Source organism: Jaculus jaculus, chromosome 7, assembly GCF_020740685.1.
Source record: "Jaculus jaculus isolate mJacJac1 chromosome 7, mJacJac1.mat.Y.cur, whole genome shotgun sequence".
In the NCBI taxonomy this organism is placed as follows: Eukaryota; Metazoa; Chordata; class Mammalia; order Rodentia; family Dipodidae; genus Jaculus; species Jaculus jaculus.
In genome coordinates this window covers 97,406,432-97,478,520 of record NC_059108.1, presented here as the reverse complement: position 1 = coordinate 97,478,520, position 72,089 = coordinate 97,406,432, and positions in this window count along the sequence as shown.

Here is a 72,089-nt window from a genome sequence, read left to right as displayed (position 1 = left end):
GTCCAAACACAGTGCCGTTCTATAGCCCTGTCCATAATCACTGGCATGGAAGCAGTTGTCTTGAGTGAGGTTGGGATGGGGAATAGAGACAGTAATTGGGATCAATGTATCATTTTTCATTTTGTTATATTGAGAGCAGGTGTTATGGAATGGCATCTGGTTTCTTAGCTCTTGTGAAGGTACTTTATCACAGGAATACCTGTTGGTCTTGGTGTGTGTAGGGAGATGGTCACCAGAGGTTATAACTTAGCAGCTATTTCCCTCATGGGATAAACTTTGTTAATGTGAACTTTTTCTGAAGTTCAATCTTAGCCCCAGAGTAAGAAATTCTGCTTTGCATTTTACATCTCTTTCTTTGCAAAGCAGTTTCACTTGGGAAGCAATTCAATAAATGACACACATGCCCAAAACTTTTAGCTCCCTTTTCATTTATTGGAAACTATTAAAGACACATTCCTGGGCTATGTCTGACTTGTCCATTCATTTCCAGTTGAATTGCCTGAAGTGCTGAGAAATTTAGAAGTGATGAGTCTCAGCGAAAAATTTATAATACATCACTTTCTTCTAACCACATTCCCTTGGTCCCCAGCAAGTTTTATTTGTAATATTGCATTTTCCCTTAAATTATTTTCTTATTTCCTGTCTGTTCTCCTTCCCAAGTTCATTCATTGTATCAGTTTTTCAAAAGTACAAATTTCATTTTTTCACTCTCTAGTTGTAATTATCAATAATTTTCTATTTCCTATAATGGACACCTCTCCTTTTTTTTCTTTACCTACTTAATAATTAAGTCATGTAGATTCAACTTCCATATCATTTATCATGTGGAGGCTTTTCTTTCTGTCCCAAGAGGTACCTGACAATTAAAACACCTATAATCATATGTCTGAATTGGTACAAAAGCTTCAAAATTAGTTCTTCTTCAGGTTTTCTCTTTTTCTAATCCATTCTCTATTCTGAAACAAGATCTTTTTTTTTTTTTTTGCAAAGATCAGACTATATTAAACATGAGCTCAACTCCATGATATTGACATAATTTTGATCCTTTTTTTCCCCTCCTTTTTTGTGCTAACAACTTTGTTACTTTGATCTGTGCAATCATTCAATAGCATCCCCCTGGAAGTCACTCTGATTAGATTTTTTTTTCTGAAAAGTGTGCCCTTTGTTACCTTCTAGCAAAGAGCCTCATTCCATTTCACTCTTCATGCCCTAATCTTTTAATATTCCTTTAAATGCCATTATAATGTTTAAGTAATTTAGTACATCATTAAGCTAAGTAGGTTATACATTTTCTTATTTAATTTTCACTCTGTCAGAATGAAGATGTATTTTGTATTACTTAATGTTTTTAGTTTATTTTGTGGCACTAAGGATTTTTTTTTTACTTCCATTATTTTTATTAAAATTTTTTTTTAATTTAATTAGTTTTCTTTGCAGCAAATACAGGCAGTTTGGTACCATTGTTTAGGCTCATCCATGATCTACACCCTCCCATTGGACCCTCCTTCTTGATGTATATGGGTCGTGCATTGTGGAGTTAGTCCACAGTTATTGGTACGATAAATGTCTCTGCATATCATGACCCAACATGTGACTCTGACATTCTTTCTGCCCCTCTTCTGCAAAATTTCCCTGAGCCATGTTGTGTTCATTTTTGGTCTGCTTCAGTGCTGAGGTGTTGGGGGCCTCTGAGGATCTGGCTCTCTGATTTGGTAGGAGTTGATTTTTCTCTGTGTAGGTCTCCTTCCCCTTTGTGCTGGTATGCGGTTCATCAGGAAAACATCACCCTTGCTTGTTTCGCCAATTTTCTTTAGTTTCAGTCGGGCCCCTTTTGAGGTATGTTGGGGCATCTCCCTACTTAGGATCTGCATCGATCTGAAAAAGATAAGCAGATTCTCCAATAGAGAGCAAGTTAGCACCCGTAAAATTGAGATAACACTTACTTTTTTGATAGAGAGTTTAATAGGTATAGGCCCTCTTGTACCCCATGATTGATGATAGCTTGATATTGGAGAGTGGGCTTATGTTTGGATATGGTTCTGACTTGTTTCCCAGCTCCACCTATGGGTCTCCTACCACTAAGGGATCAGTTAGGCAAATCAAGAGCAGTTGGTTCCCCATCATGTCTGTGTGCCACTATTGCACTTGTGTGGGCATCACACCAGGTTATTTGTTGCTAATTAGGTTAGACCATGAGTTGCTTGGACAGATATTGGTCATTTCTCCTAGTCGCCCATGTAGCACCTTCTGGCACTAGACACACTGACTGTCTGGGGACTGACTCTCTCCTGGCTTCCAGCCATGCCATTCCATTTTACATGTCAGCTATGTATTGAGTCTTCAGCAATAGGGTCTTACCACTGACCTTTGGTGGGTCATCAAGTACTCTGACAGAAGTCTGTCATTGTTTTAGGAAACATTGTAGGTTTCTCTGATCAAAAGCTCATTGTGGATGATAGCCCCATGCTGGTGGTGGGGGTTACAGGTCAGTGCCCACTAAGAAAATGAGGAAAAACATAACTAATATACAAGAGTTGGGGGGGGGGGCGAGAGAGAGGGAGGGAAGATGTAGAAGATTTAGGTTACTCTTGATCCTACCCTCTCCAGTGTCTTGTGGTTTAGGTATTTCCTATAAGGGTCTAGTGAAGGTTCAGCCATTTGGTCTGCCTTTTAGGAAGTAGAATTTTATGGTACCATTGCCATTTTGGTCCAGATTAGTGTTTCCCACCTCTTTGATGCCCTCCCCAACCTCCCCATTAATCCTAGTGTCTAGTCCATGAGGTACTTGCTGGGTATGTAAGTTATCTTGGGTAGATTCAGGTTAGGTGTTGTAGATGAGTGAGACTATGTGTCAATTTTTTTTTTTTTCTGTGATTGGGTAAGTTCACTGAGAATGATCTGTTCCATATTTAACCATTTTTCCTCAAATTTCTTTGTGTCGTTTTTTTTTACTTCTGTATAGAATTCCATTGTGTAGATATGCCACATCTTTGTTATCCATTCTTCTAGTGATGGACATCTGGGTTGATTCCAGCTTTTAGCTATTACGAATTGAGCCACTACAAACATGGTTGAGCAAATCTCTCTGGTCTGTGGGTTGAAGGTTTTAGGGTAGATGCCCAGTAAGGGAATAACTGGGTCTTTTGGTATCTCTATAGTCAGCTTTTTCAGGATTTTCCTTATTGCTTTCCAAAGTGTTTGTGCCATCCTACATTCCCACCAACATTGAATGAGTGTTCCTGTTTCTCCACATCCTCGCCAGCATTTATTTTCATTTGATTTTTTGATGTTGGCTATCCTTATTGGGGTAAGGTAGAATCTAATAGTTGTTTTAATTTACATTTCTCTGATGATTAGGGGTGATGAAAATTTTCTTAAGTGTGTGTTTGCCATTAGTATATCTTCCTCTGTGAACTGCCTGTTCAACTCTGTGCCCCATTTTGTGAGTGGGGTGTTTGTCTTCTTATTGTTTAGAATTTTGAGTTCTTTGCAGATTCTAGAGATTAGGCCTCTATCAGTTGGATAACCCATAAATATTTTCTCCCATTCTGTGGGTATTCTGTTGGCTTTGATTATTATATGCTTGTCTGTAAAGAAACTCTTCAGCTTCATATGATCCCATTGGTTGAGTGACTGTTTAAGAACGTGAGCCACAGGGGTTTTGTTCAGGAAGTCTTTTTCCATTGCTATACATGGAAAGTACTTCCTAAATTTTCTTCCAGTAGTATTCGAGTTTCTGGTCTTATGTTGAGGTTTTTGATCCATTTGGATTTGAGTGTAGTGCATGGTGAAATGTGTGGATCAAGTTTTAGTTTCCTGCATGTGGTTATCCAGTTTGTCCAGCACCCTTTGTTGAAAATGCTATCTTTTTCCAGCCTATATTGTTCAGGCTTTTGTCGAATATCACGTAGCTATAGTTGCTTGACCCAAAATCTGGTCCACAAGTCTATTCCATTGGTCTATACTCCTGCTTTATGCCAGTACCATGCTGTTTTTATTACTATGGCTTTGTAATATAGCTTTAGATCAGGTATGGTGATGCCACCAGAGGTATTTCTTTTGATGAGGATATGTTTGAATATGCAAGGCCTTCTGCCTTTCCATATGAAATTTGAGATCATTTTATCTATCTCTGTGAAGAACACTGTAGGGATTTTAATTGGAATTGCATTAAATCTATATAATGCCTTTGGTAGGATTGTCATCTTCACAATGTTAATTCTGCCTATCCAGGATCATGAGAAGTCTTTCCATCTTCTCAAGTCCTCCTCAATTTCTTTTTTGAGATTTTTTATATTTTCATTGTATAGATCTTTTACTTCCTTAGTTAACATTATTCCAAGGTATTTTATTTTTTTTGCTGCTATTTAAAATGGGACTATGTCCCTTATTTCTTTTTCTGTGTCTTTGTCATGTGAATATAGTAATGCTACCGATTTTTGTGCATTGATTTTGTATCCTGCTACTTTGCTATAGGAGTTAATCACCTTCACGAGTTTTGGGATGGAGTCTTTTGGGTCTCTTACATATACAATCATATCATCAGCGAATAGAGCTAACTTAACTTCTTCCTTTCCAAATTGTATCCCTTTTATTTCCTTCTCCTGTCTTATTACTTGAGTTAGGACTTCCAGTACTATACTGAAAAGCAGAGGTGAGAGAGGACAATCCTGTCTTGTTCCTGACCTTAATGGGAATTCCTTTAGTCTCTCTCCATTAAGTATTATATGGGCCTTTGGAACTTTGTATATTGCCTTTATTATATTAAGATGTGAACTGGCCATGCCAATTCTCTCCAATGTTTTGATCATGAAATGATGTTGTATCTTGTCAAAGCCCTTTTCTGCATCTATCGAAATGATCCTGTGGTTTTTATGTTTAAGCTTGTTTATGTGGTGTATTTCATTGACAGATTTTCGTATGTTCAACCACACTTGTGTTCCTGGGATAAATCCCACTTGGTCAAGGTGGATAATGCTTTTGATGTGTTGTTGGATTCGGTTTGCGAGTATTTTGTTCAGGATCTTTGCATCTATATTCATTAGGGAAATAGGCCAGTAGTTTCCTTTTCTTGTGGCATCTCTCCCTGGTTTTGGGATTAGGGTGATACTAGCTTCATAGAAGGAGTTGGGTAGCTTTCCCTGTTCATCAATGGTGTGGCACAGTTTTAGAAAGATTGGTTTGAGTTCTTCCATGGAGGTTTGATAAAATTGAGCTGGGAATCCATCTGGTCCTGGACTCTTCTTTTTTGGGAGGTTTTTTTTTTTATTACTTTTTCAATTTCCATGAGTGTGATGGGTTCATTGAGGTGATTAATCTGCTCGGAGTTTAGCTTTGGTAGATGATATGTGTCCAGGAATTTATCCATCTCTTCCACATTTTCCAGCTTTGTGGAGTAGAGGTTTTTGAAATAAGTCCTGATGATTCTCCCAATTTCACTTACATCTGTGGTGATTTCTCCTTTTTCATTTTGAATTTTATTAATTTGGAGCCTATCCTTTTTTTGTTTGATCAAATTTGCCAGAGGTTTGTCAATTTTGTTTATTTTTTCAAAGAACCAGCTCTTTGTTTTGTCAATTACCTTAATTGTTTCCTTGGTTTCCAATTCATTAATTTATTCTCTGATTTTAATTATTTGTTTCCTTCTGCAGCTCTTTGGGTTGGATTTTTCTTGTTTTTCCAGTGCCTTTAGGTGGATGGTTACGGTATTGATTTGATCTTTCTGTCTCTTTTATGAAGGAATTGAGTGCTATGAATTCTCCCCTGAGGATTGTGTCCCATAAGTTTTGGTATGATGTGTTCTCATTGTCATTCAATTCCAGGAATTTTGCAATTTCATTTTTTATTTCATCCACTATCCATTTATTGTTTAAGAGTGTGCTGTTCAGTTTCCAGTTGCTGTTGGGATTCTTGGTGGGTTTTTTGTTGTTGATTTCTAGGAATATAGCATTATTATCTGATATCATGCAGGGAATTGTGTAGATTTTCCTAAATATGTGGAGGCAGTCTTTGTGACCCAGTATATGGTCCATTTTAGAGAATGTTCATGAGCTGTTGAGAAGAATGTGTAATCTGTGGATTTGGGATGGAAAGTTCTGTAGATATCGGTAAGGTCTAAGTGTTCTATGGTTTTGTTGAGTTCTCTTACTTCCCTGTTGAGTTTCTGTTTGGATGATCTGTCTATTATTGATAATGGTGTGTTGAAGTCCCCATCTATGATGGTGTTTGTGGTTATATCTGTTTTATTGTCAAATAGGTTTTCTTTTATGAACTGCGGTTCCCCTGTATTTGGTGCATACAGATTTATGACTGTATCCTCTTGATGGATTGTTCCCTTGATAAGTAGGAAGTTGCCTTCTTTGTTTTTTTGGTTTGAAGTCAGTTTTATCTGATATTAATATACCTACACCTGCTTGTTTCTTATTCCCATTTGTTTGGAATATTGTTTTCCACCCTTTCACCCTAAGGAGGTTTCTGTCTTTAGTGGTAAGGCGGGTTTCTTGAAGGCAGCAGATTAAGGGGTCTAATTTTTTGATCCACCCTGTTAGCTTGTGTCTCCTGATGGGTTAATTAAGGCCATTAATATTTAGGGTAATGACAGTGAGATTTGATTTGATTCCTGCCATATTGTGGTGGTATAGATGTGTTGGTGTTCTCATGGAATATGAAATTTTTGTGTCTACTCTGGGTTTGGTTGTTGTGATCTGCTTCTTATAGCCATTTGTGTTTGGTTATTTGTTTCTTCTCTGTGGAGAATTTCCCAGAATACTTTCTATAGGTTTGGTTTTGTGTTCATATAATTGTAAAGCTGAGTTTTGTCATGAAAAGTTTTTCTTTCACCATCTATTATGAGGGAGACTTTTGCCAGGTAGAGTAGTTTGGGATGGAAGCCATAGTTTCTTAGAGTTTGGAGAGTTTCATGCCAGGCCCTTCTAGCTTTCAGGGTTTCCATTGAGAAGTCTGAAGTAATTCTGATGGGGTTTCCTTTGAAAGTGGTGTGCTGTTTTTCCCTAGCTGATTTTAGGATTTTCTCTTTGGTGTCAATGTTTAGAGTCTCAATGTTAATATGTTTTGGGGAGTTTCTCCTTTGGTCCAGTCTGTTTGGAGTTCTGTTTGCTTCTTGTATCTTGAAGCACCTTTCTTTTAAGAGACTGGGGAAGTTTTCTTCAATTATTTTGTTAAATATGTTCTCCATGCCTTTGATCTGAAATTCTTCTCCTTCTGGTATTCTAATGATTCTGATATTAGGACGTTTAAGTGTATCCCACAATTCCCTCATGTTCTGTTTGCAGGAACTTTTGAACTTACTGAAGTTTTTGAACTCTCGAACTGTTTCTTCTATCCTGTCTTCCAGATCAGAGTTTCTATCCTCCACTTCGCTGACTCTTGAGAGCCTCTAGAGAGTTTTGGACTTGTTCAATTAAGTTTGCATTTTCTACTACTTTCCTATGTATCACTTCCATTGCTCTGTCAAGCTCCCTTTTCACCTCATTTTCTTATTTTCTTGATGATTCTTGGGATTCATCCTTGCATTTCTTTATGTTTTCATTTAGTGTGACCAGCTGATTTTTAAGGTCCTCTTTTTTTTTTTTTTTCACTCTCCCTCAACTCTCTTAGCTCTCTTTGAATTCCTTCCAATGTCTTATCATATTGCTCTAGCTTAGTGATGGTAGCATCCACACAATCATCGGTCCTTTGTTGCTTTCCTGCAAGTTCTAGCAGTAGGTTAGTCAGGGTTGCATTGCTCAGAGCTTCCACTTGATGTTCTGATCCTAAAAACTCTTCTATGTTTCGGTTATATGTAATCCTTGTTGGACTGGTTGATCTATCTGAACTTTCTTGTATTTTATTTTTCATGTTATTTCTTTTGCGCTGTGGTCTACCCATGACAGTGTATGGGCAGGTAGGTGGGTGGACCAACCTGGACTCTAGCTCAATGAGACTCCAGGGCAGCCTGGGACAGTTGCCAAGCAGCCAGGGTTTTTGCTCTCTCTTGCCAAAGCCACCTATCTACTTCCTGACAGGAGCACCAAAGTTGCCTGAATTCTCACCCAATAATGCACCAAAGCTGCCTGCCTTCAAGCTTAGACGGGGACTGAGGTAGCAAGCCCTGAAACTGCCCAAACTCTGGCTGGGAATTCTGGGACCTGCAAACAGTCTGCACTCTCCTGCCACAGGGGAGTGGGGGATGGGCAGTGATGGACAGGTAGGGGATGGCACCTGAGCTGGTGCTAGTGACTCAGTGTGGGCTTGTGTGGCCTTTGCTCTGGGACTGGGCCTGCTGCACATGCAATTGTAGTGCAGAGGCAGCTGCTGCGTGCATGGGATCAGGGCACAGGGGAGGCTGGCTGGAGGGCACGCGATGGCAGCACAGCAGCTGGGGGTCTGGTGGCTGCCTGATCACAGTGGAAGTAGTCCCCGTGGGTGTGCAACTGAGCTCAGCGTGGTGGGTCAACGCACGCGATCAGAGCACAATGGCAGATGTCCCTGTGGGTGTGGAGATCCCCATGGGTGTGCGAACGAAGCACAGTGGTTGAGGGCCCGGTGGGTGTGTAAATGGAGCACAGCAGTGGAGGTGCGATCAGAGCACAGTGCAGCGGGCTGGCAGGCGCATGATCAGGGCACAGCCGCTTGGGGCATGGGGTGCGGTGGCTGTATGGGGGGGTAGACTACCCACCTGAGAGGGGATCCGCAATTCCCTGTTTTTCCCAACTCTGTGCCCTCCCACCAGCAAGAATACCCCATAACACTTAGTTTCTTGCATTTCTTTCCCCAGTATTTGCATCGCAGCTAGGCGATCGCCATGTTGGTGGGAAGTCTAAGGATTGAGTTTTGAACATCATACATTCTAGAAAAGAGTCCTAGTATTGTGCTTTATTCCTGGCTATATTTTTGATTTAAAAATATTTATTTTATTGCTCTTTTTAAATTTTGTGACAAAATTGTTCTGGGTTGACCTGGCTGGCAATGTTACAATTTCTTTCTGTTTTGCCAAAATATGCTTCATTTTAAATTAACTTTTTGGACAATGAATAGTAGATTAGTAACAACATATAAAATATAAAAAGACATGTTTACTTCTAGGGAAGATGGCATTGTAGTAGAAGGCAAACAGCATGTAGGGTCACTTCTTCCATTATTATAGAAGTATAAGAGTCATATCTGGCATCTTAAAGTCCTACCTTGAATATATATAAAGTTATATTTACATGGCTAAGAATATGGAAGACACTTAGGAAACTCAAGCATCAAATTAACTCAACATGGAATAATCTCTACATTATAATACAATAAACACAAACAACCAAGACAATACAATACTACCAGAACATTTAAATCTATCAGGAATGAACTGCTGTGAGACTGATTTAGATGAAATGTCTGGCAATTATTTAAAAAATATATATATCTATGTTCAAAGAAATCAAAGAAGATATCAAAGTAATAAAAAAAGTAAACAAAGCTGAGTATGATGGTATGTACCTTTAATCCCAGCACTTGGGAAGAAAGGTAGGAGGATCACAATGAGTTGAGACTATGGAGTGAATTCCATGTCAGTCTGGGCCAGAGTGAGAACCTACCTTGAAAAACCATTAAAAAAAGAAAAAAAAGAAAGAAAAAGAAAAAGAAAGAAAACAATCTCCTGAAGGAATCCAAAAGACAACACAAGCAACCAGCTTAATGAAATAAGGACATCAATAAAAATCATGAAAAAGGAAATATAAATAATAAAACAAAATACCAATAAGAAATACTAAAAGTGAAAAACAGAGTAAGCCAAATAGAAAGAACTGTTGATAGTCTCAGCAGTAGAATGAATCAAGAAGAGAGAAGAATACATAAACTGAAGGACCAGGTGGCAGATCTAACACTGTCCAACAAAGAAAAAGACCAACTAAGATGAAGGCATGAATGAGAATTTCAAGACATTCAGGACATTATGAAGAGATGAAACATAAGAATTCAGGGCACAGTAAAAGGAGGAGAATTTCACTCCAAAGGCATAGTATATATTTCCAACAAAATCATAGGAGAAAGTATCCTCCAAATAGGGAAAATGATACAAGTACAGATACAGGAAGACTTTAGAATGTCAAACAAAGAAAATCAGGAAAGAACCTCTCACTTCCATATTATAATTAAACTACAAAATACATAAACCAAAGATAATATACTAATAGTAGTTAGAAAAATCAAGTCTCATGTAAAGCAAACTCATCAGGATCACAGCAGATTACTCAACAGGCCAGAAAGCCTTGTAATGATGTTTTCCAGTTTCTGAAATATAACAACTGTCAACCAAGATTACTTTATCCAACAAAGCTATCCATCCAAATTGATGGAGAAATAATGACATTCCACAACAAAAACAGGCTAAAGGTATATATGAACAATAAACCAGCTCTGCAGAAAATAGTTGCAAGGGTCCTTCAGGCTGAAGAGAAAGAAAAGCACACACATCAGAAAAAGCGGGAAGATAAACTGTAATCAAATAATACTTAATACAAGGAAGTAAAGGGATAACAGGAAGAATTACAAACAAGAATGTGAAGAATGAATGTACACTAACTCTTAATTTCAATGACCTCAATGTTCCAATCAAAAGACACAGGCTTACAGGCTGGGTCAAAAAGCAGGGTCCTTCTACTCATTGTCTCCAAAAAACTTTAATTTTTAATTTTAATTTTAATTTTAGAGAGAGAGAGAGAGAGAGAGAGAGAGAGAGAGAGAGAGAGAGAAACTATGAATCTGCTAGAGTAAAGCATAGAGGAAACCAACATATTGGCATAGCCAATGACTTTCTTATTATAACTCCAGTTGCTCAGGAAATAAAACCACTAATCAACTACTGGGACCTCATGAAATTGCAAAGCTTCTGTACAGCAAAGGACACTGGGAATAGAGCAAAGAGTCAACTTACAGAATGGGAGAAAATCTTTGCCAGCGATACTTATGACAGATGATAAATATCCAGGATGTACAAAGAACTAAAAAAACCCTAAATAATACATCAATCAACCCAATTAAAAGGGGTTATGGAAGTATATAAAGAGTTCTCAAAATAAGAAATACAAATAGCCTATAAATACTCCAAAAAATGTTCTCTATTCTTAGCTATCAGGGAAATGCAAATTAAAACTACTTTGTGATTCCAATTTACTCTTGTCCGAATGGCTGTCATCAAGGAAACAAATGACAGTACGATGTGGAAAAATAGGATCCCTTCTTCACTGTTGGTGGGAATGTAAACTGGTACATCAATTGTAGAAATCAGTGCAGAGGTTAATGAGACAGCTAAGAATAGATTTAACATATGACCCAGGTATAACACTGCTAGACATATATCCTATGGATTTGTCTCATGTCTCACTACTTTATAGGCACCTGAATATCTATGTTTATTGCTCTTCTATTCATAATAGCTAGGAAATGGAATCAGCCTAGATGTCCCTCAACTGATGAGTGGCTAATGAAGATATGGTGTATTTAAACAATGCAGTTATATTCTGTTGAAAAGATCAGTGAAATTATGAAATTTGCAGAGAAATAAATGGATCTGGAAAAGATTATACTAACAGAGGTGACCCAGGTCCAGCAAACCAGGTGCAGCATAGTCTCTCTTATATGTGGATCCCAGCTACAAATGCTTAGACTTGTATGTGAGTTGGGATAAAACTTGGTAGCAGAGAGAAGTAAACTAGAAAGGGAATATACGAGAGGGAGGAGAGGAGGGGATTAAGGAGATGGTATTGTATATATGTAAATAGAAGAACATATTATTAGGGGTAGAAAGGCCTAGGCCTAAGTCTGGTTAGGGGAAGAAATTGAGTAATGGAAGGGTATGGTAGGGTTAATCTAAGAGGGTATGAATAAGCCATATGTAAACCCACTATTTTGGACAATGGTACATCCAAGAAGCCATAGATTGTTACTAGAAAAATTTTAGTGCTAGGGATGGGATACATTCCAGTGAATTCATGGCCAGGGAGGTCCCTGGTGGCCCCCCAAAATAACAGGCCATTGCCAAGGCTCTTGGTTTCCCATGAGAAATAGACTGTAAGACACTATTACTGAAGACTTCATATGCTTGGGCTGCAGTGGTCACTGAGAAATCAAGCTGTTGCTGAGCTGAAAACCTCTTTCCTGTAGAACAGGTAATAGCTGAAAAAAGCTGTGTGCATCACTATTGGAGAGTAGACATCAGTGGAGATAAACAACAGTGGACATTGCAAGTCACAAATTTTTTCAGACATGACCCAACAGGTGCAATAGTGGCATTTCTGTTATGGAGAAACCAACCACTCTCTCATTGGACTGGAGGCCCACTTCACAGGACAGAATACATTCCTGGTACTGAAAGCCTATTATGGGGGAGGTCATGAGTTCTAGGTATATGAAGTCTGCAGGTGTCTGGCTAAATGTATATATTATGCTAACAAAACTCTCTAGGAAGCACTTCACTTACAGTTCATAAGAATATATTTATGCTAATCTCCTTTTTCAAATTTAAATTTATTTTTTCTCAATTTTTGAAACATTTCCCATGATTACAAAAACTATCCCATGGTAACACCCTCCCTCCCCCGCCCCCCTTTTCCCCTTTGAAATTCCATTCTCCATCAAATCCCCTCCCAACCTAAATAAATATCTTTATTTTGATGTCATGATCTTTCCCACCTCTTATGATGGTATTGTGTAGGTAGTATCACGCACTATGAGGTCATGGATATTGAGGCCATTTTATGTCTGGAGGGAGCACATTGTAAGGAGTCCTACCCTTCCTTTGGCTCTTACATTCTTTCCACCACTTCTTTCACATTAGACCCTGATCCGTGGAAGGCGTGATCAAGATGTTACTGGGTACTCTAGTCACTTCTTTCCAGCACCATGATACCTTCTGAGTCATTCCAAGGTCACTGCCATCTGGAAAGAGAAGATTTTCTACCCAAAGTGAGAGTAGCATTAATATAAGGGTATGAATATAAAGAGACTTGCTTACTGGGCAGCTTGATAAGCATAGAAAAATACATTCATCCAGAAATCAGCAGATGTTTCAACCCTAGGGCTCATGACTACCCCTGTTTTAATTTTTCTGTATCAGGGATGCATTCCCTCTCTAGGAGTAGGCCTTCAGTCCAATTGGAGGGCAGTTGGTTTCCACATGACAGACGTGCCACTATTGCACCTGTTGGCTTATTTGACCTGGCTGGCCAATTATAAGGTTTTCAGTGTCTGCTATTAAATAACTTCACTGTTGGTATCTCTTTTTCCCATTGAACAGCATGTGCAATAGCTTCTTCCAGCTTTCTGTCAGCTGGTCTACATGGGGGAGGTTATCAGCTCAGTTCCAGCATGATTTCTCAGTGGTCTTGCAGCCCAAGTATGTGGAGTCTTCAGCAATAGGGTCTTACCATCAATTCCTGATGGGAAACCAAGGGCCTCAACAATGGCCTATAATATTTCGGGGGCATCAGGGACCTCCCTGGTCAAGAACTCACTGGAAGGTATCCCGTTCCTGGCACTGAAAATTTTCTAGCAATTATCTATGGCTCCTGAGTGTTTCAATGTCCAAAACCAGAGGATTCCATGTGATTTATTTATATCATCTTAGATTTTGAATAGCCCTCCCTCCACCTTTCCTTTACTCAATATCCTCCCCAGACCTCAATTTGGGCCTTTTCACTCCTGTTAATCTATTCTTTTACTTACATATATACAATACAAACCTATTAAGTACCCCCCACCCTTCCTTTCTCTTCCCTTGTATCAATTTTTTAGCTTACTGGCCTCTGCTACTGAGTTTTTTCCTTCTCACACAGAAGCCAAATCATTTGTCGCTAGGATACACATATGAGAGAGAACATGTGGCACTTGGCTTTCTGTGCCTGGGTTACCTCATTTGTATAATCCTTTCTAGACCCATCCATTTTTCTGTAAATTTCATAACTTCATTTTTCTTTACCGCTGAGTAGAACTCCATCGTATAAATGTGCCATTATCTTTATTATCCACTCATCAGTTGAGGGACATATAGGCTGATTCCATTTCCCAGCTATTAAATTTTGAGAGGCAATAAACATGGTTGAGCAGGGACTTCTAAGGGAATGAGATGAATGCTTAGGATATATGCCTAGGAGTGCTATAGCTGTATCATATTGTAGACCAATCTTTAGTTGTTTTAGGAACTTCCACACTGATTTCCACAATGGCTTGACCAGATTTCATTCCCACCAACAGTGTAGAAGGGTTCCTATTTTTCCATATCCCCACCAGCATTTATGATCATTTGTTTTCATGTTGGTAGCCAATCTGACAGGAGTGAAATGGAATCTCAATGTAGTTCTAATCTGCATTTCCCTATTACTAGGGATGTAGAACATTTTTTTAGGTGCTTAAACATCATCTGTATTTCTACCTTTGAGAACTCTCTATTTAGCTCCATAGCCCATTTTTAAATTGCCTTGTTTGATTTTTTATTATTTACCTTTTTGAGTTCTTTGTATATCATAGATATTATTAACCAATCAGATATATATACGGTGAACTTTTTTTCCCATTCTATAGGTTGTCTCTTTGCTTTTTTAACAGTGTCCTTTGAAGTGCAAAATCTTTGTAATTTCATGAGGTCCCAGTGGTTAATCTGTGGTTTTATTGCCTGAGCAATTGGGGCTGTATTCAGAAAGTCTTTGCCAAGACCAATATGTCTTACAGGGTTTTCCCTACTTTTTCCTCTAGCAGTTTTAGAGTTTCTGATCTGAAGTTAAGGTCTTTAATCCACTTAGACTTAATTGCTGTGCATGGAGAGAGAGAAGAATCCATTTTCATCATTCTACAAATACATAACCAGTTTTCCCAATACCATTAGCTGAAGAGGCGGTCTTTTCTCCAATGAGTATTTTACGCATTTTTATAGAATATCAGGTGGCTATAGCTACCTGGACTTACATCTGGGTCCTCTATTCTGTTCCATTGATCTACATGTCTGCTTTTGGGCCAGTACCATATTTTTGTTACTATGGCTCTGTAGTATAGGTTAAAATCAGGTATGGTGATACCACCAGCCTTATTTTTGTTGCTCAGTATTAATTTGCATATTCAAGGTTTTTTGTGATTCCAAATGAATTTTTGGATTGTGTTTTCTATCTCCATGAAGAATGCCTTTGGAATTTTGATGGGGATTGCATTAAATGTGTAGATTGCTTTAGGTAAGATTGCCATTTTCACAATATTGATTCTTCCAACCTAGGAACAAGGGATGATTTTCCACTTCCTAGTGTCTTCTGCAATTTCTCAGTTGAGTGTTTTAAAGTTTTCATTGTAGCGATCCTTTACTTCCTTGGTTAGATTTATTCCAAGGTACTTTATTATTATTATTGTTTTTTGATGCAATTATGAGGGGGAGTAATTCTCTGATTTCATCCTCTGTGTGTTTGTTGTTAGCATATAGGAAGGCTACTGATTTCTGTGTATTTATTTTGTATCCTGCTCCATGGCTGTAGGTGTTTATCAGCTCTAAAAGTTTTCTGGTAGAATCTTTAGGATCCTTTATATATGGAATCATGTCATCTGCAAATAATGATAACTTGGTCTCTTCCTTTCCAATTTGTATCCCTTGTATGTGTGTCTCTTGCCTTATTGCTATGGCTAAGACTTCCAGTACAATATTAAATAAAAGTAGGGACAGTGGACACCCTTGTCTTGTTCCTGATTCTAGTGGAAAAGATTCCAGTCTTTCCCCATTTAGTAATATGTTGGCTGTAGGCTTGTCATAAATAGCCTTTATTATATTGAGATATGCTCCTTCTATTCCCATGCTCGGTGGTACTTTTATCATGAAGGAATATTGGATTTTGTCTAATGCTTTCTCTGCGTCTAATGAGCTGATTATGTGATTTTTGTCCTTCCATCCATTTTCATAATGTATTACATTTATAGATTTAAATATATTGAGCTGTCCCTACATCTGTGGGATACAGCCTACTTCGTCAGGGTGAATGATCTTTCTGATACATTCTTGTATTCTGTTTGCCAATATTTTGTTGAGAATTTTCCATCTATGTTCATGAGGGAGATTGGTCTGTAATTTTCTTTTTTTTTTTTCAGATTTAAATATTACTGTGTTTTTTTTTTAGTTCTTTTTTTTAATTTTTATTAACATTTTCCATGATTATGAAATATATGCCATGGTAATTCCCTCCCTCCCCACCTCCACACTTTCCCATTTGAAATTCCATTCTCCATCATATTACCTCCCCATTACAATCATTGTAATTACATATATACAATATCAACCTATTAAGTATCCTCCTCCCTTCTTTTCTCTACCCTTTATGTCTCCTTTTTAACTTACTGGCCCCTGCTACTAAGTATTTTCATTCTCATGCAGAAGCCCAGTCATCTCTAGCTAGGATCCACATATGAGAGAGAACATGTGGCGCTTGGCTTTCTGGGCCTGGGTTACCTCACTTAGTATAATACTTTCCAGGTCTATCCATTTTTCTGCAAATTTCATAACTTCATTTTTCTTTACCACTGAGTAGAACTCCATTGTACTCGTTGGAGAAGAGACAGCCTCTTCAGCAAATGGTGTTGGGTAAACTGGATATATATCTGCAGAAGGATGAAAATAGATTCTTCTCTCTCGCCATGCACAAGAATTAAGTCCAAATGGATTAAAGACCTTAACATCAGACCTGAAACGCTGAAACTGCTAGAGGAAAAAGTAGGGGAAACCCTTCAACACATTGGTCTTGGCAAAGACTTTCTGAATACAACCCCAAATGCTCAGGCAATAAAACCACAGATTAATCACTGGGACCTCATGAAATTACAAAGATTTTGCACTGCAAAGGACACAGTGAAAAGAGCAAAGAGGCAACCTACAGAATGGGAAAAAATCTTTGCCAGCTATATATCTGATAAAGGATTACTATCTAGGATATACAAAGAACTCAAAAAGTTAAATAATAAGGAATCAAACAAGCCAATCAAAAATGGGCTATGGAGCTAAATAGAGCATTCTCAAAGGAAGAAATACGAATGGCATATAAGCATCTAAAAAAATGTTCTACATCACTACTCATCAGGGAAATGCAGATTAAAACTACATTGAGATTCCATCTCACACCTGTCAGATTGGCCACCATCATGAAAACAAATGATCATAAATGTTGGCGGGGATGTGGAAAAACAGGAACCCTTCTACACTGCTGGTGGGAATGCAATCTGGTCCAGCCATTGTGGAAAACAGTGTGGAGGTTCCTAAAACAGCTAAAGATTGATCTACCATATGACCCAGCTATAGCACTCCTAGGCATATATCCAAAGGACTCATCTCATTTCCTTAGAAGTACGTGCTCAACCATGTTTATTGCTGCTCAATTTATAATAGCTAGGAAATGGAACCAGCCTAGATGTCCCTCAACAGATGAGTGGATAATGAAGATGTAATTTTCTTTATTTGTTCTATCTTTGCCTGTTTTAGGAATCAGGGTGATGTTGGCTTCATAGGATTTTGGTAGAATTCCTTCTTTTTCTATTTCCTGGAAAAGCTTAAGAAGCAATGTTGTTAGCTCTTTCCTGTAAGTCTGGTAAAATTCAGCAGTGAATCCATCAGGGCCTGGGCATTTTTTAGTTGGGAGGTTTTTGATAACTGTTTGGATCTCCATACTTGGTATATGTCTATTTAAGTGATTAATCTCATATTGATTTAATTTAGGTCGGTCATATAAATCAGGGAAATCATCCATTTCTTTCAGATTTTCATAGTTTGTGGAGTATATGCTTTTATAGTATGTCACTATGAATTTTTGAATTTCTCTGGCATCTGTTGTGATGTTACCTTTTTCATCTCTAATTTTATTAATTTGTGTCTCTTCTCTTTTTCTTTTTGTCAGATTTGCTAAAGGTTTATCAATCTTGTTTATCCTTTCAAAGAACCAACTCTTTCATTAATTCTTTGGAATTTTTTGTTGTTGTTGTTGTTTCTATTTTATTAATTTCTGCCCTAATCTTTTTTTTTTTTTTTTTTTTTAGTTCTTCAAGGTAGGGTGTCTCTCTGGTCCAGGCTGACCTGGAATTAACTCTGTCGTCTCAGGGTGGCCTTGAACTCATGATGATACTCCTACCTCTGCCTCCCCAGTGGTGGGATTATAGGCATGTTCCACCACACCCGGCATTGCCCTTATCTTTTTTATTTCTTCTCATCTGCTGATTTTGGGTTTGCCTTGTTCTTCTTTTTCCAAGGCTTTAATGTGAAGCATTAGGTCATTTACTTGCAACTTTTCTAATTTTTTTGTAATTTTAAATTTTTATTAACATTTTCCATGATTATAAAAGAACATCCCATGGTAATTCCCTCCTCCCACCCAAACTTTCCCCTTTGAAATTCCATTCTCCATCATATTACCTCCACAACTCAATCATTGTACTTACATATTTACAATATAAACCTATTAAGTACCCTCCTCCCTTCCTTTCTCTTCCCTTTATATCTCCTTTGTAACTTACTGGCCTCTGCTACTAAGTATTTTCTGTCTCATGCAGAAGCCCAATCATCTGTAGCTAGGATCCACATATGAGAGAGAACTTGTGGCACTTGGCTTTCTGGGCCTGGGTTACCTCACTTAGTATAATCCTTTCCAGGTCCATCCATTTTTCTGCAAATTTCATAACTTCATTTTTTTTTTTTTTTTTTTTTTTTACCACTGAGTAGAACTCCATTGTATAAATCTTCATTATCCACTCATCAGTTGAGGGACATCTAGGCTGGTTCCATTTCCCAGCTATTAAGGTCTTTAATCCACTTGGACTTAATTCTTGTGCATGGTGAGAGAGAGGAATCTATTTTCATCCTTCTGCAGATATGTATCTAGTTTTCCCAATACCATTAGCTGAAGAGGCTGTCTTTTCTCCAATGAGTACTTTTGGCATTTTTATCGAATATCAGGTGGCTATATCTACCTGGACTTACGTCTGGGTCCTCTATTCTGTTCCACTGCTCTACATGTCTGTTTTTGTGCCAGTACCACACTGTTTTTGTTACTATGGCTCAGTAGTATAGCTTAAAAATCAAGTATGGTGATACCACCAGCCTTATTTTTGTTGCTCAGTATTATTTTAGATAGTTGAGGTTTTTTGTGATTCCAAATGAATTTTTGGATTTTTCTTTCTATTTCCATGAAGAATGCCTTTGGAATTTTGATAGGGATTGCATTAAATGTGTAGATTGTTTTAGTTAAGATTGCCATTTTCACAATATTGATTCTTCCAATCCAGGAACAAGGGATGTTTTTCCACTTTCTAGTGTCTTCTGCAATTTCTCGCCTGAGTGTTTTAGAGTTCTCATTGTAGAGATTCTTTACTTCCTTCGTTAGTTATTCCAAGGTCAGATTTGCTAAGGGTTTATCAATCTTGTTTATCCTTTCAAAGAACCAACTCTTTGTTTCATTAATTCTTTGGATTTTTTTGTTGTTGTTGTTGTTTGTTTGTTTCTATTTCATTATTTTCTGCCCTCTTCTTTATTTTTTCTTCCCGTCTATTGATTTTTGGTTTGCCTTGCTCTTCTTTTTCCAAGGTTTTAAGGTGAAGCATTAAGTGGTTTACTTGCAACCTTTCTTATTTCTTAATATAGACACTTAAGGCTATAAATTTACCTCTTAGTACTGCCTTCATTGTGTCCCAGAGATTTTGATATGTTGTGTTCTCATTGTCATTTGACTGTATAAATTTTTTGATTTCCTTCTTGATTTCTTCATTGACCCATTCATCATTTAGTAGTGTATTGTTTAGTTTCCATGATTTTGTGTATGTTCTATAGCCTTTCTTGCTACTGATTTGTAGTTTAATTCCATTGTGGTCAGATAGAATGAAAGGAATTATTTCAATTTTCCTAAATTTGTTAAGATTTGCTTTGTGTCCTAACACATGGTCTATTTTAGAGAATGTTCCATGAGCTGCTGAAAAGAATGTATATTCTGCAGCCTTTGGATGAAATGTCCTGAATATGTCTGTTAGGTTCATTCCTTCTATGAACTTATTTAGTCCAGATGCCTCTCTGTTTATTTTTTCCTGGGATGACCTGTCAATTGATGAGAGTGGGGTGTTAAAGTCACCCACCACCATTGTCTTTGGTGGTATCTGTGACCTTAGTTCTAATAGTGTTTTTTGATGAATTTGGGAGGCCCCATGTTAGACACATATATGTTTAGGATTGTAATGTCCTCCTGTTGGAGTGTGCCCTTAATCAATATAAAGTGACCTTCCTTATCTTTCTTGACTAACGTCGGACTAAAGTCTACCCTGTCTGATATTAGGATAGCAACCCCTGCTTGTTTTCTAGATCCATTTGCTTGAAACACTGTCACCAACCTTTTACCCTAATATAATGTCTATCCTTTATAGAAAGGTGAGTTTCTTGGAGACAACAAACTGTAGGATCTGCTTTTTAACCCAGTCTACAAACCTAAGTCTTTTCATTGGGGCATTGAGGCCATTGATATTAAGAGATATTATTGAAAGGTGTGTATGTATGTTTGCCATTTTTATTTTTGTGGTTTCTGTTCTACCTGTTCTCTCTTGTGTTCACTAGTATTTGAGTATTGCTTGTTTTTTCTAGGTTCATTATATGTGTGCTTTTCCTTTTCTTCAGCATGGAGGATTCTATGAAATATTTTCTGTAGAGGTGGTTTTGTCTTCAAATACTCAATTTAACCTGCTTTTGTAATGGCATGTCCTTATTTTTCAGTCTATTTGAATGGATAGCTTTGCAGGGTATAGTAACCTTGGTTGACAGTTGTTATCTTTCAGAACTTGGAATACATCACTCCAAGCCCTTCTGGCTTTAAAAGTTTGTGTTGAATAATCTGCTGTAATCCTGATGGGCTTGCTTTTGTAGGTAACTTGATTTTTCTTTCTAACTGCTTTCAATATTTTTTCTTTGGTTTGTGTGTTTGGAAGTTTGATTATAATATGGCAAGGAAAGGTTCTTCCCAGGTTTTGTCTGGCTGGTGTTCTAAAGGTTTCCTGTATCTGTATTGGCACCTCTTTCCCAATTTGGGGGAAATTTTCTTCTATGATTTTGTTGAAGATGCCTACTATGCCTTTGGAGTGGAATTCTTCTCCTTCTACTATGCCCTGAATTCTTATATTTGATCTTTTCATAGTGTCCCGAATATCTTGAAATTCCCATTCATACTTTTCTATAAGTGTGTCTTTTTCTTTTTTGGACTGTATTAGATCTGTCAGCTGGTCTTCTAGCTTAGATATTCTGTCCTCTCCTTCATCCATTCTACTGGTGAGATTTTCTACAGAGTTTTTGTATTTCATTAACTGTGTTCTTCATTGCTAGTAATTCTGACTGGTTTTTCTTTATTATTTCTATTTACTTATTTATGTCTTTTATTGCCTTCTTTATTTCACTAAATTGGTGTTCTGTGTCTTCTTTGATTCCCTTGATTTCCTCTTTGATTTCTTTGATTTGTTCTTTGACCTCTTTGAACATATTTACAATCATTCTTTAGAAATCTTTCTCATGCATTTCCTCTAACTCCTTCTCACTGGAGGTCATTTCTGATGCATTAATACTTTTAGATGGATTATATCGTCTTGCTTTTTAGTGTTTCTTGTGTTATAATGTATATATTTTTGCATCTTGGATTAAGTTAATACTTGCATTTTCAAGCTAGCTGGTTATTCTTAGCTGTATCAATTGATTTGATGTTATGCATTTTCACGGTAGGAGCTTAAGGTGTTAGGTGTGGCTCTTAAGACTCTCAGAGTATCTACAAAGGTGTTCCTAGGGGTTGAGTTTCCCTGCTATGGTAGTATTCAAGTAGGCTGAGTGAATAAAATACAGGTAGATTCTAAAAGTTAACTAAACACAGTACACATTCAATCAAAAACAACCCCCAGTATGTATGTAAGAGCAGTTATTGTAACAACCAGATCCTCTATCAACAAAGAGGTTAAGATTTCTGGTCTGTTGAGGGATCCAAGTCAGCTTGTGACCAAGTGAGATCCTTCCCTGGTACAATCCCAGTTACCTTGGATTATTTTGGTCTCAGTAAAGTTGCTGCCTGGGTCGTGGGCTGTTCTGATTTCTGGAGCTGGGCACTGGCTTTTCCTGCAGGGAAAACTGAGCCTGGCAACTGTGGCCCTGCAGATAAGCACACCTGCTGCTGGAACTTCTGTTGCTAAAGCTGCCGCTGCTGGGTCTGTTGCCGTTGCTGCTGAAGCTGCTGCTTCTGGGTCCAAAGCTGGTGCTGCCCTGCTTCTGCTGCTGTGGCTGCCACTGCTGGAGCCACACTGCTGCTGAAGCTGCTGCGGCTGGGTCAACCACCACTGTTGCTGCTGGATCTGGTGCTGCTGCCTCTGAAGCTGCTGCTGCTGGGTCTGCCGCTGCTGCTGTTACTGGATCTGCTGCTGCTGGGGCCACTGTTATCTGTGCTGGAGCTGCTGATGTTACTGCCGGACTCTGCTCCTGCTTGGGTCCTGCTGTTGGCTCAAGTTGGCATGGCCGGGTCCCGGGACCGTTGCTCTGTTCACTGGAGCTGGGCTCAGGCGTTGGGGTAGGGGAGGGAGCCGCAGCTGCTCTGGTTCTCTTGCTGTTCCATGTGTTCTTCTTCCTCATGGTCTGTTCCTCCGTTTCTCACTGCCATTCTCCCTTCTCGTTTCTTGTGTTGCGGAGAGCTCCAGTGTGAGAGGAAGCTTCCCGCACCTGGCTTTTCCTTCGACTGGAGGTGAGTCTGGTGGCTTTCTGGTGCACTGTGGTCCCCGCTGTGGTTGGTGGAGCTGCTGGGACTGCTTTTGCCAGCTTGTGCCAGCTCTGGATGCTCAGGATTTCTTCTAATTCTCTGCTGCCACTTCAATTTCCTATACACCTCACTTTTTAGTAAAAGTGTGTATTTTGCTGAGTTTTTTTGGTCTTTTTCCCCCTCCTTCTCGGCTTTGGCGTGGTACCTATGCTGCCATCTTAACCGGAAGCCCTCTAATTTCCTAATATAGTCACTTAAAGCTATAAATTTACCTCTTAGGTCTGCCTTCATTGTGTCCCAGAGATATTGATATGTTTTGTACTCATTATCATTTGGCTCTATAAATTTTTTTATTTCCTTCTTGATTTCTTCATTGACCCATTCATCATTTAGTAATGTGTTGTTTAATTTCCATGATTTTGTGTATGCTCTATAACCTTTCTTGCTATTGTTTTGTAGTTTGATTCCATTGTGGTCAGATAGAAGGCAAAGAATTATTTCAATTTCCCTGTATTTGTTAAGATTTGCTTTGTGTCCTAATATATGGTCTATTTTAGAGAATGTTCCATGTGCTGCTGAAAAGAATGCATATTCTGCAGCATTTGGATGAAATGTCCTGTATATGTCTGTTAGGTCCATTCTTTCTATGACCTCATTTAGTCCAGATGCCTCTCTGTTTATTTTTTCCTGGGATGACCTGTCAATTGATGAGAGTGGGGTGTTGAAGTCCCCCACTACCACTGTGTTTGGTGTTATCTGTGACCTTAAGTTCTAATAGAGTTGTTTTGAGGAATATGGGGGCTCCCATGTTAGGTACCTATGTGTTTAGAATTGTAATGTCCTCGTGTTGGAGGGTGCCTTTAATCAATATAAAGTGGCCTTCCTTATCTTTCTTAACTAATGTTGGACTGAAGTCTACCTTGTCAGATATTAGGATAGCAACCTCTGCTTGTTTTCTAGGTCCATTTTCTTGAAACACCATTTTCCAACCTTTCACCCTAAGATAGTGTCCATCCTTTGTAGAAAGGTGGGTTTCTTGGAGGCAACAAATTGAAGAATCCTGCTTTTCAGTCCTGTCTGCAAACCTATGTGTTTTTGTTGGGGCATTGAGGCTGTTGATATTAAGAGATATTATTGAATGGTGTATATTCAGTTTTGCCTTTTTTTGTAGTTCTTCTAGTTTTACCTTTGCTGTCTTGTGTTAACTACTATTTGAGCATTGTTTATTTTTTCTTGTTTCCTTTTGTGTGCTTTTACTTTTTCTTCAGCATGGAGGATTCTTTCAAGTATTTTTTGTAGAGCTGGTTTTGTCTTCAAATAGTCCTTTAGCCTGCTTTTGTCATAGAATGTCCTTATTTCTCCGTCTATTTGCATGGATAGCTTTGCAGGATAAAGTAACCTTGGTTGACAGTGTTTTCTTTCAGAACTTGGACTACATCACTCCATGCCCTTCTAACTTTTAAAGTTTGTGTTGAGTAATCTGCTGTAATCCTGATAGGATTGCCTTTGTGGGTAACTTGATTTTTCTCTCTGACTGCTTTCAATATTCTTTCTTTGGTTTGTGTGTTTGGTAGTTCGATTATAGTATGGCAAGGAGAAGTGCTTTCCATGTGTTGTCTGGCTGTTGTTCTAAAGGATTCTTGTATCTGCATTGGCCCATCTTTCACATTCTGGGGGAAGTTTTCTTCTATGATTTTGTTGAGGATGCCAACTATTCCTTTGGAGTGAAATCATTCTTCTACTATGCCCTGAATTCTTATGTTTGATCTTTTCAAAGTGTCTCGAATAACTTGAAATTCTCTCTCATACTTTTCTTTAAGTTTGTCTTTCTCTCTGTTGGACTGTATTAGATCTGCTAACTGGTCTTCTAGCTTAGATATTCTGTCCTCTTCTTCATCCATTCTACTGGTAATATTTTCTATAGTGGTTTTTTTTTATTTCATTAACTGTGTTCTTTATTGCTAGTAATTTTAACTTTTTTTTCTTTATTATTTCTATTTCCCTATTTATGTTTAGTATTTACCTCTTTATTTCATTAAATTGGAGTCCTGTGTCTTCTTTGCTTCCTTTGATTTCTTCTCTGAGTTCTTTGAACATACTTATAATCATTCTTTTGAAATATTTCTCAGGCATTTCCTCTAACTTGTTCTCACTGGAGACATTGAAACTGATGCATTAATTCTTTTTTGTGGATTTATATAGTCTTGATTTTTGGTGTTTCTTGTGTTATAATGCATATATTTTTGCATCTTGAGTTATTTAATGATTGGATTTTCCTGTTAACTGGTTATTATGAGATGTATCAATTTGATGTTATATATCTTCAGGGTAGGATATTAAGGCACTAGATGTGGCTCTGAAGACTCTCAGAGTATCTACATAAGTGACTCTAGGTGTTTGGTGTGCCTGCTTTGAGTGTATTCAAGTATGCTAATTTGAACAAAATACAGGCAGATTCTAAAATTTAACCAAACAATGTACAGTTATAATGAAAAACTGTACAGAGTATTTATCCAAGAATAGGTATTATGACAACCAGATTCTCTGTCTGTCCATAGCCTGTGTGGTGCCTCACCCACTCACTTAATCCTTACAAGAAGGCAGTTAAGATTTCTGGTCTGTAGAAGGTTCCATGTCAGCTTTTTACCAGGTGGGACCCCTCCTTAACATGTAACAGAAGAGTAAACAATGCCACTATAATTCAAGAAGCAACATATAACAAGCCCAAAATACAGCTTATTTAATAATGGCAAATTTCCCTGAGCCATGGGGCGGAATGTCAGAGCCACATGTTGGGTCAGGATATGCAAAGATATTTATTGTACCAATAACTGTGGACTAACTCCACAATGCATGACCCACATACCTCAACAAGAAGGGGCCAATGGGGAGGGGGTAGGTCATGGATGAGCCTAATAATGGTACCAAACTGCCTGTATTTGCTGAATAGAAAGCTAATAAAATTAAAAAAAAATAAATTTAAAAAAGAATGGCAAATTTGACCATCCATCTGATTTAACATATGATATCGAAGGTGCAATTAGCACTTCTGGTTCAGGAATATATACCAGGTTTATTAGGCGGGTACTGACCTGCTATAATCCCAGTTACCTTTTGGGATGATTTTGGTTCCAGCTACACTCTTGATTGGGTCCGTCTTTGGTGCTCTGTCAGTTCAAGTAGGTGTGGCTGGGTCCCTGGTCCACTGCTCTGTTCCCCAGGGCTGGGCACTGGTGGTGGGGAAGGGGAGGGAGCCGATGCTGCTCTAGTTCACCCACTGTTCCACGCATTCTTCTACCTTGTTATCTGCTCCTCCGTTGTTCACTGCCATTCTCCCTTCACATTTCCTGAGTTTGCGGAGAGCTCTGGTGTGAGTGGACAATCCCCCATCTTGCTTTACCTGCAGCTCAAGCGAGCCTGGTGGCTGGCTGGCATGTGCCACCTTGGTCTTGTGCAGAGACCTGCCCTGCCCGAGCAGCTTCTGCTGGCCCGTGCAGGCTCTGGATGGTCTGAATCTTTCTTTCTTCTCTGCTACTATTTCAATTCCCTATATGCCTCACTTTTTAGTAAAAGTATATATTTTGCTGGGTTCTTTTTTGCTTTTGCCTCCCTAGGCTGCTTTGGCATGGTACCTATGCCGCCTTCTTAACTGGAAGTCTGCTACTCTCATTTTTGATTAGAGAAGCTTCTCTTTTCATATGGCAGTGACCTCAGGTATGACTCAAAAGCACTATAGTGCTCAGAAGAAGTAACATAAGAGTGCTCAGCACTGAAATATCTCTATCACCTTTTCTGAGGCTCAGAGTCTATTGTGGAAGTGGTGTCAGAAAGAATATATGAGCAAAAGGAAGGGTAGAACTGCTTACAATGTAATCTTTCTGACCCCAAACGGTGATCTCTGCAACCTTGCAGTGCTTGGCACTACCTACAAAAACCCCTCATAATAAGAGGAAAAGATGATGACATCAAAATTAAAAAAAAAAAAAAAGACTAATTGAAGGAAGGCATGATGGAGAGTGGAATTGCAAAGGGGAAAGTGGTAGGGGGAAAGAATCATCATGGTATATTGTCTATAATTATGTAAGTTGTCAATAAAAATTTTTAAACAAGAATGTGGATAGATTTAGCTTTATATCTAGCATAGGACTCTATATTGAACTGACCATTTTTAATTCACTAATTATCTCTTACGTTTGCTAAGATCTGTATTCTTTCAGAGCTTCTTATTTTCACTACTACTGTTTAAAAGTCAGATGTTAATCTAGTTATGACTCTTGATTTGTATAATTTTATCCTTTATTTATAGTTTTACATTTTTGTTAATATGTGTATGTGTCATTTTTTCACTATATCCTAGGCATTATTATACTATCTTATATTTTAATAACATTTTTATCTGGCTGTTACGTTACTTTTACCCAGTAGATATGAAATAGCATCTATTTCCTCAAAATTACAAAAGAGAAATAGACTAAAGAAATAATTCCTTTCAGGTCCAATGTGGTGAATCAATGAATGTGTTGGACTTACTTAAAGGAACATGGGTGAGAGATTTTTACTGGACTATGGGTGACTCAAAACATCTGCAACCCTGCAAAAAGGTGTTAGCTTAAGTAAGGTAGTTTTTCTTTCAATGTTCTAGAGAAAAATGTACCTCAACTTTATTGAAAATTCAGATTATAATTGTGGGTAAGGATTATGGGACTATTTTTTTATTTTTATTTTTATTTATTTTATTTTATTTTTTTATTTTTTAATTTTTTTTTAAATTTATTTATTTGAGAGCGACAGACACAGAGAGAAAGACAGATAGAGGGAGAGAGAGAGAATGGGCGCACCAGGGCTTCCAGCCTCTGCAAACGAACTCCAGATGCGTGCGCCCCCTTGTGCATCTGGCTAACGTGGGACCTGGGGAACCGAGCCTCGAACCGGGGTCCTTAGGCTTCACAGGCAAGCGCTTAACCGCTAAGCCATCTCTCCAGCCCTATGGGACTATTTTTGAGTAGACTACCTAATTAATTTCTTTGATTTAATCTGTGAAATACATATGTATGTGTCACACACACACACACACACATAAAACAATGACACCGAAGTTCACATTTTTGGAACAGCCATCAAAATAAAAGTTGGAATAACTTTTGGGTTTAGTTCCTTGTATTAACTTAATTACTTTAGTCTTTAGGTTAATTGTAGATAGTTTTAAAATATAATTTTATCTGGAAATTTGATTATTTTCAGCAGGTGTGTTATTTCAATATCAGCTATACTATGTTGCTAAGCATTTGTGCCACATACTATTTCTTGAAATTTTTAGTTAAGGTTTGTTTCTTTTAAAAACTCTTCATTCAACAAGGAAAAAATAAAACTATTTTGCTTTAACAAAATTATAGAAATATATGAAAAAATGAATACATTTAATTGGTTTAGCCATTCCACAATATATACATTGAATGATCATATTGAAATCCATAAACGTAGCCAATATTCATTGGTTGTATTTTTGCTCTCTGTGTCCCTTTTATTGATTCTTCTCTTTTAAGCCTCCCCTCTATTTTCTCTCATCTCCTTTCCATACAGTTCTATTCTCTCTTCTTAACTTATTTTCTTCCTGGCTCACAGAATTCTGTGGAAGAGGGGGCAGAAATAATCTAAGAGCCACACTTTGCTACATCATGCTCAGAGGAACTGCCCCCCGCAATAACTGACTGCTGCTCCCATAATGCATAACCCACAACCCCATGGGGAATATTAGCCACCCTCCTCAGGAGGGCCCTGACCTAAATGGGGGCAGGGGTGAGGAAAAGCATGGTACCAACGCATGATGTATCCATGCTAAGTACTCATAACAAAAATGTATTAATAAAAAATGAGAGGTTTATTAATACTTAGTTAAAAATTTTCTAAGTGGAGAACCTGAGATCCTGAGCCCTCTCAGATTAGGAACTTTAATTCCAATTTAGCTTTTCTCTCTATTCAGTAATAATGTAATAGCCATTACTTCTACAAAGACCTTTTATTATTCAACTTTCTCTTCCAGGCTCAGTGTGCTTATGTTTAATCTTTGACCACAATCTTTTTCTGTTTAATATTTAATTTTTGGTCTTCTAAGTTTGGGCATTCTTACATTCTCACTACTCTTAAAGTTATATATTACTTATGACTGAAATACAAAGAAAAGAACTAGTTCTTTTGGCCTTTTGAATTAAGAGGCCACTTAATTTTGCCAGAAGAAGGTATTTCTCATCTACTATTATTTCTGAGCTATCAAAATAGCTGTGGGTAGTGGAGCTTATTATAAGCTGTGAAACTTCCAGATCTCAACTTTTCTCTTTTACCAAAGAAACAGCAAAGAAACCAGTATCTTATTTGTTTGTGAAACCATATTTCCCATTAAGGACCAGTGTTAGGGAAAACAGATCAGTGGTTTTAAGATTCCATTTTCCTATCTGATACATTAAGAGGGATCCTGAATAGGAAGGAGTGTAACGGTCTCTTCCTGGTCTTCCTGAAGCTTCTAGATTTTACTTCTATAAATAAGGAGGTATAATAGGGATGGCTAGAATTTTCTCTAATCAGGCTCAAGGAGTAGCCTAGTATGGTCTCCTTGATTTATAGGTATGAATTATATTCCTGCAATCAAGCATAGTTTTGTGGTATGGAGTAAAAGTATGATGAAGTCAGCTTTTGTTATCCATGATCCTTTCTACCTGCTGTTTCTTCTCTATTGAGTCAGGGAAAATTTAAGGAAAGGGATTTATTGGAGTCATACATTTAAATGCCACCTTTACCAGAATGCCAACAATCTTTAATAATTATGCCATTTCATGTGACTAATCCTATTTAGTGGGGGGCGTGGTGGTGTGTGCCTTTAATCCCAGCACTTGGAGGCAGAGTTAGGAGGATTGCCATGAGTTTCAGGCCACCCTGAGACTACATAGTTAATTCTAGGTCAGCCTGGGCCAGAGTGAAACCCGACCTTGAAAAACCAAAATAAATAAATAAATAAATAAATAAATAGTGATTAAAATAACGAGAAATTGTGATTACACTGTTTGGATCAGTGCATGTTGTATGCATGTTTTGAAGTATCACACTGCACTCCACTAATATGTAAAGTTATGTCATATTAATATAAATTTCAAAATGAAAAGTTGTTATTTTAATACTTTTAAGTTATTGAAACAAGGAAAACACTGTAGGTATTCATAAGTAACCCTGTTAATTTTTCTTTAAATTTTTTCCTAAGCCATTATTTTACACATTGATTGCCATCAAGATAAATCACTGTAATTGCTTTCCTGATGCAAAACTCAGTATGACTCAACTGATCATTTTAATTTGTTTACAAAATCATCTTTTGTAAGAGCATAATAATTTCTTTATTTTATTTTTTAGTTTTTGTTTTGGTACTTGCTTCAGATTTCCTACCCTAAGCATTACTTCTTAGGATATTCCTTTCTCCTCTCATCCAGAAAAGACCAACAACTTGAATTGCTATTTTTAATCCATACTTTTTCTTTTGCAGTGCTGGGATTGGATCTAGAGCTTCACACACAGTAGGCAAGTGCTTATCCTTTACCTATATTGTAGCCCTGTTTCTTTCTTATTTTTTACTTTGAAATAAGGTCCCACCAAGTTTTGCAGAATGGCCTTGAGTGTGCTCATTAGATTAGGGAAACCTTGAATTTTCTTTCTTCTTTCCTTTTTGCCTCAACCTCTTGGGTAGTTCTAATTACAGGTCTCTGGCCCAAGCCCCAGTTCCATATAGTTTTCAACTATATTACATAAGAATGAGAATAATCATTATCACTTATTGAGCATTATTCAGTGGTAAAATCACTCTATAATTCCTATATATGCCGAAAGAAGCACATATACCTCCCTGAGGCCAGATGGAGTCCATTTAGAAAACATGATAGCAGAAACACATAGGAATAACACTATTATTCTATAGTATTATTAATGCAGGTTTGTAAATGCAGAAAAAATTGAATTGTATGAAACTGTTGATTAGAACTGTAGATGTTTAAGAAAAATTCCATTAATTTACTTGTATAACAAAAGTTTGGAAATATAAAAAATATATTTAGCAGATCTCCAGCAAGATTCAGCATTATGTGTTTTTTATGTCATTATGATGATAATGACATAAGTTTAAGTTTAATGTATGCCTTTTTAGTCTCCATAAGACAGTTTTACACATACATAGTTTTTAAGCACTTTAATTGTGTGATACCCTAGCACATGGTTTTTGTGAAATGACTATTATAGGTGTTTTATATTGTTGTATGTGAAGTAAGACATTGGCTATATGGTGGTAGATTGAATTTCAAAAACTGTTATGTGTACTTTTATATCACATACATTATAGAAAATGTAGTTCCTAAAAATTACCATCTCAAACCTAATCAAAGATTAATATATTTAGGGCTGGAGAGATGGCTTAGTGGTTAAGTGCTTGCCTGTGAAGCCTAAGGACCCTGGTTCGAGGCTCGGTTCCCCAGGTCCCACATTAGCCAGATGCACAAGGGGGCGCACGCATCTGGAGTTCGTTTGCAGAGGCTGGAAGCCCTGGCGCGCCCATTCTCTCTCTCTCTGCCTCTATCTGTCTTTCTCTCTGTGTCTCTCGCTCTCAAATAAATAAATAAAAAATGTAAAAATGATTAATATATTTAATGTATTTCTTCATTAGTAGTTTTAACATGTAATATATTATTTACAATATTCTTTTCAATTTCTTAAGTCTTAGTATATTATGAATATAATTATCTTAGTCTTAATATATTATGAAGGCTGGGGAAAATGTCTCCACAGTTGTTTTCTTGCAAATCCTGCCAACACCCATGTAGTGCCGGATGCAGCATGGTACATGCATCTGTGATCCCAACACCTCTAAAATAATGGGAGTTATATCCAGGAGAATCCAAAGCTCTAAACAGACCAATGTATCGGACATTAGCTTGTACTCTGGAAATTTGTTTGCAGCAGAAATAAACCCTGTCTCAAAGAAGGTGGAGTACAGATTCCTCAAAGTTATCCCTGACCTGCTCACATGCACCATGGCACATGTTCTAAGATAAATGCATAAATTAAATCAATTTAAAAATTAAAAATATATTATAAAGCTTCTTTATACTAAGTGTTATATATGAACATTATAGTCATAGACTAAATAAAAGCTATAAGTTTGGCTATATGATGATATTACTCACCTAGCAAGTATCTATTATTAAATACTTATTTTTGAATCTGTACAGTTAGCAATTAAATCATTCAACACATATGTTGAATTACTATACTATTAGAATATTATATGAAAGTTCACAGACCAAACTAGACTTTTTTTTCCCAAGGTAAAACCTCACTTTAGCCCAGGCTGACCTGGAATTCACTATGTAGCCTCAGGGTAGCCTCTAATTTACAGCCATCCTCCTGCCTCTGCCTCCCAAGTGCCGGGATTAAAGGTATACGCCACCATGCCAGGTTTAATGATTTAATGATTTTCTTTTATTTGTTTGTTTTTCTATTGTATGTCTTTAAGTGTTTAGTACTTGAATCATTTTTACAATGTTAGTGTTACACATGTTTCACATGTTATTTGCAATCCTATTAGAGAACAACTGGTTATTTAGGTGACTAAGTTATTTGGGGACAAAAGCAGTCATTCTTAGTTCCAAGACTTGGTCTGAACAGAGTTTCCACTTAGCTCTGCTGCTGCAACTTCCTATGTCTTCTCAACGTTGGCTCATTTAGAATGCAATGAGGGAGGTGAGCATCAAGTATATGATCAGACAAATAGCAAATAAGTACTTTCAAAAAAAAAATATCCAGGGCATTAGTATCCTTAATTATGACTCTTACCTAAGGAGGTTGGGGCAAGGATGTAATACTTGAACACACATCTGGAAGAAATAACAAGGCAAGAGACAGTAAGCTGTAAAGGCAGAGGTGAGTACATGGGAACTATAGGCCAGAAGAGGGCTAAAGAGGATAGGGACAAAACAGAGGGAGAAGGTGTGGTAGTTTGAATTAAATATCCCCTATAAACTCATGTGTTTTGAATGCATGGTTCCAATTTAGTAGGTGGGGCCTTGCTGAAGGGGTTGTTGTTAGGAGCAGGTTTAGGGATGCTATAGCCAGCTTCTTCCCTGTGAAAGCTCAGCTAACTCTCTTGATGCTTCCTACCAGCAACTATTGCAAGGAGTGTTGCTCAGCCTCTGCTTTATCATCTTTTCCCTGATGTGATGAAGTTTCCCCTATAGGCTCAAATAAATATTTTCCTGTCCTCAGCTGTTTTTGGTTGTATAGTTTGTTCCAGCAATGAGAAAGTAACTACAATAGAAAATTGATACCAGAGGAGTGGGGTCATTGCTACTAGAAAACTAACATGTGGCTTTTAATCATTGGGAACTGATTTGTGAGAAGGAGGTGAAAGTATTTAAACTATGGACTATGAGATACCTTGCAGTGTTGTAAAAGAGCTGTATGGACAATTCATTCTGGTGATAGTTGAAAGACCTGAATACAGAAAGAACCTAAGTATAGAAACGGCTGTGGTGCTTGGCTTATAATGGGTTGAAGAGCTTTGTTGGAACTGGGCTGGGCAGTTTGTGTGATGTTCTGGTTATATTCTTCTCAGGTTATGATAAATTAAATTTAAAAGTTATAGACTGATGTGTCTTAAAGTTTCAAGCCATACTGAGGGGCCTGATTCAGCTACAGCTGTTTGAGAAATTATCATCACTGCATTTAGGCCAACTGTTCTTCAGTGGGCCAGTGGGAGAGAGACCTAAAGGAAGAATGCCGAAGGAATGTCTTGCACTTTAGTGTCAGTTTTGTTCCTCCTTGGTTAACAAATTTGTCAGGGAATCCCTCTGGTACTGGATTTGAAAGTATGTCAAATGGAGGAAAGAGTTGGTCATTGGATTTGCAAAATGACTTCTTTAGGAGGTGGCCCATAGAGCAGGGACATAGTCCCTGAATTGAGGCTATAGAGGAAGGGGCATGACATGGAACTGTGGGCTTCAGTGAGATTCTAGGATGTTAGAGATGACAGGAATATGAGACCACCACCAAGGAAATCTGTTCACTGAGGTTCTGGTGGAATCACCTGGAAAGTACACAGCATGGCTGTAGAAGGGAGGGTAGAATTTGAAGACTTTTGAAACATTACATCATGGGTCCCAGATGCCTGACATGGAGCTATAGTATTTGACATTTTCTCTGCTTGTTTCAGATATTAAATTGGTCCAATCTTTCCTTGCTAGGCATTTTATTTTTACAGTGGTGATATTTACTCTATGCTATTATGTGTGTTTAACTTGTGGTTTGATTTTGCAGGCTAACACTTGAGACTGTCTTAAAGGCGACTTTGGACTTTTTTTTAAAATTAATTAATTAATTTATTTATTTGAGAGCGACAGACACAGAGAGAAAGACAGATAGAGGGAGAGAGAGAATGGGTGCGCCAGGGCTTCCAGCCTCTGCAAACGAACTCCAGACACGTGTGCCCCCTTGTGCATCTGGCTAATGTGGGACCTGGGGAACCGAGCCTCGAACCAGGGTCCTTAGGCTTCACAGGCAAGCGCTTAACTGCTAAGCCATATCTCCAGCCCGACTTTGGACTTTGGAACAGTTGTTTGGATTAATAAAAATTATTGGGACTTTTCTGTGATTGGATAAGTTCACTGAGAATGATCTGTTCCAGGTTCAACCATTTTTCCACAATTTCTTTATGTCGTTTATTCTTACTGCTGTATAGAATTCCATTGTGTAGATATACCACATCTTTGTTATCCATTCTTCTAATGATGGACATCTGGGTTGATTCCAGCTTTTAGCTATTACAAATTGAGCTGCTACAAACATGGTTGAGCAAATCTCTCTGGCTTTTGGTTTGAAGGTTTTAGGGTAGATGCCCAGTAATGGTATAACTGGGTCTGTTGGTATTTCTATAGCCAGCTTTTTCAGGAGTCTCCATATTGCTTTCCAAAGTGGTTGTACCATCCTGCATTCCCACCAACAGTGAATGAGTGTCCCTGCTTCTCCATATCCTTGCCAGCATTTATTTTCATTTGACCTTTTGATGTTGGCTATCCTTATTGGGGTAAGGTGGAATCTCATAGTTGTTTTAATTTGCATTTCTCTGATGATTAGGGATGATGAACATTTTCTTAGGTGTGTGTTTGCCATTTGTATTTCTTCCTCTGTGAATTGCCTGTTTAACTCTGTGCCCCATTTTGTGAGTGGGGTATTTGTCTTCTTATTGTTTAGACTTTTGAGTTCTTTGTAAATTCTAGAGATAAGGCCTCTATCAGTTGGATAACCTGCAAATATTTTCTCCCATTCTGTGGGTTTGCTTATTATATGCTTGTCTGTAAAGAAACTCTTCAGCTTCATATGATCCCAATGGTTGAGTGACTGTTTAAGAACTTGAGCCACTGGAGTTTTATTCAGGAAGTATTTTTCCATTCCTATATCATGGAAAGTACTTCCTAAATTTTCTTCCAGTAGTTTTCGAGTTTCTGGTCTTATGTTGAGGTCTTTGATCCATTTGGATTTGAGTGTTGTGCATGGCGAAATGTGTGGATCAAGTTTTAGTTTCCTGCATGTGGTTATCCAGTTTGTCCAGCACCATTTGTTGAAGATGCTATCTTTTTTCCAGTCTATATTGTTTGGGCCTTTGTCGAATATCAAGTAGCTGTAGTTGCTTGGCCCAAAATCTGGGTCCTCAAGTCTATTCCATTGGTCTATACTCCTGTTTTTATGCCAGTACCATGCTGTTTTTATTACTATGGATTTGTAATATAGCTTTATATCGGGTATGGTGATGCCACCAGAGGTATTTCTTTTGCTGAGGATATGTTTGGATATGTGAGTCCTTCTGCCTTTCCATATGAAATTTGAGATCATTTTTTCTATCTCTGTGAAGAACACTGTAGGGATTTTAATTGGAATTGCGTTAAATCTATATATTGCCTTTGGTAGGATTGTCATCTTCACAATGTTAATTCTGCCTATCCAGGAGCATGGGAGGTCTTTCCATCTTTTCAAGTCCTCCTCAATTTCTTTTTGAGAGTTTTTATATTTTCATTGTATAGATCTTTTACTTCCTTGGTTAACGTTATTCCAAGGTATTTTATTTTATTTTTTTGTTGCTATTGAAAATGGGACTATGTCCTTTATTTCTTTTTCTGTGTCTTTGTTATTTGCATACAGAAATGCTACCGATTTTTGTAAAGTTGGACTAAATACATTTTGCATCATTAGATTATCATAGGTTTATGTTGGACAGTGGTGGAATATGGTGGTTTAAATAAGATGTTCCCCATAAACTCATGTGTCTTAAATGCTTGGTCCCTAGCTGGTGTCAATTTAGAAGGTGTTGCTTTCCTGGAGGAGTTATGTTGATGGGGATATCCTGAGGGCTATTATAACCAGACATCCTTTTACCAGTGCTCAATTCACTTTATTCTCTGCCAGATTTTATAGCAAGAAATGATGTTAAATTTCTGCTTTCCCATCCTTCTCCTGCCATGATGAAGCTTTTCCTTAAGAATGTAAAATTAAACTCCACCTATCAGCTCTTTTTGGTTGGATATTTTGTCCCTACAATGCTAAAGGTGGTTACAACAGAGGGTATTTGAGAGAGGGTTGGAAGGACATTTTAAGAATGATATCTATAGGGCCTGTGAGATGACAGAGCTGGATTATGGAAAAGAATACACACAAACCAAAAATGCATGCAGTAGTACTTGAGGGGATAATGTTAACGTTTGAGAAAACAGTTAGGCAGCTTAATTTAATGTATTTATTGTGAAAATGGAGAACAGTGAAAGCTTTAAAATCTAACTAAGTGAAAAAACCTGTAAAGTTTGTGATGGAGGAAATATTAATGATAATTAATACACAAAATGGGTAAGTAAATAAAAGTGGCATCCTAACATTTCAACATGGTTGGAGCTGTAAGAATTGAGAAAGGAGGACAAACATTATCACATAGGTACTAAAGACAATGGCTAATCGAAGAAGGAAATGTCCACAGTCTTATGTGTCTTAACGTTTACCGAGTAAGACACTAGCTGCCCTTCATTTCAAACTATCATTTCAAGGACATTTATATTGCAAACACCCTGAAGATATAATGTCACTCTATAGAATACAGTGGCAATGTGTTTGAAGTTTTTTAAAAAAATTATTTTCTTTATTTATTTAAGAGTGACAGAGAAAGAGGGGGAGAGAGAGAGTGGGGGGGGGAGAGGGAAAGAGAGAGAAAGAATGAGTGCGCCATGGCTTCCAGCAACTGCAAACGAAATCCAGACGTGTACGCCCCCTTGTGCATCTGGCTAACGTGGGTCCTGGGGAATCAAGCCTCGAACCAGGGTCCTTAGGCTTCACAGGCAAGCGCTTAACCACTAAGCCATTTCTCCAGCCCAACATTTGAAGCTTTTGAAAATGGAGACAATATACTCCTTCAGGAAAAGGGCACACATGTGTACTAATCATTATAGTACTCTTGGGATATGTACATGTTGCCTTCTTTCCATCACTTTATGGGAAATGGGGTCAGAAAAGCAGTATAAGAAAGTTTAGAGCTGGAGGGATGGCTTAGCAATTAAGGCATTTTCCTGCAAAGCCAAAGAACCCAGGTTCTATTCCCCAGGACCTATGTTAGCCAGATGCACAAGGGGGCATACACATCTGGAGTTCATTTGAAGTGGCTGGAAGCCCTGGTGTGCCCATTCTTTATGTCTCTGTCCCTCTTTCTCTGTCAAATAATAAATAAATAAAATTTTTTTTCTTTTTTTAAGCATGTTTCTGTTTATATACAGGATAGCATACATGTAAGAATAGGAAAAAATGCATGAAACTTTAATGGAAAACAAGATATTATGAAATATGATTTTAGGTAAATATATAAACATTTTAACTTGTTTGCTACATAAAGACCATGTTAGCCTTTGTGGCTACATTTTCTAATGAATAAATTGTTGGTGAACTCAAAACTGTCTAGGAAGCTATGTCTTACCTTGCTTATTATTTGTAGACATATGGTTAATACATATTTAAGCACCTAAACAATACTGTTAATGTTCAACATTGCCATATTACATTAAAGAATCAGAACACTACATCAATTTTAAAGAAGTTTTATTTGAAACCATTCTTAACCTTTAAAACTCAAAAATAAAATTTCCTAAGAGAAACACTAAGCTATATTCAAGTATCTACTTATACATCTTAATATAAGTGCTAATTAAACATCATACATTTAATATTTTTAAAACGTTTTGGTAACATATATTAAAAGCCTTTTATTTTGAATTTCTTAGTCTTCACCAAGGTGAAGATGCCAGATTTTGAGGCATAAGATTTGTATTTGTCTGATTTCATTAACATCTGTGAAACATGTCACCTTTAACAAGATTTAAAAATTAAAACATTCACATTATGAACTTTAAAATTTGCCCTCTTTTGATCTGGATAGCCTTTTCTGATATTGCTTGCTGTTTTCTATACTTCAAGTGTTTTGTAAGTTGCTTCCTGGTCATGCTGTTCCAGGTACATGTTAATTAACATTTTCATTCCAACACTCCAAAGATCCAGACTTGATCTTGGCCAATACACTTATTTTTCCAAGTAAAACAAATTTTATGGCATCTTGTGTTCCCTATTTAAATGATATTCAGCCGGTCTTATTAAGAAGAATTAGAAATGCTCTTTTTATCTCATTATTTGACTTACTGTTGAAAATTTTTCTGAATGTTATACCTCCATTATGAAACATTATTTTATCCAGTCATAACCAATAAAAACATGAAATTTTATTAATAGTATTTAGTTTTCTTTTTGAAGCAAGCCCAACACACTGGCCTTTCTATGTGAGAGAATGAGAGAGGCAAAGACAGAATTGGCATGCCAAGACCTCCAGCCACTGTAATCGAAGTCCAGACTCATGTACCACCTTGTGTGTATGTCCAACTTCACTTGCTTGCATCACCATGTGTTTCTGACTTGCCTGGGACCCGGAGAGTCAAACATGGGTCCTTAACCACTAAGCAATCTCTATAGCCCAGTATTTAGTTTTTTTTTTGAGGGTGTCTGATATATCAGCAAAAAAAAAAAAAAAAAAAAAATTACATATGGCCCATGGATGTCAATGTTTTTCCTTCATTTAACAAAATTTCAAAGTTTAAAATTTAAATACATTTTTCTCACCTTAATCTACAATAAGGTTTATTTACCTCACTTTTAGGTACTCAAAATGCTGCATATTTTTGATTATGGTGTGATGTTGAAGTTAGAAATTAGGTTCTAAAAGACAGAAGTATGGTAAAAACAGGAGCCTGAATACTCCATACTTCTTGACAGATGCTTATAAGCTCTTAGCTGCATTTTACATATAAAATAATTACTTTTCCTCCTGTTTAAACCTCTGCCTCTTTACCTGGATTGCAAATCTCTATATCTAGACAGATTTAAATATTGAAGATTATCAGAACAAGAATGTCTACATTTTTGGACTCTGACTACCATTTCATTGTATCTTTGTTTCCCAAGAGTGACTAAAACCTCTCAATTATCACCTTCCTGGAATAACACAGACTACCATTCCAATTATCAATTTCCTGGAATGGCCCAAATCACCAATTTGCTTATCACTTCCCAAAACGGCCCAAGTCCTGAGTCAAGTTGTACCACCCTGCAACCAAAGAATTCCAATGATCCCACAGTTCCTTTAGTAATCCCTACTACCAAAGGGAAGTACCTTCTGAGCTGCCTGTGCAGAGCCCTTTTCAGATTTTGGTGGTAGAGCTTGGCAGAGGATGTGCATTGTTAGGGGCAGGCTTTGAGGTAATATAGTCAGCTTCCTGTTGTCATAAATCAGGTTACCCTCTGTGGTTGTTTGATTCAGTGGTCCCCCATAAACTTAGGTGTTCTGCTTGTTCCCAGCTGATGTAGATTTGGGAATTAATGCTTCTGGAGGGAATGTATTGTTGGGGGAAGCTTATGGGTGTATAGCCAGTTTCCCCATGCCAGTGTCTGGCACACTCTACTGTTCCTGCTGTGCACCTTATGTGACCAAGGGGGTGATATCCACCCTTTGCTCATGTCATCATTTTCCCCTACTATCATGGAGCTTCCCCCTCAAGCCTGTAAGCCAAAATAAATATCTTTTCCCCCACAAGCTGCTTTTGGTTGGGTGATTTCTACAATGTGAACCTGTCTGCAACAGAAAAGTGGTACCAAGGAGTTGGATTGCTACTAGACACATGACTGTGTGGCTTTGGCCTCTTGGAACTAATTTTCAAGAGGGATGTGGAAGGATTCGAAAGGCAAAGATTCCTTGCAGTGCTGTAAGTACAGTTTGATGGACTATTCTGGTCAGATTTGAAAGTCTTGAATGCAGTAAGAACTATGGACTGTGAGGTTTGTTTTATGAGGGTGAGAAAGAGCTTTCCCTGGACTGGGGTAGTAGTTTGTGTAGGAAGCTTGCTGTTATGCCTAGGTCCTGAGAAGCTGTATAGGGTTGCTTTGCATAGAAATGAACTGGTATGAGCAGAGGGATATGGCACAGAGAGAAAAATCTTTGGGTAAACTGCTGCCCATTCAGCTGCAATTGAGAAATTACCACCTTTGAGATTGGGTCAGGTGACCTGCACTAGGGCAACAAAAAGCAGTCGGTTTTTCAATGGAAACCAAAATCTAGAAGGTTTTAGAATGATATACTTGAAATATTGAAGACCACAGCTCCCAAGCCAAATTACTGCATACAATTAAATTATCTCTTGTGGCGATCTGTAATGCTTGATCAAGTTTTGTTACCAACTTTATCAGAATAGGCATCCAGTGAGAGGTAGGACTCATAGGCTCATAGTTATAGTGGTTTTCCCCACTTCAATTAATGCAATCTAGAAACTTTCTCAAAGACATACCTGGAGGATTGTCTCCTAGGTGGTTCCAGATCCCATCTAGTTGACAATTAAAATAAACCATTACAAAGTTAAGACCTGTGTAACATTTTGTAGAAGGAAAGCTGATAGAAAGGAGAGTGAGAGTTAATATCTGGCCAGATTGAAGGCAGTAGGAATACCCCAGGTGTGAAGAAGAAGCCCAAGTGGGATAACTGATGTGTGACCAAATGGCCAGCTCTGCTAAACTGTACTGAGTTAGGTTTGCCCTAGAAAAGCTGCAGGCTGGCTTTTGGGTCATAATAGAAAAGTTTAGAAGCACGTTATTTTGATTTTTATTATTATTAACAAGACATTTTGTATGGATAAATGATGTGTTGGTACCCTCTTTTCCCTCGTCCCTGCTCCCATTCCATTTGGGATGCTCCACAGTGGGGTTGCAGATATTCCCTATGGGGTTGTACTTTATGCATTGTGGGTACAGAAGTCAATTATTTTTTGGATGGAGGGAATGCCTCTGGGCATAATGTCTCAACCTGTGGCTCTTACAATCTTTCTGTTCCCTCTTCTGCAAATCCCCTGAGCAATGGTGGGTAATTTTTACTTCTACTTCAGTGATGTGTTCTTAAGAGCTTCTGGATCTCTACTTTGGCAGTTGCTGAATATCCTCAGTGTCTGTCTCCTACACCCTGGCACTGATCATCAGGAAGAGCATGGAAGCAGAACTTTTGCTACCCTCCCCATTCCTCTGTGGATTCAGCTGTGGCTTGGCTGAAGTGTGAGGGGTAGTTTATCTCCTCCAGTCTCACTAACTTCTGAAAAAGAAGAACAGATTCTCCAATGGAGAGTGAAGTCAGCATGGTTTAAATAGGTTAAACATTAACTTAGGAGAATTTGATATATGTAACCCCTCTTTTAGCCAAACAATAGTGAGAGCTGATACTAGAAAACATAACTTTTGTCTCCAGAGAATTCTGATCTGGTTCCCAAATCCATATATGGGCTTCTTTACATTGAGTGGATCTCTTAGCCAATCAGAAAGCTATTGTTTACCCACTGAGGCTATATGCCACTACTGCACTGGTGTGTACATCCTGTCAGGGTGTTTGCTTCTGAGTGGCATAGACCTCTGGTTTCTCAGATCATTGTTGACCATTTTCCCCCAGTAGCTCTTGTAGCACTTTCCATCATGAGATAGGCTAACTATCTGGGCTGGATTTCTTCTGAATTTCAGCCAGGTGTCTCTGTGTTCTGTGTCAGCAGCATATGGTGCCTTCAGCAATAGGTTCTTACCTTTTGCCTCAGGCAGGTAAGTGCTTTGACAGAAAGTTATCTTGATTTGGGAACCTCATAAGTCTCTCTAATCAACAGCTCAATGTAGATAGCTACCAATCCCTGGTACTGGGAGTTACAAGTCAGAGACAAAAAAAAAAAAAAAAAAAAAAGCTTAGACTTTGTTGCATTCAGGTTTGCATTGCTGGTAGAATTCATCCAACCAAGAGCAGCTTGTAGGAAAAAATAGTTTTTATTTTTTGGTTTACAGGCTTGAGGGGGAAGCTCCATGATGGTAGGGGAAAACAATGGCATGAGCAGAGAGTGGATATCACCCTCTGGCCAACATAAGGTGGACAATAGCAACAAGAGACTGTGCCAAACACTAGCAAGGGGAAACTGGCTATATCACCCATAAGCCCTCCCCCAACAATACAGTGCCTCCTGGAGGTGTTAATTTCCAAAACTCCATTAGCTGGGAACCTCGCATTCAGAACACCTAAATTTACAGGGATCACCTGAACCAAACCACCACATTCTGCCTCTGGCCCCCACAAACTGATAACTATACATGATGTTAAATGCAATACATTCATCCAACTTTAAAAGTTCCCATAGTTTTTTTTTTAATCAATTCCAATGATGTTCATACACTCCATAGTTGAAAATCTTTTATTTGAGCTGTAATACTAAAAATCCTCTCTGCCCTCAAAACTATAATGGCACAGAATAAACATTCTCACTACAAAAGATGGCATTGAGCATAGCAAAGTAATATTCAGCCAACACAAGATTTAAAAAAAAAAAAAAAAAACAGGGAAAACATCAAACTATGTAGCTTCAAGCCTAACAATTCTCCAGTGACAAGTCTCCAAGTCCAATAATTCTAACCAGCAACAATTCTCTGGAGTTAAAATCCACCCCCCCACCCCCAGCTAGGCTACTCACAGTCCTGGAAAACTTCATCACCACCGGCATTTTTCTGTAGCATGTATCTCATGGTCCCAGCATCTCCACTGGGTCTCCACTGCAATACATGTTTCATCCTCATGGCTACATTGGGTCTCCATACAGGTATCCAGCAAACCTGCTTTACACTGCCCATGGCTATTTCCAAAACATAAGACTGAGTTGCAAACTCAATGACCTCTCTTTCCTGCATTTCTTATATTTCACAATACCAGGTAGGGTGCCAATTTGTTAATCCAGAGGCAGGGCCAGGGGGAATAAAACAGAATTTGAAGAACAGGATACTCCTTGAGCACTGAGGCCCCTTCAAGAGAATTTACATTCTTCCGATAGCCTCAGTCTCAAAGGTTGTAATCTCTAGTACAATAATAGCTGAACAGGCAACAGTTTGGGCCCAAAGATTTTATTTTTTGTATACTATAGAACTCTGCTCATACAGTACATTTCTATGTACCACAAACCTGAACAAGTTCTTGGAACATGGGTATAACAGCAAACATCTCATACAAATTGCTAGTGCAGTCCAGACAAAGCTCCTTTTCACCCTCATAAGACAAACCTCACAGTCCATAGTTCTTACTGCATTCAGGTCTTTAAACTCTGACCAAAACATTCCATCAAGCTACACTTACAGCACTGCACGACATCTTTTAGGCCAACATTTTGAATCCTTCCATATTCCTCTTGAAAGTCAGCTCCAAAAGGCCAAAGCCACACAGTCAAATGCCTAGCAGAAAATAATACCACTCCTCAGTACTAGCATTACTGTTGCAGTCAGGTTTACATTTCTTTCAGAAATCACCTGACCAAGAGCAGCTTATGGGCCAAAAAGGTTTATTTTGGCTCAGAGACTTGAGGGGAAGCTCCACGATGGCAGGGAAAATGATGACATGAGCAGAGGATGGATATTATCCCCTTGCCAATATCAGGTGGACAAAAGTAATAAGAGAGTATGCCAAACACTGGCATGGGGCAACTGGCTATAATGCCCATTAGCTTTCCCCCAACAATGCACCATCTCCTGGAGGTGTTAATTCCCAAATCTCCATCAGCAGGGAACCCAGTATTCAGAACACCTAAGTTTATGGGGGACCCCTGAAACAAACCAATACAAGCTTCGATCCATTCTCAGCAGATCCTTACTTTTCAGGTGCTCCCCCCTTACTCCTTTTGAAGGTTATATCTTTTAGGCTATCTCTGAGGATGAAGTTTTCTATGCTATCGACTCATTTTAGAGTTTTGTGTTTGTTTCCCCTCTTCTCTTCCTCTCCCCTCCTACCAAACCCTGCCATCTATGTTGTGTGTGCCTTGAGTTACCTATCAGGTATGACTACAACTCATACAGGTCCAGGTTAGGAACTGCAGATAAATGATACCATGTAGCATTTGTCTTTCTGTGACTGTGTGAGGTCACTGAGTGTGATCTGTTCCAAGCATGCCCATTTTTTCTTTTTACAAATTTCATTTTGTTAATGTACCACAACTTCATTATCCATTCATCCAATGATTGTCATCTGGGTTCATCCCAGTTCTTAGCTGTAATGAATTGAGCAGATACAAACATGGTTGAGCAAATGTCTTTGTAATGATGCATGGAACAGTTAATATAAATGCCAAGTAAGGGCTGGAGAGATGGCTTGGCGGTTAAGCGCTTGCCTGTGAAACCTAAGGACCCCAGTTCGAGGCTTGGTTCCCCAGGTCCCACGTTAGCCAGATGCACAGGGGGCGCACGCATCTGGAGTTCGTTTGCAGAGGCTGGAAGCCCTGACGCGCCCATTCTCTCTCTCTCCCTCTATCTGTCTTTCTCTGTGTGTCTGTTGCACTTAAATAAATAAATAAATAAATAAATAAAGAAGGTTCTCCTTCTTGAACTATCTTTAAAAAATAAAAATAAAAATAAATGCCAAGTAAGGGGATAATTGGATTTGATGGTAACTCTATATTCATTCTTTTCAGGAATCTCCATATTGATTTCCATAGTGGTTGTACAAGGTTACATACTTATCCACAGTGGATGGGGGTTCCTCTTTCCCGACATCTTTACCATGATTTGTTGTTCTTAGATATTTTAAATATTGCCATTTTTACCGGAGTAAGGTGGAATCTTATGGTTGTTTTAGTTTGCATTTCCCTAATGTTTTTTTTATTATTTATTTATTTACTTTTTGAGTTCTTTGTAGATTCTAGATATTAGGTTTTTGTCAGTGATATTGCTGGCAAAGATTTTCTTTTATTTAGTGGGTAATCGGTTGTCTCTGCATATGGTATATTTGTCTGTACAAAAGCTTTTTAGCTTCATGAGATCCCACTAATTAAGAGAGTGTTTAATTTCCTGGACTACTAGAATTTTGTTCAGGATGTCTTTCCCCACTCCTATTTTATGGAGGGTGCCTCCTATTTTTTTCTTCCAGTAGGAGAACAGTTTTAGGACATATTGATCTTTAATCAATTTGTACTTGTTTTATGTGTATGGAGAGATGAGTGGGTCTAGTTTATTTTTTCTACCTATGGTCCTCTAAATTGTTCAACACCATTTGAGAAGATGCTGTGTGATACCCCAAGAGGTTTGTTGTTTGTTTTTTGCTGAGGATGTTTGGATATCCAAGGCTTCCTGCCATTTCACATGAATTTTGAGATCATATTTCTTCACTATCTGTGAAGAATGATATTGGTATTTTATTTGTATTGCAATAAATCTGTATATTGCTTTTGGTAGAATTGCCATTTTCACAATATTAATTCTACCTATCCAAGAGCATGGGAGGCCTTTCTATCTTCTCAATTCCTCATCAATTTCATTCTTGAGACTTTTTAATGTTTTTATTATATAGGTCTTTCATATCCTTGGTTAGTGTTATTCCAAGGTATTTATGTATCTTTTTTGTTTCTACTGAAAATTGGACAGCCTCACTGAATTCTTTCTCTGTATATTTGTCCTTTCAATATAGAAAGGCTACTGACTTTTGTTCATTGACTTTGTATCTGGCCACTTTACTGAAGGAATTAATCACCTTTAGAAATTGTGAGATAGGGACTTTCAGAACACTTATGTACAGAATCATGTCATCTGCAAATAGGGCTAACTTGACTTCTTCCTTTATTTGAATCCCTTTTATTTCTTTCTCCTCTCTTATTGCTGTGCTAGTAATTTTAGTACTGTGTGGAAGACCAGTGGTGAGAATGGGCACCCCTGTCTTGTTCCTGATCTCAGTGGGAACTCTTTGTCCTCATTATGTGTTATTTGGACTTTCAGTGCTTTAAATACAACCTTTATTGTGTTGACATGTAAACTCTCCATGCCTATTCTTTCCAGTGTTTTGATCATGAAATGGTGTTGTCTTATGTCAAAGGCCTTCTGTGCATCAATTGAGATGATCATGTTGTTCTTATGATTAAGTTTCTTTACATGGTGTATTACCTTAACTGATTTCCATATGTTGAACCAACCCAGCATCTTTGGGATTGAGCCTACTTGATCAAGATGGATAATGCTTTTGATGTGTTTTTGAATTTGGTTTCCAAGGGTTTTGTTTAGGATCTTTGCATGTAAGTTCATCAGTGGATATAGGCCTATAGATTTCTTTGTGGAATCTTGGTTTGGTTTGTTTATTAGGGTGATTCAAGCTTCATAAAAGGAGTTGGGGAGGATTCCCTGGTGTCTGATTATGCAAAAAAATCTTGTGAAAAATTGATTTCAGTTCTTCAATGAAGGTTTGATAGAGTTTGGCTAAGAAGTCACCAAGTCTTGGTCTTTTCTTTTTGGGTAGGTTTTTGAATACCTTTTCCATCCCCAAGGATGTGATAGGTTTGTTTAGGAGATTAATCTGCTCTGGGCTTAGTTTTGGTAATTGGTATGTATCTAGGAATTCATTCATGTCTTCCAGATTATCCAGTATTGTGGTTTAGAGATTTTGGAAGTATTCTTTGATGATTCTTCCAATTTCATTGATGTATTTTGTGAGCTCTACTTTTTATTTTCTAACTTTGTTAACTTGAGACCTCTCTTTTGTTTTCCTTGATCAAATTGGACAGGAGTTTATCAGGCATGTTTATTTTTTCAGAGAACCCAATTCATTCATTTGTGCTCTTACTTGTTTGTTTCTTTCTGTCTGGAGCCTTTAGGGTTCTATTCTTGCTTTTCAAGTGCCTTTAGGTGGACAGTTAGGCTATTAATTTGGTATCTCTCTGTCTTTGTAATAAAGAGATATAGCATGATTTATTTTACCCTTAGGACTGCCTTTATTGTGTCCATTAAGTTTTGGTGGTTGTGTTTTCATTATTACTCAATTCTAGAAATTTTACAGTTTTCCTTCTATTTTCTTCCACAACCAATTTATTATTTAAAAGTGTATTGTTTAGTCTTCTAGAACAGTTGGAGCTGTACATGAGTCTCTTGTTGATTTCTAGCTTTAAAGCACTGATATCTGATATGATACAGGAAGTTAATTCAATTTTCCTGAATTTATGGAGGCATACTTTATGGCCTAATAATATGGTCTGTTTTGGAGAAGGTCCTATGGGCTACTGAGAAGAAGGCGTATTTTGTAGAGTTGGAGTGGAAAGTTCTGTGGATGTCTATTAGATCTAGTTGTTCTATGGACTTGTTGAGCTCTGTTTTTTTTCTGCTTGGTTGATCTGTCTGTTGATGATAGTAGAGTGCTGAAGTCTCTGACTATGATGGTATTGGTGTTTGTTTATGTTTTGCTGTCAACTAGGTTTTGTTTTATAAACTGTGTTGCATCTGCATTTGGCACACATATATTTATGATTATGATGTTCTCATGTTAGGTCATTCCTTCGGCCATTAAGAAGTGGCCTTCTTTGACCTTTTTGGTTACTTTGGGCTTGAAATCTATTTTATCAGGTATCAATGTAGCACCACCATCTTGTTTTTTATTTCTATTTCTTTGGAATACCATTTTCCACCCTTTCACCTTGAGGTGGTATTGATCTTTAGTGGTGAGGTGGATTTCTTGAAGGCAGCAGATAGAAGTGTCCATTTTATTGATCCACGCTGATATTGTGTGTCTTGGGTGAGCTAAGACCATTAATATTTAAAGTTAATTACTGTGAGATGCGAATTAATCCCTGCCATGATGAGATGCTTTATGGAGTTTGGTGCTTGCTTGTGTTTTGTGCTTTTTTTGAATCAAGTTTATTTTTTTTTTTTTAATTGTGATCTTCTTGTAGTCTCTTGAGATTGGTGTTTGACTTTTCTGTGTTGAGTATGCCTTGAAATATTCTCTGTAGGTTTGGTTTTATGTTCACATAATCATAGAGTTGATCTTTCTCATGGAAAGTTTTCTTTTCACCATCTATTATGAGGGATAGTTTTGCTATGTACAGTTGCTTGGGTTGGAAGCCATAGATTTTTAGACTTTGAAGTATTCCAACCCAGGTCCTTCTGGCTTTCAAGGTGTCTACTGAGAAATATGAGATTTTTTTAAATTTCAAATCCTGTATTTACACTGATTTCTTGTTTTAAAAGTTCTGGACCCATAGCTACACTTACATAAATTAATTGACATGGCCAGGTAAGAACAATTAAAAGAAAGATATTTAAGTGTTTATAAAATACTTTCATAGAAATCCCATATATGACAGCATTTTCATTTAAAATATACATCCCTGGCTTATTTTATTTTTATTAGTTTTCTATTCTGCAAATACAGGCAGTTTGGTACCATTATTAGGCTCATCCATGACCTAACCCCTCCCGTTTCTCCTTATTGAGGTATATCGGTCATGCATTGTGGAGTTTGCCCACAGTTATTGGTACTACAAATGTGTCTGTATATCGTGACCCAACACGTGGCTCTGACATTCTTTCCACCCCCTCTTCCACAAAATTTCCCTGAGCCATGTTGGGTTCATTTTTGGTCTGCTTCAGTGATAAGGCGTTGGGGGCCTCTGAGGATCTGGCTCTCTGATTTGGTAGGCATTGATTTTTCTCTGCACTGGTCTCCTTCAACCCTTGTGCTGGTATCCGGCTCATCAGGAAAACAGCACCCTTGGTTGTTTCACCAATTTTCCTTAGTTTCAGCCAGGGCCCTTTTGAGATATGATGGGGTGGCTCTCTCTTTAGGATCTGCATCTATCTGGAAAAGAGAAGCAGATTCTCCAACAGAGAATAAGTTAGCACCAGGACAAATGAGATAGCCCTTACTTTTTTTTTTTAATAGAGAGTTTAATAGGTGTAGGCCCTCTTGTAGCCCATGATTGATGGTAGCTTGATATTGGAGAGTGGGATTATGATCGCATATGGTTCTGACTTGTTTCCCAGCTCCTTCTATGGGTCCTGTACAACTGAGGGGATCAGTTAGCCAAATAAAGAGCAGTTGGTTCACCACCATGGCTGTGTGCCACTATTGCACTTGTGTGGGCATCACACCAGGTAATTTGCTGCTAAGTAGGTTGGACCATGAGTTTCTTGGACAGATATTGGTTGTTTCCCCTAGTTGCCCATGTAACACCTTCTGGCACTAGACACGCTGACTGTCTGGGGACTGACTCTCTCCTGGCTTTCAGCCATGCCATTCCATTTTATGTGTCACCTACATATGGTGGATTTTATTTACAAACAAGCATACAATAAGCAAAGCCAATAGATTACCCACAAAATGGGAGAAAATATTTGCAGGTTATCCAACTGATAGAGGCCTAATCTCTAGAATCTACAAAGAACTCAAGAATCTAAACAGTAAGAAGTCAAACATCCCACTCACAATATTGGGCAAAAAGATGAACAGGCAGTTCACAGAGGAAGAAATACAAAGAGCAAACACACACTTAAGAAAATCTTCATCATCTCTAATCATCAGAGAACTGCAAATTAAAACAACTATGAGATTCCACCTTATCCCAATAAGGATAGCAAACATCAAGAAATCAAATGAAAATAAATGCTGGTGAGGATGTGGAGAAGCAGGAACACTCATCCACTGTTGGTGAGAATGTAGGATGGTACAACCACTTTGGAAAGCAATATGGAGACTCCTGAAAAAGCTGACTATAGAGATAACAATAGACCCAGTTATTCCCTTACTGGGCATCTACCCTAACACCTTCAAACCACAGACCAGAGAGATTTGCTCAACCATGTTTGTAGCGGCTCAATTTGTAATAGCTAAGAGCTGGAATCAACCCAGATGTCCATCACTAGAAGAATGGATAACTAATATGTGGTATATCTACACAATAGAATTCTATACAGCAGTAAGAAAAAAATGACACAAAGAAATTTGAGGAAAAGTGGGTAAATCTGGAACAGATCATTCTCAGTGAACTTAATCACAGAAAAAAAAATCGCCACATAGTCTCACTCATCTACAGCACCTAACCTGCATCTACCCAAGATACCTTACACACCCAGCAAGCATCTCATGGACTAGACACTAGGAGGGATGGGGAGGGAGGGGAGGGCATCGAAGGGGTGGGAAACACTTAATCTAGATCCAAATGGCAATGGTACCATAAAATTCTACTTCCTAAAAGGCAGACCAAATGGCTGAACCTTCACCAGGCCCTTACAGCAAACACATGAACCTCAAGACACTGGAGAGGGTAGGATCAAGTCTAACCTAAAGCCTGTATGTCTTCCCTCCCTCCCTCTCCCTCTCCCTCTTTCTCTCTCTCCCCTCTAACTCCTATATATTAGTTACCTTTTTCCCTCATTTTCTTAGGGGATACTGACCTGTAACTCCCAGTACCAGCATGGGGCTATCACCCACAATGAGATAATTTTGGTGGGATTTCCATTGTATGTTGTGAGTTATTTCTCTCTTACTGCTTTTAGCACTCTCTCTTTGTATAAATTGTTAAGAGTTTTAACTATGCTGTGCCTTGGAGAGTTTCTTCTTTGGTTCTGTCTGTTTGGTGTTCTGTGGGGTTATTATATTTGGATGGGCCTCTCTTTTGAGCAATTGGGAAATTTTTCTTCAATAAATTTGTAGAATATGTTCTCTATGCCTCTGGCCTGGGTTTCCTCTCCTTCTGGTATACTCATGATCCAGATATTTGTTCCTTCTAGGGTATCACACAGTTGCTTTGCATTCTATTCACTTGATTTTTTGAACATAGCAAAGGTTTTGGCCTCCTGATCAATTTCTTCTGTCTTGCCTTTCAGGTCAGAGATTCTGCTTTCCACTTGAGTAACTCTGTTACCAAGTAGTTTTAGGGAGGTTTTTATAAGCTCTATTTGATTTTGTTTCCTTTTGTGTTATTTTACATCGTGTACTCTTTTTGAGGTATGATTTCAGTTCAAGTTCTGATTTTCTTGATTTTTTTTTCCTGGACTTCATTCTTATATTTGTTGACTGACCTTCAATTCATTCATATCTCTTTTGATGGTTCTAATGTTTTCTTCTATCAAGTTAAGCCTACTGTCCAAAGCTAAATGCTCTAAGAGATAATTCTGTTCAGTTTTGTTGATGTGTTTGTTGTAGTTCTTGTTTTTTTCTTCACGTTCAGAAATTCTTTTGAACAGGGTCTCATTTGTTGTTGTGTTTTCATTTTGTGATTTAATTTCAACTGATTTCTCTATGATTTCATTGGAGGCTCCCATTGTGGTGCTGGGATTTTTGTTGGAGATCTTTTTTCTGGCTTTCATTGGCTTTTTTGTGTTGTGGTCTACCATCCTGGGAAGATGCTTTATTCTACTGAGGAGGAAGGAAGTTTCTGTCCTTGTAGGATCTTCAGATTGTGTTTCTGTACTATCCAGCAGAGTGTATCTGGGAATTGGGGACCCAAGGAAGCTGGAGCAAAGGGCCTGATTCCACAGCAAGCTCACAAGGTCCATGTAGCCAACAAACATTCATTTTTGAAAGTAGATATTTATCTGCAATACAGAAGAAACTTAATAGGGGGAATAATAATCTATGAGACAGATACTTGTTCTTCAACTTACATTAAATTTAATTTAAGTTTGAGAGTCATTAATAACATTGAGGATCATGCCTCAGAGAGCAGAAGAAGCTACATTGATAAAACTAATAGCATCTTAGAGTATCAAATGAAATAATAGCATTTCTTTTGTTTGGATTAGGGTATTTATGATGTGTACTTTCACATGAAGCATTTTAACAGGACCAATGATAGAATAAACCATATATAAAATATGCTGTATATCCCTCTTAAGTATAATATGCTGTTGTAGGTATAATTGTCTGACACAGGGAAAATAAGTTTTCCTAAACATTTAAATTATTAGAATTCTACCAAATAGTCTAATAAAGTTATTGGACATATATACTTGTAGTTTCCTACAAAATGTATTTCACATTATAATAATAACAGTCTATAAAATTTCCTTATTCAAAAGGTGCTGTTGCCACTACAAAGAATATTAAGACTTAGTTTATTAAGTTTTTCTTAGTTCAGTGTACATCCATTGAAGGAATTACCCTTCAATTACCCTTAAAAATTCACTGATCTTTAAATATAATTGCCAGATTGTAAAGTCTAATTTTAGTCTTGTTAGCAGTCTATCTGAGTGAATCAATTGGAAAACAGGCTACTTATCTAGCACAGAAATTGCAATTAAAATTAATTTAAATATATTTTTATGATACTGTGTATCTCTAATATGATATTTGATTTTTGACATTACAAATACAAATAGAAACTGAACTTACACTGCTAATTCCAATTTATTCTCAGAAAAGGATATAAAATGAAAGCATTCAGACCAAACAATCTTAAATATTAGAAAATTTAATTATTTTCTTATTTGAATTAGAGATTAGATATTGCAGTAGAGTTTCAGCTATCAAGTGTTCATCTCTTTTTCCTTCAATGGTTCCCAATTATTTTAATGTTGAGTTCTATTATTTTATATTTTATTTATGAGAGAGAGAGAAGAGAGAGACAAAGTGTAGAGTGAGAGAATGCACAATACAGGGCTTCCAGCCATTGTAAATGAACTTCAGAACTTCAGGTCAACTTGTGCATCTGGCTTACTGGGGAATTGAACTTGGTTAAGAACCTTAACTGCTTACCCATCTCTCCAGCCCTAGTTCTAGACATTTTATGAGCATATAGTTACTTCTGAAATCACTGACATTGTTTTGGTACAAAGTTCCAGATATGTCACCACAGGTTTAGTTCACACTTTATTTTGTAGCAAGCTTTAGAATCAGAGTTTGTATTAGTTTGCAGTTGTGTGAGGATGGTTACAAGTAAATGTCATGAAAAAAAGAACACTAGTAATTAGACTTCTGGTCAAGATGGTGATCTCCTAACCACGCTTCAGCTTCTGAGGTAATATTAGGCAAGGTCTGTGGGGCTACAGTGTGAGTAGGTCTTAGCAGAGCTCCAATGGTTTGGCATGGAGGGAATAGTTGGGAATCTGCTGACTCCCATGCTAAAAGGTAGGCCACTAAACTCTCAGGTCCCATTAACCATTCACCCTAGCCACCACTCAACCTGAAATTATACTTCAAAAAAGAGATGGACACAATGCAAAAACAAAAACAAAAACAACAAAAAAATCCCAGAAAACTAAAATCAAATAGAACTTTAAAAAACCTCTTTATAACCCCTCATTAACTGAATCACTCAGGCAGAAGACAGAACCTCTAAAATCATCAGGAGTTCAAAAACTTTACTAAATTCAAAATATCATGTGTCTTCTGCCTGAGTATATCTGAAGAGGAAGTAATCCAGGTCAGAAGCATAGAGAGCATATTTAACAAAATTATTGAATAGAATGTTCCCATTCTCACAAATAAGAGGCCCGTCCAGATACAAGAAGCTCACAGAACACTAAACAGACAGGAAAAAAGAAGAAACTCTCCAAGGAACATCATAGTTAAAACTCTTAACAATGAAAACAAAGAAAGAGTGCTAAAAGCAGCAAGAAAGAACTCACTACAAAGAAGATAGTCTCACCAGAATTACTTCAGATTTCTCAGTGGAAACCCTGAAAGTCAGAAGCAACTGTGATGAAACACTTCAAAGTATAAAAATCTGTAGCTTCCAATGCAAATTACTGTACACAGAGATAGTATCCCTCATAATAGATGGTGAAAGAAAAACATTTCATGATAAAGGACAGCTGCAGCATTATATGGGCACAAAGTCTAACCTTCAGGGAATACTCTACACAGAAGAGTCGAAAACCAATTGCTATAGCCTATAAGAAGATCACAATAACCAAAAATAGACCAGGTTCAAAAAGCACAAAGTCCAAGAAAGCAGCATAGTATATAAAGCACCCCTTCATGACAGGGATTAATTTGAATCTTACAGTTATAACCTTAAATATTAATGGTCTTAATTCACTCATCAAAAGACACAAGTTAACAGGGTGGAACATGAAAATGTACCCTTTTATCTGCTGTCTTCAAAAAACTGCCTCACCACTACAGACAGACACAAGCTCAGGGTGAAAGGATGTAAAATGATATTTCAACAAATGGAGATAAGAAACAAGCAAGTGTTGCTATATTAGTATCTGATAAAATAGACTTCAAACTCACGTAATCAAAAAGAAAAAAGAAGGCTAAATTTTACTCATCAAGGGAACAGTCTAACTTGAGGACACCACAATCATAAATCTGTATGCACCAAACACAGATGTGCCACAGCTTATAAACCTCCTTGACATCAAAACAGCAATAAAAACCAGTACCATTATAGTTGGGGAGTTCAATAATCCACTCTCATCAGTAGACAGATCATCCAAACAGAAAATCAATAGGAAAGTAAGAAAGATCAACAATACTATAGATCAACTAGAGTTAACAAAACTCTACAGAACTTTCCACCCCAATTGTACAGAATAAGTATTCTTCCAGCATCCCATTGAACCTTCTCCAAAATAAATAATACAACAGGCCATAAATCAAGCCTCCATGAATTCAGGAAAATTGAAGTAACCTCCTATATCATATCATATCATAATGCTGGAAAGGTAGAAATTGACAAAGATGCTTCAGGAATTTCAGCAGCTCCTGGAGACTGAACAACACTCATTTAAACAATAAATGGATAGTGGAAGAAATCAAAAAGAAGTTGTAAAATTTCTAGAATTCAATGAAAATGAGAATACAACTTACCAAAACTTATGGGATACAATGACAGTCCTAAGGGAAAAATTCATAGCACTAAATGCTTTCATAACAAAGACAGATCCTAAATTAATCACCTAATTATCCACATAAAGGGATTGGAAAAATGAAAAGAATACAACCCAAAGAGCTCCAGACAGAAAGAAATAATACCAGTGCAGGAATGAATGAGTTGAAAACTAAGGAAATAATTAAGAAAATGATGAAATGAAGAGCTGGTTCCTTGAAAACATAAGTAGGATTGATAAACCCCTGGCAAATTTGATCAAGTGCACGCAAGAGATGTCTCAGGTTAACAAAATCACAAATGAAAAAGGAGGCTACAACAGACATAAATAAAATTGGAAGAATACTTAGGACATACTTCCAAAACCTCTACTCCACAAAACTGAATAATATGGAGGAAATGGATAAATTCCTAGACACATAGTACCTACAAAAACTGAACTAAGTGCAGATTAGTCTCCTAAAGAAACCTATCACATCCACTGAGATTAGAAAGTTAATCAAAACCCTCCACAAAATGAAAAACACAGGGCCATATGGATGGTTTCTCAGCCAAATTTTATCAACCCTCCATTAAAGAATGAGATCAATTCTTCTTAAACTGTTTCACATAATTAAAGAACAGGGAATTTCCCCTAACTCCTTCTGTGAAGTTAGAATCACCCTAATAGCCAAACCAACTAGATATAAAACAAGAAAACAAAACTATAAGTATATATTGTTCATGACCTTAGATACAAAGATCATGAAAAAAGTCCTCATAAAGTGAAATCAGCAACACATCAAAAGCATTATCCACATTGATCAAGTAGGCTTCACCCCCGAGATGCAGAGGTGGTTCAACATATGGAAATTGGTCAACATAATACACTACATAAACAAACTTAATCACAAGAACCACATGATAATATGTATAGATGAAGAGGAGGATTTTCACAAAATACAACATTACTTCATTCTAAAACATTTGAGAGAATAGACATGCACAGTATATACTTCAATACAATAAAGGATATATTTATCTCGCACCTAAAGCCCATATAATAATAGGGAAAAACTCAAGGAGTTCCCATCGAGATTGATAATAAGACAGGGATGCCCACTCTCACCACTGCTCTTCAATACAGCACTAGAAGTCCTAGCCCAAGTAATAAGACAGGAGAAAGAAATAAAAGAATTACAAATTGGAAAGGAAGAAGTCAAATTAGCCCTATTTTCAGAAGGCAGATCCTATACAGAAGTGCCTCAAAAGTCTCCATCTCAAAAATTCTTAAGGTAATTAATTCTGTGTGTAAACTGGGAGGGCACAAAATCAATACTTAGAAGTCAGTAGCCTTTCTATATGCAAAGGACAAATAAACAGAGAAAGACTGTCCCATTTAAATAGGAACAAAACAGTTAAATACCTTGCAATGACCCTAGCCAAGGATGTGAAAGACATATATAATGAAAATATAAAAACACTCTTGAAAGAAACTGAGGAGGACTTGAGAAGATGGAAAATACCTCCCATGCTCCTGGGTAAATAAAATTAATATTGTAAAAATGTCAATTATACCAAGAGCAACATACAGATTTAATGCAATACCAATAAAAATTCCAACATCATTCTTCACAGAGATAGTAAAGATGATCTCAAAATTCATGGCAGCCGGCCTTGTATATCTAAACATATCCTCAGCAGAAGAAACACCTTTGGAGGTATCACCATACTCAATATAAAGCTATATTACAAGTCTGTAGTAACAAAACCAGCATGATACTGACATAAAATCAGAACTATAGACCAATGGAACAGAATTGAAGACTCAGCCTTAGGTCATTGAAGATGTCAATAACACATACTGGAGAAAAGACAGAATTTTCAACAAAGGGTACTGGAAAAATTGGATAACCATATGTAGAAAAATGAAATTAAACCTACTTATCTTACCAGATGCAAAAATCAAGTTGAAATAGATTAAACACCTTAACATAAGACCTGAAACTGTTCAACTACTGGAAGAAAAACTAGGAGGAAGTTTCCATGATATAGGACCGGGGAGAGACTTCTTGAAAAAAAGTCCAGTAGCTCATGAAATTAAATAATCAATCAAAGGAATGCATGAAGCTAAAAAGCTTTTGCACAGACATACACTATGATCAGAGCTGGTAGATTGAAGAGCCACAGAATGGGAGAAAATTTTTGCTAGCTATAGGCCACTGACAGAGACATAATATTCAGTATCTATAAAGAACTCAAAAAACTAAACAATAAAATATCAAATAATCCATTCAACAAATGGGACAGAGAACTAAATAGAGAGTTCTCAGAGGAGGGAATACAAATGGCTAACACACCCTTAAGAAATGTTCAACATCCCTAATCACCAAGGAAATACCAATTAAAAAACTATGAGAGTCTACCTTACTCCAGTAAAGGTGGAAATCATTAAAAATTCAAATGAGAGCAAATGTTGGCAAGGATGTGGGGAAAGAGGAACCCTCATCCACTGTCAGTGGGAATGTAAACTTGTACAACTACTATGGAAATCAATATGGAGATTCCTGAAAAGGAAGAATATAGAGCTGCCAATATACACAGTTATTCCCTTGCTAAGCATTTACCCTAAATGTTCCATGCTTCACTTCAGAGATATTTGTTCAACCGTGTTTATAGCTGTTCAATTTATAATAGCTAAGAAAGGGAATCAACCCACGTGCCCATAACTGGATGAATGGATAACAAAGTTGTGGCACATTTTCACAATGGAATTATATTCAGCAGTAAGAAAAAACAACACAATGAATTTTGTAGAAAGGTGGACAGACTTGGAACAGATTATACTTAACAAGCTCACAAAATCACCAGACAATTGCCTCATTGTCTCACTCATATGTTAGTTACTAACCTGGATAAGTTCAAGTTACTGACATTCCTGATAGGCAGCTCAAGGCACAGACAATAAGAATGAAAGGGTATGTGGGGAGAGAAAGGGAGGGTGGGGGGAAAACACAAAACCAACCCTAAAATGAATTGGTACAATAGAAACCTTTATCTTTGAAGAGGGTCTACAAGATTGAACACTGAATAGGAGTATGAGGGAGCACCTGAAAAGAAGGACCCTGGAGAGGGTGGAATAAAGCCTAACCTTAAAAATTTTTTGGATCTGGCTAGTTGCCACCCATAATGAGCTATTTATTGGACAGTCCTGTGAGGTCCCCCAAACAAGACAGGCTTCTGTCAAAACACTATTCATCTGAGATAAAAAGTAAGACCTTATTACTGCAAACACTGCCAACACAATATACTGCCAACACAAAGAGTGGAGAGACTTGGCTGGAATCTGGAAGAGAGCCGGACTCAGGACAGTCATCTCAGTTTGTGCTGGAAAATACTCCATGAGCTACTGGGGGAAAGTGACCAACAACAGTCCAAACAACCAGGGGTGTAAGCCACTTAACATCAAACACACAGACAAGATGTACACACAAGTGCAATAGTGGCATACAGCCTTTGTGGCAACCAATAACTTTCTAATTGGCTAAAAGATCTGAGTGGATAGGAACCCACAACTGGAAGTGGAAAGCAGGCTACTATACTATGAGACAAAGATTATGCTCTCCAGGGTCATGGTCCCACTAGTTGTTTTCCAAAAGAGGGATTACATTCATCAAATTGTCCATAAATTAATAATTCTTTTCATCTTAACCTATGCTGACTTCACTTGTCATTGGATAATTTGTGTGTTTTTTCCTTTTTAATTTTTTTGTTTATTTTTATTTATTTGAGAGTGATGGGGGAGGGGAGTGAATGGGCACACCAGGGCTTCCAGCTACTGTAAATGAACTCCAGACGCGTGTGCCCCCTTATGCACCTGGCTAATGTGGGTCCTGGGGAATCCAGCCTCAAACCTGGGTCCTTAGGTTTCATAGGCAAGTGCTTAACCATTAAGCCATCTCTCCAGCCCTTTTTTTTTTTCTTTTTAGAATGTAGCAAGACCGGAAGAGATAAACTATCCCTCACACTTCAGCCCAATCTCAGTTGAAACCACAGAAGAACTGGGGAGATGAGCAAGAATGCAACTTCCATGGTGAGTCTGACAATCAGCACCAGGGTGAAGGAGACAAAATCTGGAGATATGCAACACCTGCTAAAGTAGAGATCCAGAAGAGCCTAAGAGCTCATTATTGAAATAAACTTAAAATATGCCCACCATGGCTTAGGAAATTTTTCAGAAGAGGGTTGGAAAAATTGTAAGAGCCACATGTTGAGATATCATATCCAGAGGCATTGCCTCACCCCCACCCCAACAACTGACTGTTGCTCTCACAATACATAATCCACCACTCCATTGGGAATAACTGCAACCCCACTGAGGAGGTTTCCCAGAGGAATGGGGGCTGGGATGAGGGAAAGGGCAGTACCAACCCATGATATACTCATACTAAGTATGTCTATAATGAATAAAAAAAAAACATTTGAGGTAAGTCATGATAAAGTATGATTTAAAATGAGTTTCAGAATTTTTCTTCCACTGTTTATCTATGGATGTACTTATGAAACCAATTATTTAATTTTTATATTTTATGCGCTGTGAAGCCTTTATGAAGCTGGGCATGATAGCAATTGATGTGGATTGATAAAAATAATCTGGCAGTCACTTTGAGAACCATTTTTAAAAATAAAGAATCATTTTCAATATGCAACTTACCCAAAAGTATAGAAAATTATTATTATTATTATTATTATTATTATTATTATTATTATTATTATAGCTCAAAGCAATAACATTGTTTGCTTTCTGACTGCCAACAGCATTTTTCAGGATTAGTTCTTTCTTCTTATGAATGCAAACACAGAAGGGGAAATCATAAGCATTCTTCATAAGTAAACTAGTACTTGGCAAATAAAGAAAAAGAAAACAAGTAATCAAGCAACAACATTTATATATTTCCGGTATGTTCTATGGGTTGTGTGTGCAGCGAACAGTAGCAGTTTCAGTACAAATTTCCTGAATTCACTCAACTTTTGGGATAGCTTTTTTTCTGGGGATATGTAAAGATTTGCTTCCACAATTAGTTGGAGCCATGGTAAAGAAATGACATTTTCACATTTTAGCTGAGGCATTTAATTTGTAGTAGGAGAAAGGATGGTGGCATTTTCTCTGCCCATAGTAAAAATATTAAAATACCACAAATGTCAGTTGGGCAAGTCCAAAGTAGCAGCATATGCACTAGCCCCTCTAAAACGTCATCCCTCACCAACTTCATATTTCACATAGAAAAACAAGCTTGTAGTCTCTTAAACTGATGAGATTTGGAACTTGCACAACCTTGCCTATTATGCTTCATATGCTACCTTACTCATAATTGTTTTAGTTTAGACAAAACAAAACAATATGTGAGATCTCATTTGCCATTTTCACATGAAGAAACAAATCCTGAAAGTTAAAAAGGAACAGGTTTTTTTTTTTTTTCAATTTTGAGCCTGTAAGGGAAATAAATGGAGGCTAATTCCATGTCAGCTCCCCTCCTTCCATACCAACTGTATTGTAAAAAATGATAGTAAAATATAACTACACTGCGTTTTATATCAAAACGGGGTTCCACAGGGTTATTGGGAGAGTAACTCCAGAAAGGCCAAGCTCAGAGCTGTGGTGACTTTCAGGATTCAGTTTTAGTGTAGCCAGAAAGGAAACAAGTGCTACCTTTGTCTCTGTCGTAGCTTCAGGTCTCCAAGGAGAAGCCAGCTACATGTACTTAACAGATGTGTTTTCTCTGAAGTCAAAAGGTTACAGTGGTCGACATGGCATTGGAAAGAGACAATGGTGCAAGATTTTATTATTTCCTTTTTTTATGCTGCCTAATTTGGAGGCAATAATATTTTAACGATGCAGTTTTTTTTAATTTTTTTGTTTATTATTTATTTGAGAGTGACAGACAGAGAAAGAAGGAAAGAGAGAGAGAGAGAGAGAAAGAGAGAGAGAGAGAGAGAGAAAGAGAGAGAGATTGAGGGCGGGAGAATGGGTGCTCCAGGGCTTCCAGCCACTGAAAACGAACTCCAGACGCTTGTGCCCCATTGTGCATCTGGCTAACGTGGGTCCTGAGGAATTGAGCCTCGAACCAGGGTCCTTAGGCTTCACAGGCAAGCGCTTAACAGCTAAGCCATCTCTCCAGCCCACGATTCAGTTTTATCACAAAAAAATGGGGTCAGATTATATTCTGATATTTAGTTTACAGAAAAGACACAGTAAGCATAATTCAAATGCTATATGTATTTTCCATACTGGACACTGTTTATGGGGTAGGGGTTAACAGTTAAAGACAAACATTAGAAGGGAAGGGCTATCCTGTGTACTACTAGACACAATGCTTCCTGAGTCAGTTGTGGAATCTAAACACTATCTGGTTGATCATGAGAAAATGACATAATATCTTCATTTCATTTGATTTATCATTGAGTGGGACACTCACTGACAATATTTGGAGACTTGAGTCAAAATTATACAGAGAATCTTATCCAAGTTCTTTAACAGACAGCAATCAAATCATGTTGGGATTTAAGGTTTTTCATAGACTGTGCTAATAGATTGGAATGAAGTAATATCTCCTTTAATACTGGCATGTGATTTGGAGAAGTGAATTTAGACATGAGGATACTATTAGCCTTGCTATCCTTAGTGGAACTAACAATTTTATTCATAAGTTTTGTTAGGAATATTGTGCCAATAAACCTTCCCAACAATCTAAGGTGTATGAACAAAGCCTTATTTCTTGTTTGGCTGGTAGTCATGTTAGTTTGTCTGTGTCTTTACTCCATTATCTAGAATGGAGACCCAAACATGTTAGAGGATATCACCAGGTTAGAGGTACAGAGGAGTTGTTCAAGAACTTGGAGCTAGTACACACCCTTCCCACAAACATTTCATTAGCATAAACAAGTCATATGACAAGCCTGATGCCAATGTGTCTGTATATGTAATAGAGTGTGATGCATTTTTGAGGGGTGTGGCATGTGCATTTGTATGTGCCTATGTGACAACCTCGGTGTTCACGTGAGGAAGGGTGTCCTTACCTAGAGGGGCAGCAAGGGGCCCTGAGGTGTCCTACTCCATCACTATTCTACCTGTTCTTATTTGAGCTGCAGTTTCTTACTCATTCCAGATGTTGCTTTTTTTTTTTTTTTTTCCACAAACTATAGTGATTCTCTAGTCAGCTTCCCACAGGACTGGGGTTACAGATGTGCATGGCATTGCCCAGCCTGAGCATGGAATTCTAGTGGTCTTTCAGGCCTTCTCAGTCCCTCATGCTTGCTCAGAAAATACTATTAACAACTGAGCAATATTTACAGTCTGATTTTTTTTCCCTCTTATAAGCAAAAGACATCCACCTTTCACCACCTGCAATTTCATCATCGAATCACATAACTATGAGTGATTCAGAGTCTATGAATGATTACCCTTGCATCAGCTATCGCTTGATTTTGATCTATGGAGAACAATAAGAGAATCTGCTTCCTAGGAAACCTATTTACGGGATGGAATATGAGCAAGACAACCTCCACAATTACTGCCATTCAGAAAAGGAATGTGAGGTAATCTGTATTCACTGCACCACAGTAACACTGTGATCATGACGGTTTTCCATATATGACATAAGAAATATTTTGATTAGGCCCCTGCTCTCCAGAAAGTTCATTCTTTCTCTCTGTTTCTTTCTTTCTTTCTTTCTTTCTTTCTTTCTTTCTTTCTTTCTTTCTTTCTTTCTTTCTTTCTTTCTTTTTTCATTCATTCATTCATTCATTCATTCATTCATTCATTCATTTGTTCTTTTTATTTTACTTCCCTCATGGGTTTCTGGAAATACAAATCTCTCAACAGCTGGATCAGTTTCTTTTGGTTGGTTGTTTTTAACATGCTGAGAAGTTGCACTGATTTAGTGTGCACCATGTGATGACTTTGTGTGCACATGAACACCTGTGAGGCCATCCCCACAGTCAAGATAACAGACATACTCAATCCTCATAAGGTTTCCTTATATATCTTTTTATAGGTTTGCATATGTGAGTGAGTGAATATGTATTTGTGTGTTTGCACATGTGTGCTTTAAAATATGGACCTTGGTATGTACCTTCATGAGAAATTTTAAATTATGCAATATTCTATGATGAACAGGTACATACACCATATGTCATGTTGTATATCAGACCTCCAGAGCTTAGCTAGAATATAAAACCCTAGAGCTATAGCCTATATGCTATAGATATCTATGATGTTTTTCCTGCTTCCTGCTTTTGAATACTTTGGGTACCTCACATAAGAGGAATCATTCAGTAGTTGTCTTTCTGGTAATATCCGATTTTATTTAGCCTGAATTACTCCTCCAGATTCATCTATATTCCAACAAATGTCTGGATTTCCATTTAACATCTGAATAATGCTATAATTTTTTTTGTTTAATAACATTTGGCCTTAGATGCTTTTTTTGTTTTTGTTTTGTTTTGTTTTGTTTTTTCAAGATAGGGTCTCAGTCTAGCCCAGGCTGACCAGAAATTCACTATGGAGTCTCAGGGTGGTCTCAAACTCACATCAATCCTCCTACCTCTGCCTCCTGAGTGCTGGGATTAAAGATGTGTGCCACTACACCTGGCTCTTAGATGCTTTTATAACACACCAAATTGTTATTATAGAAAATGTTCCTCCATTCTTTAGATTTAGTTGAGAGCAACTTAAATTTATCTGGTCTCCTATGAGAAAACCAAATCTTGAGTCTCTTCCTAGACTACTTGTCCAATTAAGAGTATTTAATGGATGATACATTAATGAGTTAAGAGTCTTTAAAATGTATTTTATGGCTGCTCATTAGTTTGGACTTTCCACTCCATTGATGTTTAATAGACTTTTGTATTTTTTCATATTTACCTTTTTATGTTTAAAAGTAAGAATCAATCAACTCCAGGTGTTAAAAGATTTATTCTGCAAATTTTTTTAATATATTTGCAAATTAGCTAATTCTTTTGATGCACATATTTCTTACAGGTGTTAAAATATATCAACATTAACATATGTTTGCTGGATATATATCTATATATCTATATTTCTCTATTATATATATTCATATTCAGTCATGGAATAATCCTAACACTATATTCTATTTTCTCACTTTTATCAAAGGAAGTATATCATTAGGTTCAGTTATTGTAGCATTTCTGTTTGAATCTGAAATTACCCCAAAGGCTCACATATTAAAGGCTTGGATGCCAGGTGATGGATGCTTAGGAAGAGATTAGATTATGAGGGCTATAACTTCATCAATGCCCTAAACCACTGATGAGTTCATAGTTAAATACACTATTAGAAGGGGCCTGGTTGGAGGCAGTGGGTCACTGGAAGTATCCCTTACAAAGTTATATATGGTCCATAAACCCTTTCTTTTTTTCCTGTGTCTGCTTCTTGCCTCTAAGAGGTGAAAACCTGCCAACATGGTTTTCTTCCTCATTGGAAGTCCATAGCCAGGCAGAAATCTCTCTAAGAATGAGCCAAAGTAAAACATTCATCCTTTAAATTTGCTCTATCTGGCATTTTGTCACAGCAAGAAAAGGTGACTAGCAAACACTGGAAAGCCACTGTGCAGCATTTACCTGCGTCTTTCCTGGCTTCATACTGAGTTGAAGGAGTGTTGACTATTCATTTAAACCAATGTCACATGATCAATTCAGAGCCTCATATATTCTAGCAGGGGTTCTATTCCTGAGCCATACCCAAAGATCCTGAAAACCATTCAGAAATTCCTTTTTTTTTTCTTTTCTTTTATTAACTAGTTTTGTATTCAGCAAATACATCAGTTTGGTACCATTATTAGGCTCATCTTTAACCTAGTCCCTCCCTATTGGCTCCTCCTTGTTGAGGTATATGGGTCGTGCATTGTGGAGTTAGCCCACAGTTATGGGTAAGATAAATGTCTCTGCATATCATGAGCCAACATGTGGCTCTGACATTCTTTCTGCCCCCTCTTCCGCAAAATTTCCCTGAGCCATGTTATGTTCATTTTTGTTCTGCTTCAGTGATGAGGTGTTGAGGGCCTCTGAGGCTCTGGCTCCCTGATTTGGTAGGAGCTGATTTTTCTCTGTGTTAGTCTCCTTCCCCCTTGTGCTGGTATCCGGTTCTTCAGAAAAACAGCACCCTTGCTTGGTTCGCCAATTTTTCTTAGTTTCAACCGGGACCCTTTTGAGGTATGATGGGGTGGCTCTTTCCTTAAGATCTACATCTATCTGAAAAAGAGAAAGAGATTCTCCAACGGAGAGTAAGTTAGCACCAGGACAAATGAGATAACCCTTACGTTTTTAATAGAGAATTTAATAGGTGTAGGCCCTCTTGTAGCCCGCAGCAAATAACCTGTTGTGATGCCCACACAAGTGCAATAGTGGGACACTGCCATGGTGGGGGAACCAACTGCTCTTGATTTGGCTAAGTGATCCCCTCAGTGGTATGGGACCCATAGCTGGAGCTGGGAAACAAGTCAGAATCATATCCAAACATAAGCCCACTCCCCAATATCAAGCTACCAGAAATTCCTTTTTTTTTAAAGTTTATTTTGATGTTTTGTTTGCAAGGAGAGATAGAGAAAAAGAGAGAGAGAGAGAGAATGAATCAGTAAACTAGGGCCTCCTTCCACTGAAAACAAACTACAAATGCCAAACTACAAATGCCTGAACCACTGTGTGTATCTGCTGGACATGGTTACCAAGGAATCAAACTCAGGCCATCAGCTTCTGCAAGCAAGGGCCTTAACCACTGACATTATCTGTAACCCCAGACGTTTCTTTTTAAATTAAAAAAATTTCTCCTTCTCTCTCTCTCTCTCTCTCTCTCTCTCTCTCTCTCTCTCTCTGTGTGTGTGTGTATGTGTATGTGTATGTGTATGTGTGGTTATGTATATATGGATATGTGGGTATGTATGGTTATGTGTCCCAAGGACTGAATGTGGAGGCCAGAGCTCAGTCAGTTAGTGTCCATTCTTCCCTTCCAGACTAGCTCCCCCTCCCACTGACATAAGCATGTAGGGATCACAGACACATGTACAACTGTGCATATGGCTTTACATGGGTACTGGTGAGGCTTGAACTGATGTCAGAAGGTTTGCAAACAAATGACTTTAACTACTGAGCCATCTCTCCAGCCCCTGACTGAAATTTCCTAAGATAAATATATACCCGGAAGAGAGCATATACCATATAAGGTAGGCTTCCTGAAAGGAGCTGAAACTTTTCAGACACGAATAAGAAGAGACCTTTTCTCCATTTATCCCAAATGGACACTCACCAAAATTCATCTCTTTTGACAAAGAAGAACAAGGGGAGGAGTTGTAATATGATTCTGTCTCGGAGTGGGGAGTCAAAGTTTCTTCTTCTGTATTGAAACATGTTGCACACTACTCCCAAATTATTGTCGTGTTATCCCATTGAGCCTGAGTCAAATTCATGAACAAACACTAGAGATGACCAATCCCAGCTCATATATGTATGATCAAACCTTTATCAAGGGTGTAATCAAATTCCTCAATAGTAGCCACTTTTTATTATTCCTAGGGCCTAAGATGAGCGCCTCAATTTCCTCTTTTGAAATCTCAGATATGGGGCAGCATGAGATGTTAATAAAATAATACCTTAAAATGCTTCGTTACTGACTAGAATTTCATTGGCTACTTTATTTCGTGTCTTAAACTATGCCTAGTCAATGCAGTTCAAAAAAGCTGAGCTGAACTGAGTGTGGTGGCACACACCTTTAATCCTAGCACTTGGGAGGCAGAAGTAGGAGGATCACTGTGAGATTGAAGCCACCCTGAGACCACATAATGAATTCTAGGTCAGCCTGGGCTAGAGTGAGACCTTACCTCGTAAAACCAAAGGCTGGGGGGAAGAGCTGAGCTGAGATTAGGTGACAAACTCAAATGTCAACATCTGTCTTAATATGCTATCATGAATATAATAGTCCAGACATAAAAATTATCCTTACATTTTTACTTCAAAGACATAAATTAAAATCCAAATCCCCTCATAAAACCCAATTCAACTAAAGGATGGAGGCTACTATGCCCATTGTTGTCAGATGTAATTCACCCAGATACCCGGGTAGAAGTGAATGTCTTTCCATAATTCCATAAAAGCAGCCTGGACTGCCTCCTTTAGGAATGATGTAGTTTATTTGGCTTAGGCAATCCTGGAATTCACTATGCAGTCTCAGGGTAGCTTTGAACTCATAGTGATCCTCCTACTACTCTGCTTCCCAAATGCTGGGATTAAAGGCATGCACCACCATGCCTGGCTTGCAACATTTATTTTTAATATGTTTTAATATGTTCCTTAAAATCACATTTTTTCATATTATTAAATTCACTCAGCAATACGGATGTCACTGATGATCTACATGGAACTAACAGTTGTGCCACTTCTTTCCTTGTACTGTGGTCTAGTTTCCTAGTGTTTTGTATTCCTTGAATGCTCTTATTTGTTTATAATTTTGAGTTCAAACCTTGAATGGTGTGTGTTTTAAGTTGTTATGTCACCTTCTTTTAAAACCCCTTTGAATTTGAACTCACTCTTTTATTCATTTTCCTGTTATGTTTCCATAGACACTCCATTGAGTATGTTTTATAATGAAACATAAAGACAGTACAACTCAAGTTGTATCATCCCTATAAGAATTGTTTTGGGGGCTGGAGAGATGGCTTAGCGGTTAAGCGCTTGCCTGTGAAGCCTAAGGACCCCGGTTTGAGGCTCAGTTCCCCAGGTCCCATATTAGCCAGATGCACAAGGGGTCGCATGCATCTGGAGTTCGTTTGCAGAGGCTGGAAGCCCTGGCGCGCCCATTCTCTCTCTCTCCCTCTATCCGCCTTTCTCTCTGTGCCTGTCGCTCTCAAATAAATAACTAACTAAATAAATAAATTTAAAAAAAAAGAATTGTTTTGGATAATCTTACAGATCATCTAGCTTAGGTCAACATTATGACTATTTTTGTCCTGCCTGAATCTTTATTGTGTGTTTTATCTCTACTCTGCTTTCTTTAGAGAACTGTCTTAATAAATTTTTTGACCACATCCCATAACAAACATGGCTTTTTTTTTTAGATAAAAGTAAAATAAAACTGGACAAGCAAAAATATATTGAAGAAATTTTATTCAGAAAAAGAGTTGATATGACTTGAACTGTTTTGTTTTAAACCAGTCTTCTTCCCCTTTGTCTTCCAATCTCCCATCTTTCTGACTTGTGTAACTGCTTTGCTGTCTCTGTTTTCAACCTAAGAGCTCCCAATTTCACTTATTACAGACTTTCTACATGCACCTTTGAGTGATTTTCAATAGTTTCTTGGGTCTGGATTGTTCCTCTGAGCACAATTTTATTTATTGGCATGTTCTTGTTTTCTTCTTTAAGTCTCTTTGTATTTCCATACGCTTCATTGTTTAGTAATAAAAATATGTACAACTCTTGGTGTAAGTTTCTTTTATTTAATTTCATCCTACCATAAAAGGTAAGTTTAACTTGCTTTTAATACTAATATGATTCCTTACTGATACTCTGAGAAAATCAGAATACCATAGTCAGGGAATTAATATTTATAATCATTAATAATAGCTTTTTTTCCTAGCTCAGTCAAAATAAAAGAATGATTTTCTGCTTTTTAGTTGTCTGACAAAAAAAATAATCACTTCATTCTGGTAGCTATAATACCCAGGTTTCTGAAATCAAAAGCTTTTGTTAGCGTTTAGGTAATTAACCATGAAGAATTAATAAGATTATTGTCTGGACATCATTAGCAAACTGCATGAATCTAAGAAGTTAGAATACTTTATTTGAACTTTGTTCTTAGGAAAAGTTCAATACCTTTGCAGAGGTATAGTTAAGGTACTAGTCCAGTATGTTATAGCTCAAAACTACTGATGATTGTAAAATGTCCACATCTCTTCATCCCTCCCTGATAACTACACTGGAGTTTTCTGATTTTTGCTTTCTCTTAGCCACTCAGAGGAGTTTATTTGGCTTGCCTTCTGAATTATTTAGGTTAACACAATACATCTGGTTTAATGGTACAAAAGTAATGAGTCTTGGCCTCAAGGAAAAAATACTTGCCATACTAGCACTCCTGTATCTACCATGAAAACAGTCATTTCTAATTGAAGGGTGATCAAATAAGAGAGATCAAATCATTATGGACAAAACCAGCAATTAGCCTATTTCTAACCATTTGAGTAGGGCAGTCCTGATCAACAGAGCAGCTACTTGGACTCTAACTAAAAGACAAATGATAGTGACTGGGCCAACTCCCCTTTCAATCCCTAAACAACAACAAACATTTACTGTTGTGAACTATTTGCTTTGAACTAGTTTTCTACAGCCATTCCTGGTGGAGAGAAGAGTATATAATGTGCCTGGCGCTGTGCACAGAATTTGTGTGCCTGCTGCAACTTAAGTTATGGAACTACAGCCCTGGCTCACTGTAGAATATAACAATTCCAGTCAGTAATGTTTTAAAAGTTTGATTCCTGCCATGATTGTAATCAGATCTATGTTTGGTTTATATCAACTAATTTCTCTATTTTTTTTTTTTTATTTTTTACACACAGAGAGAGAGAATGGGTGTGCCAGGGCCTCTATCCACTGCAAACAAATTTCTGATGCATGTGCCCCCTTGGGCATCTGGTTTATGTGGATCCTGGGGAGTCAAACCCGGGTCCTTTGGCTTTGCAGGTAAGTGCCTTAACTGCTAAGCCATCTCTCCAGCTCAATTTCTCTATTCTTAACATATATATCTACTGAATTCAGATTCATATGATAGGGACTCCTATTACATCATTAAAGATGTTTAATTCTTCCCATATGCTATTTGGTAGCCCTTTCTAGCTTTGTTTACCATTTTGAATACTCTAAGCCTAAAAAGATCATACCTCCTTGCTTCTGAGTGTTCTGTATATAGGAAATAGGAACAGAAAATGCATATGTGATGTGAACTGCAAACATGAGTATTTTATGTCTAGTTAATGTGGCTTGAATTATATCCCAATGTTGAGTTTTGTATATCTTTTTAGATTAAACATAAATTCTGAACGTTGTTATTAGAACAGTTACTTCCCTCAGAAATTTACTAAACAGGGCTGGAGAGATTACTTAGCACTCAAGGCACTTACTTGCCTGTGAAGCTGCCAGGCTCCCCAGTACTCATGTAAGCCAGATGTGCAAGGTGGCACATGTGTTTGGAGTTTTATTACAGTAGTTAGAGGTACTGGTGTCTGTTCTCTCTCTCTCTCTGATAAATATGTAAAATATTTTTCTTAATTTGGTAAATATATATTTCACAAAAGTTCATACCAAGAAAGTGTCAGTGGAAACATTGATCAATTGAAAGCAAATACATCAAGAATAAAAGAGAAAAGAGAGATTGTTAACCAAGGGCCACCTTCAACATAATAAGATAATTAAGTTTGACAGGGAAGATATGATTTTGTGAATTGTTAACATATTTCCTTTTTTGAAGAGGAAATAACAGCAAATGGGAAGAGACTGAAAAATTTTCCCAAGGCAAACAGTAGAAATCTTGTACCCTCGATAAAAGATGTGGTATAGGTGAAAAGGGGTTTCATACCCTTTATAAAAGATAACTTCTATAAATGATAACATAGTGTTTTTATTTTGTTTTCTTTTTATAATTTTTTATTGATAAGATCTTTACATATATAACATATACCATGACCACAATACCTTCCCATCACTCTTGCTTTTCTCTCTCTCATTTGCCCCCTCCACTGAGCCCCTTCTTTCTACCTAGTCCTTCTTTTATTTTTACTCTCAATTTTTATGTATGTACAAAATGTATTTTGATCATAATTATCTCACTTTCCTCTGTCTTTTCCCTACTCTTCTTACTCCTTCTATCCCTTTCCTCCCTTCAATTAGCCTCTTTACTATTTTTTTAACTGATTACCTATTTTATCACATGAATCTGTCAGGTGCTGTTCATATTCCCATGAGGTTATACTCATATCCTCTCATCCCCATCCCCAATCCACAAAGGACCCTCCTTATTGGTGTTATTGGTCTTCCCCACTGGGGTCATGAATGCATAGTCATGACAATGCCACACAATACTTGTTCCTACCCTGTGGCTCTTAGAATCTTTCTGTCACCTCTTCTGCAATATTCTCTGAGCCATGAGACTGACAGTCAGCGCCAGGGAGATTGCAATAGCCAGTGAGGACAATCAAAATGACTCAAAGTAGAAATTCAGAGATTTCAGAGAGTTTACCACCAAAGTAGTTTTATAACTTAATATTTTGTATTAATTCTGTATTTCTCAATTCACCAGAACATCTTTTACCAATTTTACTGTTAGATAACCATTGAGGCAAACAAATCATAGTAGTGATATTGACTATAAATTAATATCATCACGTAGTATAATAATTTGTAGTTGAAACATGGAGAAAGTCTATGTGTAGGCTTGCAAATCATTAAAGCTTTTATCAGGTTCATGTTATGCACATTTTTGGTCAAGAATAGTTATATCATTTTGATTAATGGAATATGAGAAGTGGTCACATGCATTCTTCCCAGATGAAGCATTCAGCACAAGGTGCAATTCACAAAATATCTCTGCATACTCCAGGACTCTTTGAAGTTTGTGAAGATGTAGAATTTCCCTTCGCTGATGTTCCCTATAGAACAAGTGCTCTTAGTGAAGTCTTTCACATGTAACCTGGGTAAAAGTTAGATCTGTCTTCAAATCAATTATCTCAGATTTACTATCATAAAACCGATACTATCCCTCTTGTTATAAATTCCATCAGAATACCAAATATACTCTAAGTGACTTTCACCATAGGATTTATTACATTTGTATGTACTTACAATAGGTATAGGTTTTTACTGATGAAATTTGGAAGCATTGAGACTTACTATGCATTCATGGCCCCAGTGGGGAAGACCAACACCAATAAGAAGGGTCCTTAGTGTATTGGGATGGGGTGAGAGGATATGAGTAGAACCTGAAGGGAATATGAAGCATGGTATTTTATGATTTTAGTGGAGGAAGTCCACACAAAAGCAATAATTCAGACACATATAGGTCACTTTA